Source organism: Nicotiana sylvestris, chromosome 11, assembly GCF_000393655.2.
Source record: "Nicotiana sylvestris chromosome 11, ASM39365v2, whole genome shotgun sequence".
In the NCBI taxonomy this organism is placed as follows: domain Eukaryota; kingdom Viridiplantae; phylum Streptophyta; class Magnoliopsida; order Solanales; family Solanaceae; genus Nicotiana; species Nicotiana sylvestris.
Window position 1 is genome coordinate 2,769,459 of NC_091067.1, and position 72,089 is coordinate 2,841,547.

At 36.4% G+C, this 72,089-nt stretch overlaps 3 protein-coding genes across 3 annotated transcripts in view; 1 reads left to right on the plus strand and 2 right to left on the minus strand.

Moving 5' to 3' along the window:
* Window positions 1–22,734: 22,734 nt before the first annotated feature.
* LOC104214666 (uncharacterized) lies at window positions 22,735–36,520 on the minus strand. The gene is made up of 12 exons (XM_070162447.1): window positions 36,214–36,520; window positions 29,663–29,985; window positions 28,433–28,574; window positions 27,804–28,282; window positions 27,461–27,682; window positions 27,031–27,357; window positions 26,553–26,906; window positions 26,367–26,447; window positions 26,182–26,286; window positions 24,494–24,865; window positions 23,678–23,809; window positions 22,735–23,342 (listed from the first exon to the last, which is right to left on the minus strand). The coding sequence occupies exons 2-12, from the start codon at window positions 29,981–29,983 to the stop codon at window positions 23,193–23,195; spliced, it is 2,685 nt and encodes an 894-aa protein (XP_070018548.1). The 5' UTR covers window positions 29,984–29,985; window positions 36,214–36,520; the 3' UTR covers window positions 22,735–23,192.
* Window positions 36,521–54,376: 17,856 nt separating this feature from the next.
* On the minus strand, window positions 54,377–60,201 carry LOC104214665 (uncharacterized). Its single transcript, XM_009764372.2, has 4 exons — window positions 59,874–60,201; window positions 58,255–58,959; window positions 55,675–55,864; window positions 54,377–55,206 (listed from the first exon to the last, which is right to left on the minus strand). The coding sequence occupies exons 2-4, from the start codon at window positions 58,933–58,935 to the stop codon at window positions 54,599–54,601; spliced, it is 1,479 nt and encodes a 492-aa protein (XP_009762674.1). The 5' UTR covers window positions 58,936–58,959; window positions 59,874–60,201; the 3' UTR covers window positions 54,377–54,598.
* An 11,608-nt stretch (window positions 60,202–71,809) lies between these two features.
* LOC138882236 (uncharacterized) overlaps window positions 71,810–72,089 on the plus strand; it is a 16,185-nt gene continuing 15,905 nt past the window's right edge. Inside the window, exon 1 of the mRNA XM_070162754.1 lies at window positions 71,810–72,089. This exon is cut by the window's right edge and continues 133 nt beyond it. Coding sequence (XP_070018855.1) covers window positions 71,810–72,089 — 280 coding nt within the window.

The window sequence follows — 72,089 nt, forward strand, 5'->3', positions numbered from 1 at the left end:
TGTGGAATTTGGTAAAAATAATGGATGTCATATGACGTGATTCAGACTTAAATTGTAAAATTTATGTTTAAAGAAGTTTTGAGAAAATTTCATTGATCTCGGGATTCAATTTGATGTTCATGATGTTATCTTGATGATTTGATTACACGAATAAGTCTGTGGGATGTTTTTGAGTTAGTATGCACACTTGGTTTGGAGTTTTGAGGGCTCGGGTGAGTTTCGGGTAGGTTCGGAATGTTTAGACTTAAAACCAGAAGTTGCAGGTCTCTGAAGCCACGTTTCACGGTCCGCGGTGGAAGCTTCGCGGACGCGGTAGGGGCTCCACGACCGCGGTGGGATTTGTGCGGTCCGCAGTGAGTAAGGACAAGCCTTCGTGGCCGCGTCGATTTCTTGCGGTCCGCGGTGGGCTCCTGTGCGGCCGCAGTCCATTTAGTGCGGTCCGCACTGGGCATTGGACCGCAATACCTCAGGAAGACCTGTGCGGCCGCAGTCCATTTTATGCGGTCCGCACAGGGGGTCTGAGAGGGGTATAAATAGACAAGATTTTTAGCTATTTTGCACTTTTCAAAAACCCTAAAAACATATGAGGCAATGTTTCAAACAACATTTCTTCTCCAAATCAATTGTAAGTCCTTTTTAACTAGTTTTCTTCAATCATTAACATCTTTTAACATAATTTCAACTTCAAATCAATGATTTTCATTGGGGGAAATTGGGTGTTTTGGGTAGAACCTAGGTTTTGTCAAAAATTGGGGATTTGGACCTCAATATGAGGTCCGATTTCAAAACAAATTATATATTTGAGCTTGTAGGGGAATGGGTAATCGGGTTTTGGTTCGAACATCGGATTTTGACCATGTGGGCCTGGGGGCATTTTTGACTTTTGGGTAAAACTTTGGAAAATCTATTTTCATGCATTCAAATTGATTCATTTAGCATTTATTAATATAATTAAATAACTTGTGGCTAGATACGAGCGAGTTGGTGGTGGAATCAAGAGGTAAAGCGATAGTTGAGGCTTGAATTGCATTCGTGACATCAAGGTAAGTGTTCGGTCTAACCTTAGCTTGAGGGGTTAGGAGTTGAGTCCTATTTGCTAGTTGCTTCTTGTTGAGTACGACGTATAGACATGGTAACGAGTATCTATACGTTGGTGTCGAGCATGACCGTGAGTCCTAAATTTGTACTTATTGTATTCTTAAATGATACTACGAATGCTATAGTGGGTGAATTCTTGATAATGAGTAAAGACTTAAGTTTATTTTCGTGGAAGATACTTATTATTAAGAAATGGTGATAATTGAGATGAGTAGGAGTTGAGTTAAGATTGGTTATTGCTGATTCTCCCTTGTCGTGACGTATATACTTGTACTGTTTAATTCCCTTGTCGGGATAGTGTAGTTTATTGTTGACCCCTTGCCGGGACTTTTATTATGATCACTCTTGACTGTATATTTGGGACGGGTTGCGTGCCGCAACACTTTTATTATATATGGATCGGGTTATGCGCAACATTATTGTAAATATTTATGAATCGGGTTGCGCGCCGCAATATTATTGTATATATTTATGGATCGGGTTGTACGTCGCAACAGATATTATATTGGATCGGGTTGCACGCTGCAACAGCTATTATATTGGATCGGGTTGCATGCCGCAATAGATATTATATTGGATCGGGTTGCACATCACAACAGATATTATATTGGATCGGGTTGCACGCCGCAATAGATATTATATTTGATCGGGTTGCACGCCGCAATAGCTATATATATGTGGATCAGATTGCATGCCGCAACAATGTTAAATGATAAGGGATCGGGTTGCGCGCCGCAACAGTATTGTTATTGTATTGTTGTGGATATTGAGCTGTCCTTTCATATTTTATTAAGTTTCTATTGGTCCTGGTATGTATCTCTGAAGCATGTACCCTCTCACATTTTAAACTGTTTATTTCTGTTTATTGTCTGCCATATATTATATAACTGCACAGGTTTATCTGGAGTCTTGTCCTAGCCTCATCACTACCTCGCCGGGGTTAGGCCAGGCACTTACCAGCACATGGGGTCGGTTTTGCTGATACTACACTCTGCACTCTGTGCAGATACCGGAGTGGCACTTTATCAGCAGCAATAGGGGAGCCAGCCTTCAGTCCATTGAGACACCGAGGTAGCCTTGCAGGCATCCGCAGGCCCGGCATCTCCTCTATCTTTTATTATGTTCTGTTATCTCATGTATCCGAGACAAACAGTGTTATTCTTCCTTCAAACTGTTGTATGTAGTACTCTTAGTAGTCCGTGGATATTGTGACACCAGTTTTCTGGGTAGAGTCATGTGTTGACTTTCAAAACATTTTGGTTTTATATTTATTTAAGACTTCCGCTTAAATCTCATATTCTGTTGTCATTTAGGTGTTTATCACTTGTTAATATAAGTTGTAAAAAAAAGATTTAAAACAGAAGAGTTAAAGATTTCTAAGTTTGTGGCTTGCCTAGCTTCTATGAGTAGGCGCCATCACAACTCCCGAGGGTGGGAATTCTAGGTCGTGACAAGTTGGTATCGGAGCTCTAGGTTACATAGGTCTCACAATTCATGGACAAGCTCAGTAGAGTCTGAAGGATCGGTACGGAGACGTCTGTACTTATCCCCTAGAGGCTACAGAGTTAGGAAAAACTTCACATTTGTTCTTTCATGTCGTACGGTTCTGTTTCTCAATGCTAATTGAATTTCTACTCTGTTCTTTCGCAAATGGCGATAACACGCACCTCCTCATCTATTGCTTAGAAGCCCGAGCCCCCAGTAGTAGCTCCCACGAGGGGCAAAGGGCGAGGCCGAGGCCGTTCTAGAGGCTGAGGTAGGGGTAGATCTCAGCCCCGAGCAGCAGCCCCAGTGACGGAGTCTCAGGGTGACTTTGATGAGGAGGTTCCGGCTCCAGCAGTTCCGGTGGGTCCAGCTTAGGTCCTAGAGGGGTTTATTGCTACCCCAATTCTTCAGGATGCTCTAGTCCGATTAGTGGGCTTCATGGAGAGTGTCACCTGGGCAGGCTTGCTTCCTGTAGCACCAGCCGTCTTTCAAGCTGGAGGAGGGGCCCAGACTCCTACTACTCGCACTCCGGAGTAGGTAGCTCCTCAGATTCAGACTCTAGCGGTTCAGCCAGTTGGAGCAATATATTCGGGTGTGGTGGCTCAGACTGGTGATCGAGTGGTTATGTCCGTCGATGCTTTGTGGAGACTGGATAGGTTCACCTAACTCTTCACTTCTACTCTCAACGGTGCATCTACTGAGGATCCCCAGGATTATCTAGACAGCTGCCACAGGGTTATCAGGAGCATGGGCATTGTTGAGACCAATGGGGTCGATTTTGCTACATTTTGCTTGACTGGATCCGCCAAGACTTGGTAAAGGGATTATTGCTTAGCTAGACCAGCCGGATCCCCAGCCTTGACTTGGGAGCAGTTCACACAGCTATTTCTGGAGAAGCTTCTCCCCATTACTTAGAGAGAGGCCTATCGGAGGTAGTTTGAGCGCCTCCAGCAGGGTTCCATAACTGTTACCCAGTATGAGACCAGGTTCATCGACTAAGATCGCCATGCTCTTGTCATACTACCTACCGAGAGAGAGAGAGGGTGAGGAGGTTTATTGATGGTCTTATTCAGCTGATTCGTCTTCAGATGACTAGGGAGGCTGGGAGTGAGATCACTTTTCAGGAGGCGGCCAATGTGGCCCGTAGAGTTGAGATGGTTTTATCATAGGGAGGCGGTCATGGGTCAGATAAGAGGCCTTATCATTCAGGCCAATTCGGTGGTACCTCATCCGGAGGTCGAGATTCGTATGGTAGAGGCCATCCTCCTAGGCCCTTTCAGTCAGTGCTCCAAGTTTCTCGCGGTGCCTCAGGTAGCCATGGTCCGCAGATGCGGTATTATGATCAGCAGTCCTAGGACAGGCACCACCCGCTCCTATCAGTATACCGCCGCTCCAGAGTTTTCGGGGTGGTCATTCGGGTCGCCAGGGTCAGTCTCAGTTTCCTCAGCCACAGCACTCAGGTGGATATTTTGAGTGTGGTGAGTATGGTCATATCAGGAGGACTTGTCCGAGATTGGTGGATACTCAGTCGCAGCAACAGGGTTCCCGTGCTATGGTCCAGGCACCAGGTGTTTCACAGACCACCCAGCCAGCTAGAGGTAGGGGTAGAGGTGCTAGAGGTGGAGGTAGAGGTACTAGAGGTGGAGCTCAGTCCACCAGAAGTGGAGGCCAGCCAGCTGCAGGCCATTCCAGAGATGTAGTTCAGGGTGGTGGGGCCTAGCCTCGATGTTACGCCCTTCCAGTCAGGCCCGAGGCTGAGGCTTCAGATGCAGTCATTACAGGTACTATTCTGGTTTGTGATAGAGATGCTTCAGTGTTATTTGATCCAGGGTCTACCTACTCGTATGTGTCATCTTATTTTGTACCGTATCTGGTCATGCCTAGTGATTCATTGAGTATTCTTGTTTATGTGTCTACACCGGTGGGTGATTCTATTGTGGTAGATCGAGTCCATCGTTCTTGTATTGTGGTGATTGGGGGTCTTGAGACTCGTGGGATTTGTTGCTTTTAGACATGGTCGATTTCGATGTTATATTGGGGATGGACTGGTTATCACCTTACCACACCATCTTGGACTGTTATGCCAAGACTGTGACCTTAGCCTTACCGAATTTGCCCAGCTTAGAGTGGAGAGGGACTCCTGGTCATTCTAACCGTAGTGTTATCTCATATGTGAAGGCTCGGTGTATGGTCGAGAAGGGGTGTTTGGCCTATTTGGCACATGTTCGTGATTCTAGTGCTGAGGTCCCTTCTATTGATTCTGTGCCCGTTGTTCGAGGTTTTCCTGATGTTTTCTCTTCAGACATGTCGGGTATGCCACCCGACAGGGATATTGACTTTTGCATTGATTTGGCTCCGGGCACTCAGTCCATTTCTATTCTGTCGTATCGTATGGCCCCGCCGGAGTTGAAAGAGTTGAAGGAACAGTTGCAAGATTTGCTTGAGAAGGGTTTCATTAAACCCGATGTTTCTCCTTGGGGTGTGCCGGTGTTGTTTGTTAAGAAGAATGACGGATCGATGAGAATGTGTATTGATTACCGGCAGTTAAACAAGGTCACAATCAAGAATAAGTATCCATTGCCGAGAATCGATGATTTGTTTGATCAGCTTCAGGGTGCCAAGGTATTTTCAAAGATTGATTTGAGATTTGGCTACTATCAGTTGAGGATTAGGGCATCCGATGTCCCTAAGACAGCTCTCCACACTCGGTACGGGCATTATGAGTTCCTGGTCATGTCATTTGGGTTGACAAATGCAGCAGCAGCTTTTATGGAATTGATGAACCGGGTGTTCAGACCTTATTTGGATTCGTTCGTGATAGTCTTCATTGATGATATTTTGATATATTCCCGCAGCCGGGAGGAGCACGAGCAGCATCTCAGAGTGGTTCTTCAGATTTTGAGGGATGGTCAGCTATATGCTAAATTTTCGAAGTGTGAGTTCTAGTTGAGTTCAGTTGCATTCCTGGGTCATGTTGTGTCAGCAGAGGGTATTCAGGTTGATCCGAAGAAGATTGAGGCAGTCAAGAACTTGCCTAGACCAGCATCAACTACAGAGATTCAGAGTTTCTTGGGATTGGCAGGCTACTATCGTCGGTTCGTGAAGGGGTTTTCATCTATCGCAGCTCCGATGACCAGATTGACCCAGAAGGGTGCCCAGTTCAGATGGTCAGACGAGTGCGAGGCGAGCTTTCATAAGCTCAAGGCAGCTCTGACTATGGCACCAGTATTAGTTTTGCCCACAGGTTCAAGGCCTTATACAATTTATTGTGATGTTTCTCGTATTGGGCTTGGTGCAGTGTTGATGTAGGATGGCAAGATCATTGCCTATGCTTCACGGCAGTTGAAGATTCATGAGAAGAACTATCCAGTTCATGATTTAGAGTTGGCATCCATAGTTCACGCATTGAAGATTTGGAGGCATTATCTGTATGGCATGGCATGTGAGGTGTTCATGGATCACAAGAGTCTTCAGTATTTGTTCAAGCAAAATGAGTTGAATTTGAGGCAGAGGAGGTGGTTGGAGTTGTTGAAGGATTATGATATCACTATCTTATATCACCTGGGAAAGGCTAATGTGGTGGTCGATGCCTTGAGTAGGAAGTCAGCCAGTATGGGCAGCCTTGCTTATATTCCGGTCATTGAGAGGCTGCTTGCTTTGGATGTTCAAGCCTTGGACAATCGGTTCGTGAGGTTGGATATTTCTGAGCCTAGTCGGGTATTAGCTTGCACGGTCGCTCGTTTTTCTTTATTGGGGCGTATCCGTGATCGGCAGTATGATGATCCCTATTTGTGCGTCCTTAGAGACACGGTGCAGCGCGGAGGTGCCAAGCAGGTTACCCTAGATGATGATGGAGTTTTGATATTGCAGGGTCGAGTGTGTGTGCCAAAGGTGGATGGGCTTCGGGAGTTGATTTTAGAGGAGGCCCATAGCTCCCGGTACTCTATTCATCCGGGCACCGCAAAGATGTATCAGGATTTGCGGAAGCATTATTGGTGGCGGAGAATGAAGAAGGATATCGTAGCATATGTGGCTCGTTGTTTGAATTGTCAGCAGGTCAAGTACGAGCATCAGAGGCCTGGTGGGTTATTTCAGAGGATTGAGCTTCCCGATTAGAAGGGGGAGCAGATCACTATGGACTTCGTTACTGGACTCCCGCAGACTCGGAAGAAGTTTGACACAGTATGGGTCATTGTTGATAGGCTGACCAAGTTAGTGCATTTTATTCCTGTGGCAGTCTAATATTCATCTGAGAGGTTAGTTGAGATCTATATCTGGGAGATTGTTCGTCTTCATGGTATGCCTGTGTCTATCATTTCGGACCGAGGTACGCAGTTTACCTCACATTTCTGGAGAGCAGTTCAGCAAGGGTTGGGTACGTAGGTTGAGTTGAGCACAGCATTTCATCCTTAGACGGACGGGCAATCCGAGCGGACTATTCAGATTTTGGAGGATGTACTTCGAGCTTGTGTCATTGACTTTGGAAGCTCATGGGATCAGTTTTTGCCTTTAGCAGAGTTTGCCTACAACAATAGCTACCAGTCGAGTATCCAGATGGCTCCTTATGAGGCGTTATATGGTAGACGGTGTCGGTCTCCGGTTGGATGGTTTGAGCCGGGAGAGGCTTGGTTGTTGGGTACGGATCTGGTTCAGGAGGCCTTGGATAAGGTCGGGATTATTCAGGATAGGCTTCATATAACTCAGTCCAGGCAAAAGAGTTATGCAGACCGCAAGATTCGAGATGTGGCTTTTATGGTTGGTGAGCGGGTATTGCTCCGAGTGTCGCCTATGAAGGGCATGATGAGATTTGGGAAGAAGGGCAAGCTTAGCCCTAGATTCATTGGCCCGTTTGAGATTCTGGATCGAGTGGGAGAGGTGGCTTATAGACTTGCATTGCCGCCGAGCTTATCAGCCGTGCATCCAGTATTTCATATGTTCATGCTCCGGAAATATCATGGCGATCCATCCCACGTGTTAGATTTCAGCACTGTCCAGTTGGACAAGGACTTATCTTACGAGGAGGAGTCGGTGGCTATTCTAGACTGGTAGGTTCGTCAGTTGAGGTTGAAGAGTTTTCCTTCTGTTCGTGTTCAATGGAGAGGTCGGCCTCCTGAGGCATCGACCTGGGAGTCCGAGTCCAATATGCAGAGCCGTTATCCCCATCTTTTCCCCAACTCAGGTACTTCCTTCTTCTGTCCGTTTGAGGATGAACGATTGTTTTGGAGGTGGAGAATGTGATGACCCAAAAGGTCATCACTTATTTTAAAATGAAACTTCCGTGTTTTGAGGCCTTGCAAACCTCATTTAGAGTCACCTCGATTTGTGTGCGCAGTCCGAGCGCGTAGCTGGAAAAATTAAATATGATAATCTGTGAAAAATGATAAGTTTTGATTATAAAATGAGCTAATTTGACTTCGGTCAACGTTTTAGGTAAACGAACCCAGACCCGTGATTTGACGGTCCCGGAGGGTCCGTAGGAAAATATGGGACTTGAGCGTATGCCCGGAATCGAATTCCGAGGTCCCAAGCCTCAGAAATGAATTTTTAAAGGAAATTATTTTTTGAAATTGTTTAAGGAAATTTGAAAGGAAATTTGATTGGAACATGATGGTATCGGGACCGTATTTTGGTTCCTGTGCCCGGTACAGGTCTTATATATATGATTTAAGACATTTCTGTGAAATTTGGTGAAAAACGATGTCATATGACGTGATTCGGACTTAAATTACAAAATTTATGTTTAAAGAAGTTTTGAGAAAATTTCATTGATCTCGGGATTTAATTTGATGTTCATGATGTTATCTTGATGATTTGATTACACGAATAAGTCCGTGGGATATTTTTGAGTTAGTATGCACACTTGGTTTGGAGTTCCGAGGGCTCGGATGAGTTTCGGGTAGGTTCGGGATGTTTTAGACTTAAAACCAGAAGTTGCAAGTCTATGAAGCCAGGTTTTGCGGTTCGTAGTGGAAGCTTCGCGGCCGCGGTGGGGGCTCCGCGACCGCGGTGGGATTTATGCGGTCCGCGGTGGGCTCCTGTACGGCCGCAGTCCATTTAGTGTGGTCCGCACTGGGCACTGGACCACAGTACCTCAGGAAGACCTGTGCGGCCGCAGTCCATTTTGTGCGGTCCGCACAGAGGGTCTGAGAGGGGTATAAATAGACGAGATTTTCAGTTATTTTGTACTTTTCAAAAAACCCCAAAACATAAGAGGCAATTTTTCAAACAACCTTTCTTCTTCAAATCAATTGTAAGTCCTTTTTAACTAGTTTTCTTCAATCATTAACATCTTTTAACATGATTTCAACTTCAAATCAATGATTTTCATGAAGGAAATTGGGTGTTTTGGGTAGAACCTAGGTTTTATCAAAAATTAGGGATTTGGACCTCAATTTGAAGTCCGATTTCAAAACAAATTACATATTTGAGCTCGTGAGGGAATGGGTAATCGGGTTTTAGTTTGAACCTCGGATTTTGACCATGTGGGCCCGGGGGCATTTTTGACTTTGGGTAAAACTTTGGAAAATCTATTTTCATCCATTCAAATTGATTTATTTAGCATTTATTAATATAATTAAGTAACTTATGGCTAGATACGAGCGAGTTGGTGGTGGAATCGAGAGGTAAAGTGATAGTTGAGGCTTGAATTGTGTTCATGACATCGAGGTAAGTGTTCGGTCAAATCTTAGCTTGAGGGATTAGGAGTTGAGTCCTATTTGCTAATTGCTTCTTGTTGAGTACGACGTATAGGCATGGTGACGAGTATCTATACGTTGGTATCGAGCATGACCGTGAGTCCTAAATTGATACTTATTGTATTCTTAAATGATACTACAAATGCTATATGGGTGAATTCTTGATAATGAGTAAAGTCTTAAGTTTATTTTCGTGGAAGATACTTATGATTAAGAAATGGTGATAATTAAGACGAGTAGGAGTTGAGTTAAGATTGGTTATAGCTGATTCTCCCTTGCCGGGACGTAATACTTGTACTGTTGAATTCCCTTATCGGGATAGTGTAGTTTATTGTTGACCCCTTGTCGGGACTATTATTATGATCACTGTTGACTGTATATTTGGGACGGGTTGCGCGCCGAAACACATTTATTATATATGGATCGGGTTGCGCACCGCAACATTATTGTATATATTTATGTATCGGGTTGCGCGCCGCAATATTGTATATATTTATGGATCGGGTTGTACGCCGCAACAGATATTATATTGAATCGGGTTGCATGCCGCAAAAGCTATTACATTGGATCGGGTTGCACGCCGCAACAGATATTATATTGGATCGGGTTGCACACTTCAATAGATATTATATTGGATCGGGTTGCACGCCGCAACAGCTATATATATGTGGATCGAGTTGCACGCCGCAACAATGTTAAATGATAAGGGATCGGGTTGCGCATCGCAACAGTATTGTTATTGTATTGTTGTAGATATTGAGCTGTCCTTTCATATTTTATTAAGTTTCTGTTGGTCCTGATATGTATCCCTGAAGCATGTACCCTCTCCCATTTTAAACTGCTTATTCTTGTTTACTGTCCGCCATATATTATATAATTGTACATGTTTATCTAGAGTTTAGTCCTAGCCTCGTCACTACCTCGTCGGGGTTAGGCCAGGCATTTACCAGCACATGGGGTCGGTTGTGCTGATACTACACTCTGCACTCTGTGCAGATACCGGAGTGGCACTTGATCGGCAGCAATAGGGGATCCAGCCTTCAGTCCACCGAGACACCGAGGTAGCCTTGCAGGCGTCCGCAGGCTCGGTGTCTCCTCTATCTTTTATTATGTTTTGTTATCTCATGTATCCGAGACAAACAATGTTATTCTTCCTTCAAACTGTTGTATGTGGTACTCTTAGTAGTCCGTGGATATTGTGACACCAGTTTTCTGGGTAGAGGCATGTGTTGACTTTCGAAACATTTTGGTTTTATATTTATTTAAGACTTCAGCTTAAATCTCATATTCCGCTGTCATTTAGGTGTTTATCACTTGTTAATATAAGTTGTAAAAAAAAAGATTTAAAACAGAAGAGTTAAAGATTTCTAAGTTCGTGGCTTGCCTAACTTCTACGAGTAGGCGTCATCACGACTTTCGAGGATAGGAATTCCGGGTCGTGACATGTCATAATGGGCCCTACCCCGTTTGCCATAGAGCTCCATGCTCTAAACATGGACTTCAATTAGATATGGAAAATAATTGGACACACCTTGTGATTGAAGCGGACAATACCAACATCATTGACCTCCTTGACTCAGATACGTATAATCCTCACACTAATATTATCTTTGATTATAGGTACTGGATGAGGAAGTTGGGGAATCCACCAATCCAACACATCTACCGTGAAGGCAATCAAGTGGCACACGAACTCGCAAAGTAGGCATCAACCCAAGCCAATGTCAACTTTTCAGCCATATTCTTGCAAACGCCCGAATCGCTGAAGGATTTTGTACTTTTTGATATTTCAGCCACTACTACTATAACTACTACTAGTACCAATGGTGATGTATCATCCAACTCAACTCTACTACATTCTCATGCAAGCCTTAACTTAGTAGATAGTAGCCTAGCAACTAGCTTCCTACAGGTTAATCAAGATCATAGTCCGTCAAGGACCCCCCCCCCCCTCCTTCTACTAATCCTTAATAGTATTATATAAATTATTTCCTGTTTTCAAAAAAAAAATGAAATGTGAAATGTTTGATATGTAAATAATAATTAATAGTGAAAAATCCTTTTGTAACCGAAAAAATATATAAGTGCTATCACTTATGTAATAAAGGATTTAAAGGAAGAGAAAAAAAAATTGAATAAAGAAGCAAATAATATATAAAGGAATTGTGGAAATATCAGTAAAAACTGCACAATGATGGCTGGAACGTGTAAGGCAACACCCTTTATTATGATTATTTCTTTAGTGTTGTTCATTTTTTTACCAGGGGAATTAAGTACAAAATATTATTTAATGGAAGGTAATTTTAATTTTAGGTTAAGGATAATTTGGTCATTCAATTTGTGAAGGATATTATAGCAAATTAACTTTACCTAAAAGTCATTATGCTTATAATATAGTATGATGATGTATATATTATTAACTAGAAACTTCTTATGGGATGAATGGAGTTAGAAAAGGTAAATAACATGTAAATGTCCAACGGAAAAAAAGAGAGAAGGTAGTTGCTATGTAAATAATTAAGTTATTTGGATTGTATGTAAATAATTTTAAAATTTATACTTTCTCAGTAAATATAGATAATCATTGGATATTAACTCAATGAAAAAAATTAACCATTTATTCTATTTTTCTTTTTTGATTCCATTCTTGCCGGTGTCATTAGATCTTTAAAATAATCATGAAGTAAAATAATAACTCATATTTATGGCAAAACAATCAAATGTTGAGACAATGAATGACTCACGACTTAACTCTTTTACTGTTACTTGAACTCTTATTTGGTGTGTTGATATCTCTTAAAAATATTTCTTTCTTAAAATTTCAGTTTCTAAAACATTATTTATCAATAATAATTATTTTTATAATAATGTAATTAAAAATATTATACTTAATTCAAAACTCATTTTAGTTGGCTATCTAAAAATATAAAAAATTCTTTAGCTAGTGAATTATTTTTACTCCATTTTGATATTTGACATTAACCATGTTAAATATATGAATTATTTGAATTATATGTAAATAACCACATTTAAACCTTCTAAGTAATTGTAGATAATCGTCAGATATTAATTAAGAAACACTACATAAAAAAAGACTAATATTTTCTCAATTCTCGTAGTGATAATTTTATTTTTGCACTATTCTCATATGTGTCATTGCTAAAAATAGCCACAAAGTGAAATAATAACTCATATTTATGGTAAAGCACAAAGGTTGACACGATATAAATGATTCTTTGATTACGACGTGACTCTTGTACTACAACTTGAACTCTTATTTGGTATGATTTTATCTTTCAAAAAATATTTCTATTTTAAAATTCCAATTTCTAAAACATATATATATATATATATATATATATATATATATAATGATTATCTTTATAATGATGCAAGTGAAGATATTATCCTTAATTTAAAATTTACTTTAATGACTCCACTTTAAGTTTATCGATATCTCTAGCCCCAGAATTCAAATTTTTTACACCCTACATATATAATATTTGTATACTCGTGTGTTGTCGGTATATCATCTATTTCTATTAGCTGTAAAAAATAAACAATAAATATGGCCGGATATTATATAAATATTCTATAAGATTTCGGTTTTTTGAATTTATCCATGATATAACTTCTATTATAATAATTTTAAAACTCTCTACTAATGCTCAAAAATATCTTATCTTTTTATTATCTTTGAATTAAAAAAAATAAAGAGATTTTTTGAAATAATTTGTTTACATTTAAAAAAAATATTTTACGTCATACCAATTTTTTCTTTATATATACTCTTTGTTATACTTAAAAGTCACTATAGAAACTATCAATTAGAAATCAATTTATCTCTTGTTGAGTTTGAAAAAAAATCTTTCACATAATCTAATGATTCAATACTAATATTCTTCAACGAAAAAAATATTATACTCTTGCAAATATTTGCTTGACTACAGCTAAATGGAGGGGTTTCAGCTTGTACCCTTCAATTCCTTGAATGTGCTAAATTGAAATGAATGATAGCAATTGTATAGCCATAGTTTTGTTATTTGTTTGATGTTCATTTATGCAAATTGACTCTTTAAACAAATATTCTTCAAGAAGAAAAAAATAATAATTTTTTTTTAATATTGACTGATTTTGTGATGTTTCTTCTCCAGAATGTATGTTTACTTTATTATATATGTAAGTAAATTTTTATTTGGTTTTGTAAACTCTTTTTTGTTATTTAGATAAACATAGACGTGTACCCTATATATTACACTTATTTTAAAAGAATTTTTGTTTTATTCAAATCTAGCTACAATGTTTCAAAGAACTATACTTATAGGATTTTAAATGTGAAAGAGTTATATGTCGAGTTTTGTTTTTTGCTAGAGGCGAAATAGTATTTAAATAATTATAAAAAAATAACAAAAGTTCCTAATATGATTACATATGATCATTAACAGAATTAAGTATGATAACATGATAAAAAAAAAGATAAATTTTATTTTTAATTTAAATTTGAATTTTAGAACTTTATCTATAAATTCAAAATTATCTTTAATTATATATATATATATATATATATATTATATTATATTTGTATTTAACTAAAATAGTCAAAAATAGAATAAAGTTACCATATACTATTGACATTTATTAGCTTGTCACTTGGCTTAACCATAATGTCAATTATATATGGTAACTTTCTTGCTTTAATATATATATATATATATATATATATATATATATATATATATATATATATATATATATATATTAGACCAAATTTAATATAATAACCTAAAGTAAAAGATTTAAAAACTTGTAAACGGAAAAGAGGAAAGTAAGTACATTATTCTTTAATTTCTTAATTTTTTCTGTTTAACAAAACTATTTCTAGAAACTTCCTATTGGATGAATGAAAGTAAATTAAAATAAATAAAATAAAATTGAGAAAAGGTTAATTAAGGAAACTATATTTTCAGATTCTTCTATTAAACCGTGGAGTATTAAGTTAGTTAAAAAACTAATTAGGAATTATAAAAATTAGGAAAGAAAGTAACTTAAGTTCCAAGCATTAACCTTCCGTAGAAGTCAAAACACTTTTTTCTTTCCTAAAAATTTGTTTCTAAATTTTCGTTGTTGGAATTAAACTGATATAGATATCTATAAATAGTTACTTTCGTTTAGGGTTTCCTTTCATAGTTCTTTGTCTTCTTACTTGAGAAAACGTATCAGTAGTAGTTTTATTTCTTGTCTTTGCTACTGCCAGTGGCGGAGCCACATGCACCAAAGGGGTGTCAACCGACACCCCTTCGCCAGAAAATTACATTGTATAGCTCATTAATTTTTTTTTAAATATGTATATATACTATATAATGATACCCCTTGACTTGTTGATGAGTTTATTTTTTTATATTTTAACTCCCCTTAATGAAGAAGTTTCAAGTTTCAAAGTAGTAGTACTAAACAAGGAGAGAACAAAAAAAATTGGCTGATGAAAGAATATTTCGTGGGAGATGATTTCTTCATAGAAAACAACATTCTTAAAGAGGATATTGTAGTGTGTCGAATCAAGAAGAATACAAGATCAGAGAAAAATCATGGGGTAAATATGGAGGAACAAGATGTTGCCAACGTGATCGGAGCTATATAGCATGGACCTGATGAAGATTACTGCGCAACAGTACAACCAGCAATAATTTGTCAAGCAGCTGAACATCAAGTTATGGACCAGGCTCAGAAGATGAACGAACATAACAATAGCAGCTATATTAATGACTGCTCCAACTACCAAGAAGAGATCAATTGGGCTGATTATGTGCTCGTAGATATTGACGATTTTGGTGACATAATTTGTTGTTGATCTTCACAATCTTGAATAATAAATGGTGGAACCAGAACGCAGGGAAGGAGAGAGCAGCAATCAGTTTACAACTTTATTGAATGAAGTTTACTCAATAGAACTTGTAGAAAAGTAGAACAATTCTAGGTAATAGTAGTGTCTCATCGGAACAAACTTCTTAAGAGAAGTTTGCCAGAAGATTTTACTTGTATTCACTTAATAATATTGCCACGATTTTGCCTATATTATTTTTGTAGTGTATCTTGTTGGTTTCACTGAAAACAATTATCTTTTGTTGTTTCGATTGCGAGACTCAGTAGGAAAGATAGGAAATGTATATGCGCTTTGAGTGAGAAAAAATATATCTTACTTTCACACATACACACAACACCATCTTACTACAGTTTTTTTTAATAAAAAAAATTGAACACCTAATAATTTGACCCCTGATAAGTACTATAAAGTTCTTTCTACATCATTGCTCGTGATATCGCGATGAATCTCTATTAATTAACTTACTGTGATGACCCAAAAAGTCATCACTTGTTTTAAAATGAAACTTCCGTGTTCTGAGGCATTGAAAAATCTCATTTAGAGTCACCTCGATTTGCGTGAGCAGTCCGGGCGCGTAGCCGGAAAGCTTAAATATAAAATTTTGTGAAAAATGATAAGTTTTGACTGTAAAATGAATAATATTGACTTCGGTCAATATTTTGGGTAAACGAACCCGGATCCGTGATTTGATGGTCCCAGAGGGTCCGTAGGAAAATATGGGACTTGGGCGTATGCCCGGAATCAAATTCCGAGGTCCCGAGCCCGAGAAAATGAATTTTTAAAGGAAATCATTTTCTTAAATTTTTTAAGGAAATTTGAAATGAAGTTTGATTAGAAAGAGATGGTATCGGGCCTGTATTTTGGTTTCGGCGTCCAGTACAGGTCTTATATATGGTTTAAGTCATTTCTGTAAAGTTTGGTTGAAAATGGACGTCGTTTGAAGTGATTCGGACCTAAATTGCTAAATTTGATGCTTGATGAAGTTTGAGAAAAAAAAAGTTCTTGATTTTGAGGTTTGATTCTTTGTTATTGAGGTTATTTTGGCGATTTGATCGCACGGATAAGTTCGTATGATGTTGTTGAGTTAGTACGTGTGTTTGGTTAGGAGCCCCGAGGGCTCGAGTATGTTTCGGATGTGTTTCGGCAAGTTTTGAACTTAGGAAAAAGTTGCAGATTCAGAGAAGTTGCAGATCTCTGAAGCCAGGTCTCGCGGTCCGCGGTGGGGACTCCGAGACCGCTGTGGGATTTGTGCGGTCTGTGGTGAGCAAGGCCAAGCCTCCGCGGCCGTGCTCGATTTCTTACGGTCCGCGGTGGGGCTTCACGGCCGCAGTCCTTTTTATGCGGTCCACGGTGGAGCTCTGCGGCCGCAGTCCTTTTTATGCGGTCCGCGGAGAGAGTCTGAGAGGAGTATATTTAAACGGACTTTTCAGTTATTTTTCACTTTTCAAAACCCCAAAAACATAAGAGGCGATTTTACAAATAACCCTTCTCCTCCAAATCAATTGTAAGTCATTTCTAACTAGTTTTCTTCAATCATTAACATCTTTTAACATGATTTCAACTTCAAATTAATTATTTTCATGGGGAAAAATTGGGTGTTTTGGGTAGAACCTAGGTTTTTCAAAAATAATGGGGATTTGGACCTCGATTTGAGGTCCGATTTCAAAACAAATTACATATTTGAGCTCGTGGGGGAATGGATAATCGGGTTTAGGTCCGAATTTCGGGTTTGGACCAAGCGGGCCCGGGGTCAATTTTTGACTTTTTGGGAAAATCTTTATAAAACCTATTTTCATGCATTAGAATTGATTCATTTAGCATCTATTGATATCGTTAAGCAAATTGTGGCTAGATACAAGCGAGTTGGTGGTGGAAACAAGAGGTAAAGCGGTAGTTGAGGCTTGAATTGTGTTCGTTGCATCGAGGTAAGTGTTTGGTCTAGCCTTAGCTTGAGGGATTAGGAGTCGTGTCATGTTTGCTATTTGCTTCTTGTCGAGTACGACGTATAGGCATGGTGACGAGTATCTATACGTTGGTGTCAAGCATGACCGTGGGCCTTATATTGTGGTTTTCATGATTTCGTTGTATTATTCATGCCTTGGTGAAGATTCCTAATTGTTATATAAAGCTTGTGGAAAGAATTGTGACCTATGAACATTGAGGAGCGTTGGCTCAAGTTGTATAGCGAAATTGTGAAAATATAAGTGACAATTGAACTTTTAGAGCATTGGTTCGAGTTGTGAAGTGAATTGTGAAGTAAAATTGAGAAAGTATTATTAAATTTCTCCCTTGCTGGGATATTATTGTTTTGTTAATTATCTACCTTGCCGGGATGTTGAGATTATTGATGTTGTTCCCTTGCCGGAATTTAATTGTTTAATTGTGTTCCCTTGTCGGGATTTCTATTATTATTTGTTTATTCTCTTGCCCCTTTGTTTGTGATTGTTGTTTGGGTGAGGAAGAGTGTTAAAGCACGAAGGGTGATGTCGTGCATTTTTTGTTATTGTGAGGAAAGAGTGTAAAAGCACGAAGAGTGATTCCGTGCCGCACGACGTACCATTCTGTGCTGATTCTATTGATTATATGTTGAGAAAAGAGAGTAAAAGCACGAAGGGTGATGTCGTGCACATTTTGATTATATGATTGTTTTGGTTAGGACGAGAGTAAAAGCACGAAGGGTGATGTCGTGCACATTTTTATTATATAACTGCTTTGGTGAGGCTGAGAGTAAAAGCACGAAGGGTGATGCCATGCAATTGTTGATTTTTGTGTCCCTGTTGATATTCTAGTTATGTTGTTTTCTTTCCTTACTTGATGCCTTTCTATTCGGAATTATTATCTCCCCCACAGCATGTTTTCCCCTCCCACATTGACTGGCTATTTCTGTATTTCTTTTCTGCTGTATATATATATATATGAACTACACAGGTTTATTTGGTGGTCTGGTCCTAGCCTCGTCACTACTTCGCCGAGGTTAGGCTAGACACTTACCAGCACAAAAGTGTGCAGAGTATAGTATCAGCACAACCGACCCCATGTGCTGGTAAGTGCCTAGCCTAACCTCGGCGAAGTAGTGACGAGGCTAGGACAAGACTACCAAATAAACCTGTGCAGTTCAAATATATACAGTAGGAAAGAAATATAGAAAAAAACAAGTAAAGTTGGGAGGGGGAAACATGCTTCGGGGAATAACAGGTGAAACAGAATATCAAGAGAATTATTAAGGAATCAAAACCACCCACTAACAAGAAAAAGGGAACAAAGGCCGATTTCACTTTCTTTTCATATCTCGTGGCAGGCGTGCCACCCGCTCCCATTTCACTTGTCTTGTGGTAGGCGTACCATCCGCTCCCATTTTATTATATCTTTGTTGCGGCGTGCAACCCGGCCCACATATAATATTGTTGCGGCGTGCAACTCGGTGCATATATAATGTTGTTGCGGCATGCAACCCGATCCACATATAATATTCTTGCGACGTGCAACCCGATCCATATATAATATTGTTATGGCATGCAACCCGATCCACATATAATATTGTTATGTCATGCAACCCGATCCATATATAATATTTACAATTCTAACGAGAGTCCCGACAACGGATCAATAAGGTCTACACTGTCCCGGCAAGGGATTCGACAGCATAAGCAATCATGTCCCGGCAAGGGAGAAACGGTTATAACCAAACTTGATACCACACCTAACTACCTCTGCTATAACCAAACTCGTTACAACATCTAACCACCTCAGCTATAACCAAACTCATTCTGACACCTAACTACCTCAACTATACCCATAATCCCTACCCAACACAAAGAATCATCAACCTAGCATCCGTAATATCAATTAAGAACACAATGCAAGGGAACCACAATTCAAAAATAGCCCGGCAAGGGGGCAACAAAATGATCTCTTCTCTTTCTCACTCTTACTTTACAATTCCCTTCACAACTCGAGCCAATGCTCTAGAGTTTTAATTATCACTTATACTTTCACAACTCGAGCCAATGCTCTAGAGTTTCAATTATCACTTATACTTTCACAACTCGAGCCAATGCTCTAAAAGTTTAGTTGTCACTTATACTTTCATAATTCCGCTATACAACTTGAGCCAACGCTTCTCAATGTTCATAGGTCACAATTCTTCCACAAACTTTATACAACAATTAGAAATCTTCACCAAGGCATGAATAATACAACGAAATCATGAAAATCACAATATAAGACTCACGGTCATGCTTGACACCAACGTATAGATACTCGTCACCATGTCTATATGTCGTACTCAACAAGAAGCAAACAGCAAATAGGACACAACTCCTAATCCCTCAAGCTAAGGTTAGACCAAACACTTACCATGATGCCTCGAACACAACTCAAGTTTCAATTATAGCTTTACCCCTTGATTCCACCGCCAATTCGTTCGTATCTAGCCACAAGTTACTTAATTACATCAATAAACGCTAAATGAATCAATTTGAATGCATGAAAATGAGTTTTCCAAAGTTTTACCCAAAAAAAGTCAAAATCGCCCCAGGCCCATGTGGTCAAAACCCGAGGTTCGAATCAAAACCCGATCACCCATTCCCCCACGAACTCAAATATATAATTTGTTTTGAAATCGGACCTCAAGTCGAGGTCCAAATCCCCAATTTTTGAAAAACCTAGGTTCTACCCAAAACACCCAATTTCCCCCATGAAAATCATTGATTTGAAGTTGAAATCATGTTAAAAGATTTTAATGATTGAAGAAAACTAGTTAAAACGACTTACAATTGATTTGGAGAAGAAAAGTTGTTTGAAAAATCGCCTCTTATGTTTTTGGGGTTTTGAAAAATGAAAAATGACTGAAAATCCCGTCTATTTATACCCCTCTCAGACCCCGTGTGCGGACTGCACAAAATGGACTGCGGCCGCACAGGCCTTCCTGAGGGTACTGCGGTCCGGTGCCCTGTGCGGACCGCACAAAGCCGACTGCGGCCGCACAGCAGCGCCCTGTGAGGACCGCACAAAGTCGACTGCGACCGCACAGCCTCCACCGCGCACCGCACAAGGTCGATCGCGGACCGCACTGGTGGGTTCAGAGACCTGCAACTTCTTGTTTTAAGCCTAAAACATCCCGAAACCTATCCGAAATTCACCCGAGCCCTCGGAACTCCAAACCAAGTGTGCATACTAACTTAAAAATATCATATGGACCTGCTCGTGCGATCACATCATCAAAATAACATATAAAATCATGAATTAAACCTCAAAACTTAACATTTTCATCAAGAACTCTCAAAGTCCATAACCCCTCAACCGGAAGTCCAATTCACGTCAAATAAACTCCGTTTTTTACCAAATTTCACAAAAACGTCTTAAATCATATATAAGACCTGTATCGGATGCAGAAACCAAAATACGGGCCCGATACCATCATGTTCTAAGCAAATTTCATTTCAATTTTCCTTAAACAGTTTCAGAGAACAATTTCTTTTAAAAAAATTCATTTCTCAGGCTTGGGACCTCGGAATTCAATTCCGGGCATATGCCCAAGTCCCATATTTTCCTACGGACCCTCCGGGACCGTCAAATCACGGGTCCGGATTCGTTTACCCAAAACGTTGACCGAAGTCAAATTAACTCATTTTATAACCAAATTTTATCATTTTTTACAGAATTTCATATTTAAGCTTTCCGGCTACGCGCCGGACTGCGCACACAAATCGATGTGACTCTAAATGAGGTTTTCAAGGCGTCAAAATACAGAATTTAATTTAAAGCAAGTAATGATCTTTTGGGTCATCACAGATTTGCAGCAATTTGCATGGCTGCTTTGGTGTCGCTATAAACATTAACAGGCTGTTTAGTGTCAATTCCTAGTTATATTAAAATGGTATATCTCTAGTTTGTCTGCGGAAATCTTTTTTTAAAGAAAAATAATTAGAATATTTCAGCGTTAGAGAACCTCTAGCTTATCTCAGGAGCAAATTATGTAGTAAAGATTAAAGAATACAAATAATTCATATAACCCATCTTAATTCATACAAAATTGATGCAAATTTAATGTATCTATAACAACTGACAAATTAAAATATAAATTTCTTCCAACTAATTATATAGTATATAATTTATTTATAACTTTCATAATACAACTACAATAACTAACAACTTAAATATAATTTTCATACAATTTTCATATAACTATAATACAACTTTAATACCATTTTGATACATTTTCAAACGTGTGTCAGTTATAATTTGTGTATCATACTTCGTACGATATTATACAATTTTCATGTAATTCGCATACAAATTGCATACAATATGTCTTTTATGTATTTTTTTATGTGGTTTTAGTTCGTATGCTCATAACTTAAATGCCATTTTCATACAACTATAATACAAACTTAATGCAATTTTTAAAATAGAATCTTCAAATGTATTTTGTATGGATTTCGTATGTCGTGTTTTTCTTCCTCTTCGTGTTTCAATATCAAAATTCAGCTACAATTAACTTAATTTTCACCAAATACCTTCAAAATTGAGATATAAACTCTAAAAGATATTCCCCGTCATTTGTAATAACTCCCAATCTAAACAAATAATATCTTGAGAAGACGCGAATATCAATTCAAAACTTCGAAACTTATTAATGGTTGTCAATTGTAGAGAATCAAACACTCAAAAAAATTATTAATATGGAATTTCAGTTCGAACAAATATTGTGCTACAGTAAAGGAAATTGCTAAGTTAATACTATATAGCCAAACAATTAAGGAGTCGTTTGGTATGAGGTATAAGTGGTGGTATAAAAATTTGATACCACCTTAATACTTTGTTTGGTTAGCAAACCTGGTTAAGTTATCCTGGAAATAAATTAGTACCGGGATAACTTATACCTTGTAGGGGGTGGGGTAATTAGTGCCGGGATAACTTATACCTTCTTAGAAATTATGCAATTGTCATTTTCAATACAACATACCAAACAGTGGATAAAAAACAATACCAGGATAACTAATCCCATCATAATTTGTCCCAGCATAAACCGTATTGTAACCAAACGACCGCTAAAGGGCTATGGGTCTTAAATCCTTCCCTGAAGACGAGTTTTCAATTTTAGGGATGAGAATAAGCACAGTATCATTCAGCGAGGCAGAGAAGTCACAATTTTCAAGCAAAATTTGCCATTGGCGAACTACATTTGCGCATATAATATGCCAACATCGCTGAAACAATGTTGGATTAAAGCCATCTGTTCTCAAACTTGTATCTGCTAATTTTCTTAATAGAAAACAAAATATTAGCCACAAGTTTAATAAGGCTATAATCAGAGATCTTTATTTTTACACACAAGACATGTAAAATAAAACATAACATAACTTTTGTAGGGTAAAAAGGTAAAAATTGTCTAATTATTACTCAAGCACAGAAAAATTTAAAGTTAGCTGCCAGTGGCTAACTATTCAAAGACAGATAACAGAAATATTTTCAAAAAATATTTCGCACATTGAAGAGATAATGGGCTTATAACCATTTAAAACTCGATAGTCATAACAACAAAAATATAACCAAATCTAAGCTTTACCACAATGAAACAAAACTGATGCATACCATCTGCTTCACTTGAACCAATTATACACTTTAAATACTTCAAATTCAAGCATAGCTAACATAATACACTCGATAATCAAATTTGTATCAGGAAAAAAATAATTAAATACGTAACTGTAACCATACTCGTAGGCAATTTCACCCTGTTATTTGTGCTACAGATTTACTACACAACAAAATTCTATTTTTGCTGCATGGGCAGAGAGAGCAAAGCCTTCCATCTTCATAATTCTCCAGTCTTCACTACACTGTATGCAACCGCAGCTAATTCTTCTATCAAAACTGCAGAAAAGAGGCTCCCCTAACTACAGAGCCAAAACAAGGACATGGCGAGAAAATTCATTGGTTATCGACCATGGGATCTCGTAGCTGCTAGAAAACAACGAAAGGAATCCTTCTATAAAATGTCAAAGCTCGCGAATCAGTTAGGTTCCAATCTACACGGTTTTCTTTTTCGTGGCTTTATTGCCCTTACTTTTACCACCCTTCTTTTTCTGCATACCACCACGTTTGTGGTCCGATTTTCCATGGGGATCTACTTCCTCGAATTTGATAGGCTTTATGATAATACCATTCCTCTTTACCACCTGCGAGAATTATAACACAAGCAAAGAAAACATCTAAACCACCTCCAGATCACAGCTACAAAAACAACCCCTCACCAAAATAGATAAGTAACAAAGAAAAATCTTATGACCAAAAAAGGGAAAGGGCTAAGAAAAGGAATATATTTCATCCAACTGGATTTTAACATTTCAGATAACAGGCATTGCCCCTTTGTCACTCTCTTTTTTCCTTTTTTTTTTTTTGGGGGGGGGGGTGGGGGAGGGGGTTTCAGATATAGGATTGTATACTTCTGGAAACAACTAGGATATGGAAAGATAGGCAAAACAAAAGTTAGATAGTATGATTGAGGACGGACCTCTAGGCGAGTAAGAGCTCCAACTGTTGTTACGGGGTTGAATTCAGGTCCAATGGGCATCCGAATGCTCTGCTCAAAAACTTCTTGGGAAGTAAAGGGATAAGGCAGCGTCGGCGTGTGTAACTTCTCAGCCTGCACAGAAAAATAGAAATTAGAAATTGAGTCAATCGCCGTAAAAGTTGTACACTTTGAGCAAAGACAAGCAACACTGAAGAAATAGCCCTCTGTACATGTAACGAACAGAGAAGTTGTCTAAGCATTCTGTTGAACACGCTTGAGACAGGCGTAGGGAACATGAAGAAGAATTTGTTGTGGCTAAATAATGTAAATAACCTAACTGCATGTTTCAATGAGTGTCTGAAAATCTCCAGCACAGACAGCATGATCTACATAAATTTAAGAATAGTGTTTCCAAAAAGACAGCAGGTCCATAACCTTTCCTGTAAATGAACGACGGTGAAGTTGAAACTCTCTACTGCTTTCTGCCATTGTCTGTTCTTTTTTTTTCCTTTTTTATTATTTTACTTTTGTTTGATTAGCAATCCAACTTCTCTTTAACTGCTAACCTTGACTGTAACAGAAAGTGATTTTAATTTTCACTAATTTTTTTTATAACCAAAATGATTTTATTTTCAAAAAATTTAATGCCAAGGAAAAAGGCAAACACAATAAATTTTTTCCACGCATGCACATAAGTCTGCAATCACAATAAGTAAAGCTTAGGTTTAGCCTCAACATCTAAAATCCAAACAGACATCAATCACGAGAATGTTTATTCTTAAATCAGGTTAAGGATGAAATACGTCTATGACCAACCTTCTTATCCCTCTTTTCGGAGATAATAACATGATTCAAATTTGCATCTTTTCTCTTCTTGAGAGCTTCTTCCCTTTTCTTTTTGGCAATATCATGGTCTGCAAGCATCCAAGAAGGTGGACCTCTCTTCTTTTGTATATTGGTCCATTGGCCCCAACCAGGCAGTAAAAGGGGTTTTTCAGGCTCGGGAACTTCCTCATTCAAGGCATCTTGTTTTTCTCTCTCAAAGTCGTCTTCAACATCATCACCAGCAAAAGCACGCCGAATAAGTTCTTCCTGAGATGGGATTTCATATGTGGACTTAGTCCCAACAGATAAAATCCCATCAACCATTTCTCCTCCACTATCTGTATCATTATCCTCATCAATTTCCTGCAAGCAGAATTAAGAGTCAATAATAACAAATGAATTCTTTGTGTTTTGCACCCCTTATGTGTGCTCTTTTTTTATTTACACTCTAGCCTTTCTTTTTTAATTTGCACCATAATCTCCCTATTTCCTTGTAAAATAATTAAAACACTCTTTTCTTGATTATCCATGAGGGCAAGATAGGGAAAAAACAATATTACATATTGGGCAGGAAACCACATCTGCCAGAGACAGCATATGCAGTAAACTATCTGAAGAAATCTAGAGGTCCCAAGATAAAATTCTTGAGCACCTTTACCATAAACAATTCTTAAGGAATTTCTTGGCATAACAAGACAAATCAGGTACCCACCAGCCACCATGCTAATGTAACTCAACTTTGAAGAGGAAACAACATTCCGTTAATGTTCTCTGTCTTGTTTCTTTTCATTGATTATTATTCACATTCTGTTGAATTGGTGCTTGCTAATGTCCACATTCTTTTGCTCAGCTGTTAAACCTTTTGTGCTTTAGCAAGTGCAATTGCAAAGGGGCCTAGTCGATTTGCAGAAGTTCAGAAAATATATTTACATTTCTCCTATTTTTCAAAGTGGACATTGAAGTACAAAATAAAGCAATTGTAAAGGGGCTTGCTCCAATTTTCTCCCTATTTCTGCAGATGTTACAATCTGCTAATTTGACACTGATGACATTGAAGCAGAAAATAAGGCAGATTTTGTTATCATATCGCAAAGATAGAAAATACAAAGCGAAAGAGTAAGATTTATCAATTAAGAAACGCAGTCCGGAGAAGTTACATAGAAGAAATGGAAAAGTAAGAAAGGGTAAAATAAAGCATAGAAGATATACAATCTTGAACTTCTCTAGCTGCTGGAACTTGGAAATACTGTAACCATTTCGTATTTAAGCTTACAGCCATTTTCATGATAGTGGAGGAAAAAAACCTTCTTCATTTCTATTCTCTCAGATAGTGCGAAGTGCATTTTCTCTTGTCACTCTCCACTGCATACATAACTGTGGTGAAAATAAAAGATATTTTTTTGGATTAATACGTGATAATTTTATTTTATTTACCACCATATTTTTTCTTTTTCTTATTTGTATCTTCCCTATTGCGCGCTCAGGAATAATCGAGAAAGAAAGTGTCTTTATTGTTTACCAAGGAAATAAAGAGATAGGGAGCAAGTCACCAAACATATTAGGATGATGATAATGTGTAAATCACAAAAAAGAGCACACATTAGGGGTGCAAAATCCAAAGCTTTCGCAACAACAGGTCAGAGAAAGTGCATTGTGGATTCAGCATATAGAGAGATTACCTCCCCTTCAGGTTCACTCGCAACAGGGTCTGTTATCTGTAAAGCCATCGCACTTTTTGCATTTGCAGATTTTGTCTGCTTCCCTTTAACTGAAGAATCATTCATCTGTTCACCAAATAAACCAGTAAGACTAAATTTGCTAAAAGGAGTAAGAAAATTGATTTTTGCGAAAACAAAAGCTGAACCTTTTTCCACGAGTCGTCAGCAAAAATGGAAACTTCGTATGAAGTCTTTGTGCATGGTTCTCTCGCAATGTCCTCAAAACTCTGAAACCCAGAACAAATTCAAACTTTAAACACCTCAAACAACGCAGAAAAGAGAGCAATATGAGATGGTACTGCAGGATTTGATGAAGTTCATGAAGCAATTACCTTAAACAGAGAATCATGACCAATCTCAGACTCTTCACGAAGTGAACTGGGATCAAAATGAACTTCCCTCTCAGGAAAATTATTTTCTTCACGAGCAGTAATGCCAGTTTCTCTGGCATCTCTCTCACCTTCACTATCACTGTCACCATAGTAATTGTCTGATGTCGCTTTCTTTTTGGGTACAAGTTCCTGCTTTTTTTGAGCTCCAAAAACTCTCCTACCACTCAAAATATTTGTTCCTTGAGTTTTTGGCTCGTTCTTCTCTTCGAATTCCTTCAATGATGACTCATACTCTTTTAGAGCAAGCTTTGCTTCTTCATCAGCGGCTGCTTTCCTTCTTTTCAATCCACGGACCTGTGAAATGACAGTGTTTCAAGATGGTACATAAACAATCTGAGATGCATAACCATAAATGAAATTCCAAACGTCAAAAAATTAAGAGCAAGTAGTGGTGCAAAGGAAAGATTAATGAAATTACCATGAAAGGTAAAGAAAGCACTCCTGACGCTGGCAATTCTTCATCCCCATCTAAGACTTCAACAGTCCTGTCCTTTGCTTTCTTCAACAGTTTCACTGCAGCGTCCTGATCTGATCCATCAGAAGTCTCATCAAGGTCATCATCATCACTGCTTTCTTCACTACTACTACTCTCTTTCATGTTATTTGCTTTTCTTGTCAAAAGGGCATGTTGATTCAGTTGTTCAGTAATAGCAGCTCGAGTTCCATCGTCTTGCACATCCAAGCCACGTTGTAAGATGCGCTTTGCCCACTTGGAGCTGTTCTTGTGCTTCAGCGTCATGCGTTCCTACATAAAATTTAGTCTCCAAAGAGACAAACTCAATCAGTAAATAACCTGAAAAGCAGAAAAGACTCCTAGGTAAGTTCACGCAAGTAATGAAAGAAATTACCTCTGCCCTTTTGAATTCTTGTTTCATTGCCTGCTCTTTGGCTGCTTCTGGATCAGTTTCAACTGCAGTACCTGCTTGTTTCAATCTATCTTTCTTCAGCAAACGATGATACACTTTCGATTTTATCTTCTTGACTCGTTTTGCCTTCATTTCATGACGGAAAAGAAGACTACGCATCTTAGCAAGCTGGTCTTGGCGGTCCCTTACATCTTCTACAGATATCTGCCAAAGTGGTACACTTTAATATAATTAAAAAATTTACAGACACCGTTTTGCTTTAAGAAAACTAAATGAAGAACCATTAGTATGAAATAAGGAGTGTAAAATTTTATGACCTCCATACCTTATTCAGTTCAAGAAGCCTTGCACCATCTTTTCTATGAGCTTCAACAATCTCATTGTCATTAACAAGAGAAGCAATTTCTTTCTCAAAATCAGTTCGTGGTTGAAATTCAGCAGCTATAGCTCCTACAGTAGAAAATCCCACGTCCTTATCTTCGTCAAAATAGATAGTTGTTGCTTCCCTGTTTCTTTTGACATGAGGTTCCCATTTCGTAACATCTTTCTTGCTAAAATCATAAGCTACCTTTCTTTCCAATCTCTGTTGATCTGGTTTCGGCAGAGGTGCATGCATGGGTATGGACTTCTTCTCCATCCGACTCATGCTCTTTCTAACTTTGCTATAGCCAGACTTCCCCTGGAGAGGGCCGAGAAGATCCTGGACGCTAATGCGGCCATCTCCATCCAGAATATCACGACTGGGATTATATTCAGACTCTGGATATGCCTCGGATATTATTACATCATTTTTCTTCTTCTTTCCTATCATTCAGACATCTTTTGATCAGTCCTTCTCATTTTGGATCACACAATGTATTCAAAGAAATGCCATGTAATGACTTTGAAGAAACACATCATATTCTACTAGTAATTGCAAGCATTAACCACGAGAAATGTGGGAAGGAAGTTTACCATCAAAAGCATCAGTCGGAAGACCAGTGATTTCTTGCAATAACCGTGAATGCCTGCCATCATCCTCTTCCTCATCATCCTCTCCTCGCCGACCATCCTCGTCTTCATCACCATCTCCTTCATCTGATGATACATTTTCATCCTACATGGAAAAGTTCAATGCTTATAAATAAACCAAAACCCCCCACAAAAATTGATTTCTCTATTCCCATCTTGTGCAGCTAATGCAAATCAAAAAAAAAATTGATTGTTAAAGTATATTGATTTCAGTAATTAGAATGTGTTGTGGAAGTATTTACAACAGTAAACTGCATTAGGAGTCGTGTAATGAGCTCAAAAAGTCAACCATGGCCTCAATGCCATTTGCAACAGCCATGTTGCGCCAAAAAAATAAACAAGATATATATCTGTATTTAATGGTAATTACAGATTCCGATTTGCTCTCAAAAACTCTAGCATTCCTATCTTTCCAAACTATCTACCAAATCACTGAAGGGATTGTGTTCCAGGTTTTCCTCTTTGCCTTTTCTGAACCTCTTAGGCGCCAACTCTGTAATAACTCCTTTGTTGTCACTGGCATTTTCTAGGTGACCCCCAAAATACTCCAAAAGAAACTCCATATCTGTGAGGTAAATGAACAGTGAAGAAATAGGTGGTTGACATCTTCGGTTTGACTACGGCAAAGTGAACACCTGTTGCATAGGCCAATTCCCCTTTCTGAAGATAGTCGTGCATAATACATGTATGCACCCTTTGGCACCATTTAAAAAGGAAAAAAAAACAGCACCCCTTTTGTCCCAAACATTTTGGCACTTTTTGCTTCCAGCAATTCAATCTAAGTGAACTTGGAGCATCAGTAAAGTTATCTCCGTGTAACCTATAGGTCATGGGTTCGAGCCATGAAGCCACTAATGCTTGAGTTGGGCTAGGTTGTCTACATCACACCCGTCGGGGTGCGACCCTTCCCGGTCCGTGCATGAACGCGGGATGTCTAGTGCACTAAGGTGTCCTCTTTTTCACCATTCAATGAGGGATTGCAACATTATTAACTTTCATGTAGTTTCAAAATATTATTTTAGCATATTGTTAATAGATTCCTCCCTATGAAATTCATTCAAGTCCAACGATATTCTTCCATAATAAAACTCAGACATAAGAAAATCCAGCCAAAGATCAAAACTTTCCTACAAAAATAGACCTCAAAAGCACAAAATAAAAAGCTTTTAGTACCTCAAAGTCATCAGGAAGCTCATACTGGAAATTCTCAACAGGGTCAAATCGTTTATTTTTCTTGGATTCTTCTTCAGCAACCCCTTCTTCATATTCATAAAAATCATTAACAGCTTCATCATCAGAAGCAATGTCTTCATCGGAGTATTCATTGGACCTTTTAGGTAATTGAAGCTCCTTTAACATAGCATTAGGTAAACGCGGACCTTTTCTTCTACCATCTTTACGTTCATGTGAATTTTGTTTTCTCTTCTTAAAGTCTTTTCGACCTTTGTTTTGTCTGCTCCCTCCTCCTCTGTTTTTCCTCTTCAACTCCGCCATCACTGTTGAAAAAGAAGTGTAAGAAGAAAAGGGTCAGTAGGTTTGACACGCGCCGCCGTGGGAGACTGGTGGTGAAAGAAAGTCTCAATGGCTGAAACTAGCGCAAATCAACCGCCATGAGTGTATTAGGGATGTTGAAGAAAAACCTGGGTAGAGCTTTGAATAAATGGGCCGACTGGTTTGGACTAGATCTGTTTTGTACTCGAACAAATTGACTTCAGGCCCAACAATTATTGGACAAATATAGCCCAACATACATCGGAACGGTGATTTACAAAAGAGGAATTTTCAGAAACCTTAGTGGCTATCAACTTTCTATAGCTATCATATACATAATTACTTCGTATAGCTACTATTCAGTTATTATGGTAGTGTATTCGTTGTATTTGCGCTGCTGTATTCATGAATATAGCAGCAAAAAGCGCCTAAAAATTAGGGTAGTCAAGCTGTACGTGCATGTATTCACATGTATTCGCGCCATGTATTCATGAATACAGCAGCAAAAAGCGCCTAAAATCAGGACAGTCCAGTTGTACGCGCATGTATTCACATGTATTCTGCTGTATTCATGAATACAGCAGTATAAAGCGCCTAAAATCATGGCAATCCAGCTGTACGCGCATGTATTCATATGTATTCGCACCATGTATTCATGAATACAACAGCAAAAAGCGCCTACAATCAGGGCAGTCCAGCTGTACGCGCATGTATTCACATGTATTCGCGATGTTGTATTCATGAATACAACAGCAAAAAGCGCCTAAAATCAGGGCAGTCCAGCTGTATGCGCATGTATTCACATATATTCGCGCCATGTATTCATGAATAAAGTAACGACAATCACCTTAAAAATAGGTATGTCCAATTGTCTAAGAGAGAGGAAAAACATAAATAGCGTATTTAATACCTTATTTCATGCCTCAATGGTAGTATATACCATAAATACTTATTTTGCTATAAAATATAAAAGGTAGCTATAGAAAATAATATGCCCACCCCTAATCCGAAAAACCGAATTCCGAACCGAACCAAATTAATTTGGTATTTCGGTTTCGATTTTTTCGGTATAATTCGGTACAGAAATTACGGTATTTCGGTACGGTATTCGGTATTGAGTTTTTGATATTTTCGAAATACCGAAATATTTAAGTCCAAGCCCAACTCTATTTCTAATTTACAGCCCAATAAGCCTAAGCCCAACACCCTAAGCTCCTAATTCCCTAATCACTTAGGCTTAGAGATAACACAACAGACTTACGTTAGCTTCTTCTGCTTACCCCTTTCCCTTTTCTAACCCTAGAATAACAGAGGGCGACTACGACTTCACGACCTCGGAGAGCGGCAACGACAACTCCTCTCCTCGGCGACTACTTGTTTGTTCATTGTTGACCTTCATTCTACAATCTTCAAGTCTTCAACAGGTCCATAATTTCTTCATTCTTCAATCTTGTGGTTTTATGTTAGTGTTCAACCGATTCTTTTGTCCTTTTTCACCTCACGCTTTCACCGGCTGGTTGGGTGGTAAAGATACTTGTTTTATCACTTTTCCTTTTGTGAAAATATGTACTAATTCACTATATATTTATTCGGAAGCTCGTTCACTGCCTAAACGAAATCCTATTTTCCAGAACACATTCAATTGATTAAGTGAATTGAAAATCCCTTCTCTTTTGTACTCAAAAGACTTATTATTTTAACAGTTTGGTTACTTAATGGGTTAAAAGTTACTCTATAATGATGATATGGTAAAACTAATTAGGTTAAGTGTTCTGTTTTTTTGTTCTTCTCAATAGTACTTTCGACCAACTTTGTTACTTAGTAGTACTAAGTTTTGTTTTTTTAATTGGTTTTGTTCTATTTTTAGCAGGTTTGCCGCTGGAGGGGGCTGTAGATTGATATTCAGTAGTACTATATTTTGATTTTAGTTGGTCTTGATCTATTTTTAGCATGTTAGAAGGTCTGTAGATTGACTGATGAATATAGTGGTTTCAAGAATGGTGTGCATTGAAGTTCTTTTGTTGGAGGTTGGAGACAAGGATTAATCAATTGCATCCTTGAATTTAATGACTCTAAATTGACTGATGAATATAGTAGTTCGGTGGTTTCTGCATTGCTTCAGAAACTAAGAAGTGAGAAACATCCTTATTGTTTAACTGTCTGTTAAATTTCATGCTTATTTCAGTGGGAATTCTTCATTGTTATGTACAAATTAAGTGTTCTCTGCATCTAGTGGGACTGTGGGGGTATTAATTGTTATAACTTATAAATACATCATTAACAGGGACGGTGCAATACCGAAATCGTACCAAATCGTACCGAACCAAACAAGAAAATACCGAACTACTTTGGTACGGTATTTGGTATGCGTAATTGATATACCGAATACCGAAATACCGAACCGTAATTTATAAATACCGTACCGAAGTACCGAAGTACCGAATACCCACCCCTACCCCTAATAGCTATCATATACATAATTACTTCGTATAGCTACTATTCAGTTATTATGGTAGTGTATTCGTTGTATTTGAGTTGCTGTATTCATGAATATAGCAGCAAAAAGCGCCTAAAAATTAGGGTAGTCAAGTTGTACGTGCATGTATTCACATGTATTCGCGCCATGTATTCATGAATACAGCAGCAAAAAACGCCTAAAATCAGGACAGTCCAATTATACGCGCATGTATTCACATGTATTCTGTGTATTCATGAATACAGCAGTAAAAAGCGCCTAAAATCATGGCAGTCCAACTGTACGCGCATGTATTCATATGTATTCGCACCATGTATTCATGAATACAACAGCAAAAAGCGCCTACAATCAGGGCAGTCCAGATGTACGCGCATGTATTCACATGTATTCGCGATGTTGTATTCATGAATACAGCAGCAAAAAGCACCTAAAATCAGGGCAGTCCAGTTGTATGCGCATGTATTAACATGTATTCGCGCCATGTATTCATGAATAAAGTAACGACAATCACCTTAAAAATAGGTATGTCCAGCTGTCTAAGAGAGAGGAAAAACATAAATAGCGTATTTAATACCTTATTTCATGCCTCAACGGTAGTATATACCATCAATACTTATTTTGCTATAAAATATAAAAGGTAGCTATAGAAAATAATATTTTAAAATAATTTTGATTTATAATAAATAAGGTGTATACCTTTGCTATAAGAGGTAAAATTTCCTTTACAAAAATGATCTTGAAAGTGGGTGTCTTGAATTTTTTAGGGGTATTGCCATGTTTAACTCGCGCCAAAATTATTTACATTAAGTAGCCGAAAAAATATATTAAATTTGTATAATTTTTGTATATAACATACAAAATGTGTATATATACAAAAAAAAAAAAATTATTTTGAGAGCGACTATACAATGTCATTTTTTTCTATTTTTAACCATGATTGTCTTATGGGCAAACTTTCTACGTTTAAAATGTTTAATCTTGACGTTGAAGGTTTGCCCATGGAGCAAGCAGGGCGAAAAGTTTGCCTCTTGGGCAAAAATTTTAAATTTTGACTTACAAAAGGTTTGCCCATAAGGGTCATTTGGTCAAGCATTAGTTAAACAAGGATTAAGTTATCCAGGTATTAGTTATGCAGGAATTAAGATTCTTTTATACAGGTATGAAAAAGAACTCTAACTAAACATTGTATAAGTTGTGCAAGATTATCAAACATTGTATTAGTCGTCCAAAAAGTTTTACGGAGACCAAAACACCAACTAAATATTGTAATAAGTTATGCTTAATTTTATACATAATTATCCATGAATTAATGTATAAGAAAGGCAAGCCAAACAACCCCTTGATTCTTAAAGTATCATATTTCTCCAATTTTTCGCATCAGGAGTAGTTTTAGTTTTAAAAAGTCTTGTCTGTAAACTTCGAGTTAAGGAGAAAAAGGTTAGAAAGATATTAGAGCTTCTCTCTCTAAAACTCCAATACCACTTTCCGTTATACTTATTTCCTTCATCAACTAAAATCATATACAACAAACCTATCAAACAACAACCAGCAATGAATGACTCTACACAAAAATCTACTTACCAGGAAATAATAAATGAACCACCTGATATAGGTACGATGCAAATTGATGATACAACACCAATCACGCCTTCAACATTTTTCCTTCAAACACTACTCTCTAACAAAACCAACAACTCCTCATATACAACAGAGTATCAACTATACACTGGATCTATCGGATGAAAGTCTCAACAACAACCAAGATGAAGACATCTTTATACCAATCACTACTGAAGACAAATGTCGTTTATATACACCATGGAAATAATCAGTAATAGTTAAGATATTTGGTAGGAAGATAGCACAACAACTATTACAAAACAAGCTTCTTGCCTTATGGAATCCAACTGAAGATCCACCTCTAATAGATCTGGGCTACAACTTTTTCCTCATCAAATTCCAAAAAGAAGAAAACATGCTTAAGGCACTACATGGAGGTCCATGGTTTGTACTAAATCATTTTCTGTCAGTTCGAAAATGGGAGCCAAAATCCATAACATCATCTACACAACTCACATACTCAGCCATATGGGTTTCCCACCGAATTTTATGACAAGCAAATATTACAAAAGGTGGGATCTAAGTTGGGACAGTTATTAAAGGTTGATGTTTGCACTTCCTCTACCACTAGGGGAATGTATGCTCGTATATGTATCGAAGTGCCCTTAGAAAACCACTCAAAATACACATACTTATAGGACATCACAAGCAGATACTACTCTACTAGGGGCTTAATTTACTATGCACCAAATGTGGGCGCTTTGGTCGTGCAAACTTTAACCATTATTTATATCACAACAGCTGTCACGCCTCCTTTTTACCCACCCGCCGAGGACGGTATATACGGGAATTTTTTCAATTAAAGTGACACTAATCGAGATGGGATTATTTTGTTTATCAGAGTCGCCACTTGGAATAAATTATGGTGTCCCAAGTCACCGGTTTATTTTAAATCCCAAATCGAGGAAGTTTTATTTTTAAAGAGTCTGCGAACCAGAAATTCTAGATAAGGAATTCTGTTAACCCGGAAGAAGGTGTTAGGCATTCCCGGGTTCCGTGGTTCTAGCACGGTCGCTTAGTGATTATTACTTGGCTTAAATTGTTTAACTACTCATTTTTAGGACCTATGTGTATTTACCTTTTACCGCTTTTAATCACTTGATTTATTCGTATTTGAAGAATTGAGTTGCGCGTACGTATACTCTTTTCTTTTGGCGCGTCAAAATCATGTCACGCGAACGTGTCCACGATTAATAACGATTTTTGTTGATTTTATTAAAAAATTGGTTAAAGTTGCGCGAACGCATCCCTCGAGTCTTTTTTAGAGTTAAATTTGCAATTTATGTTACGCGAACGTATACATAATCGCGATACTAATCTAAATCGGGTCTAAAGCAAACTACGATTGTTCAAGGGTGTTTTCTATACTAAGTTAATATTAATGTGAGGGCCAAAGTTTATGGATTTTTGTTTGTGCATGGCACACATTTATTTTAAAAGAGTGTATTCAACTAAAGCCAACCACGGATGTTCATAATATTTCCTTTACACTCTGATAGATCAACGAAAACTCATGACAGGCAGCAAAGAAGATTGGAGAACTTTCTTGCATAACGGATTACACAAATAATTAATTACTCCTAGTTAAACTGGATTCCCAAAGTGTCAAAAGAAATTTTCAGCAACATATGTTAACATGCTAAAGTATATTTACAGTAGATGTATCATAATACCATGCCAATCTTAACTTAAATCCAAACAAATGAAGACAAGGTTAAATTATTCCCCAAAGTTATACTACTACTGATATTTTCAAACAATTTTACAAGAAAAGACTAGCAAAGTAACGGGAAAGGAACATGTATTGGAAAACTATCTTAAAATTAAACAGTTAAGTCCAAACACATGACAGGATATTATCTCAAACATTGAGCTTAGATTAATCAAATAAGGGAACCGTGAAAATCACGCTACTACCAGAAACAACATTTTTCAGTCATGGCATATTTAAATATATTGAACATGGATTCAAGCATTTGGAGCCAAAGTCAGATCTGGATTAAAACTAAATTAGTGTTGAACTATTCCAAAGGAATAGATAATGAGGAAATTACCAAGCCTAAACCCATTTCAAACCAAAACTTTTATCATACTTATAATCAGACCAAACAGTAAGATAAGGAAAAAGGACATGGACCTGGAATAGCTTTCCGGTATATTCAAATCTTCGAAAATTATAGCGCGATGAGAACTCGAACCAAAAATCGAACGTGACCGCCTCAATCAACCTCACCTCAGTCGAACTCGAATCCAATTCCAGCACCTATTAGTCAATTAACGGATGTGTTGGTGATGCCATTTTCTTGTAGCTTAAGGAGGTGGGGTGCAGGGGTGAAGGGAGATCGAGAAGGGTGGCTGTAGTGTAAGGTTGAAGAGGATGAGTGGTCGTTTTGGCCAAGGGCGGCTCTAGGGTGAGGCCCCCAAATAATTAAGGGCCCAAAAATAAGAAGGACTACTATATTATTATATAATATATACTCCATAATTTATATTTATATAATTATTAATAAAAAGTTTTAAATTTAATAACTTTTAATATTTGGTAGATGTAAAATTGAGTGAGTTAATTGGATAAATTTTTTTCACTAAATTAAATAATATATTTATCTTCTCATCAATTTTATTTTCTTCCTTTATGTATAAACTTTTTTCATGGTTCTCACGATTTTACTTTTTAATTTCAACTCAAATTCTCTAAATTAACTATTCTTTTATGTCACATTTCATTGATCCACACACTAGAAAGCAAGTTCTTTTGTGTTTCATCCTTTTTAACTAAGAAATCCCCGAGACAAATGTCGCAAGATTCAAAACACGACAGATAATGGGTTCACCCTTTACCATTTTCATTTAGGGGAAGATCAATTCAATACCATATGATGTGCGACTAACTCATACATCATGAGTTTCACTCTCGCCACTATATCAAAGTCATGTAGTTTTTTTGTATCTCAATATAATATGAATTTCGTAAAAGACGTTTCAGGGTCTTTTAATATATTTTGGTTTTAGACCACCAGTTCTGTTGAGCCGCCCCTCATTGACGATCAACAATTATTTATAGACTATAGCCCCACCATGAACGTACTGTTCAACCAACTTTATTCACATTTGGTAACTGAATGACACACTCACCGCCTTTAATGTTCTTGTCATTATTGCCTTATCTTAAATGAGACTCTATAAATTTGATTGAGAATATTAGGAGTGGACAAGTGGCTCTGATAGGAGACTACTACAGCCTTTATTTAGGTCCCCCAAAATTTTAATAATGAATTTTAAAATTTTATTTCAAATTAGACAATATTAATGTTTGTAGAAAAAAATAAAAAATTACAAAAAATTGTAAAAAAAGAAAAAAGAAAGGTGTCTACTCTTTAACAATAAAATATTTTAAAACTTTGAATTAAACTACGTAAATCTTCATATTAATAAATACATTTTTTACAACAATATCAAAGGTAACATATTGTAAATACATGTCTAACATCTCATTTATTTAAATTATTATTTTCTAATATAAATAATAATATTACTATGTCAAGTTAAAGACTTTATGTCATTTAAGAATATATACTATAAACAATAAGTATGAAAAAATAGCAAGATTAATTTTTTTGCATATATGTGTATACGTACTAATTAAAAAAGTATAAGGCCTCTTATTAAAATTTGGCTTTAGGCCACTAATTTTAAGGAGCCGCCCTTGGTTTTGGCTAGAAGGGTCACGGCTGGGAGCTTCAACACAAGGATTTTTAGATTGTTTCCTCTTTTAGTGTTGAAGATGGCTGCTGATTTTGTGCGTTAGTTTTTGAAGAAGATGATATTGAGATCCCGGGTCCCTTTGGGTGACGGTTCAGTTGATAAACGGCGGATCTGATTTTTTGGGTGTCCAGGGTGTTAGTGTTATTTCATATGCTAGGTAGGTTATTATTTGTGTTTAAGCGTATTGGGCTTAAGGAATGGGCTAGAAACTTGGGCTTTTATGACTAACTTTGCTTAAAATTAGCTTAATTAACTAAAAATCTATCTATATAGAAATGAGACTTTTTCCTTTCTATACCATATATGAAACCTTACTACCAAAAATATGCATAGTTTCATATTTACCCGTCATATTCACAGTTATTATACCATTCATTAAATACTAATTATTAGGAGCTGATTCCTTCCTAATTCCTTACCAATTTTTGCTTTTAACTGGTAAATATTTTGTGCACCATCGAATTGTCGTAGATGCCCTTCATCCCTGTTTTATTTTTCTTTATTGACTTTATGAAGCTGAACATTAAAGGAAAGGAAAAGATACTGAACAATTACTTTATATTGACTTTATGAAACTAAACATTACAATCAACATCTCAGTACAGTTAACTTTATTTATATCTTCATCATTTGTAAAAGTAATTTAGAAAATCTACGAAATCATTAGTAATTTGCCAGATCATTAATACAGAAAATTATCCAAATATCATATATATATACGACTTCTCTCTACATCTCTCTCTATCTCAATCGCAAATTTCAGTAATACAAAGAAAATGAAATGAGAGCAGCAATTCCATCATTGACAGCCATTAAAAAGCTTGAAAGCTTTGAATTCAAATTTGGGTGTTCAAAAATCATTATTTGTTTGGATTGGGTGTTGTTGAAAATAATCGGGAATATGGTTTGGAGTTTATATCTCAATTTTGAGGGGTTTTGATGAAGATTAGACTTGGTTTTGACTGAATTTCATATTGAAGAAGAAGAAGAAGAAGAAGAAGAAGAAAAAGAAGACATATTGCAGAAATTGTAGATAAATTATAGATTATTTGTATTCTGATTGTAGATGCTTTATTTTCTGTTTTCACAAATAAAAAAATGGCTAAAACTTCTACAAATCTTCTGAGAAATGCAATTATGTCAAAAATCCCAATTATGCTACAATTAAATGGGAATTGGGATATAAAAATTCAATGTACCCAGTTTGTAGATATTTTGTAGATAAATTATAGATTATTTGTATTCTAATTGTAGATGCTTTGTTTTCTGTTTTCACAAATCAAAAACGACTAATACTTCTACAAATCTTCTGCAAAAAACACAATTATGTCGAAAATCCCAATTAAACTACAATCGAATGGAAATTGGGATATTAAAATTCAATATACCCAGCTTGTAGATATTTTGTAGATGAATTGTAGATTATTTGTATTCTGTTTATAGATGCATTGTTTTCAATTGTAGATGCATTTTTACATTCCTATGCCACATAGGAATTTTTACATTCTTCAATTATTGTCAAGAAGATGTAGTTGATACACTAATGTTGTGGTTCTTTTACTTTATGGCTTTGGACTAAAAGATAAACTGATAATTAATAATCCATAGCGGGAATATTAATATGTAATTAAATAAAGAAACAAACAAATATTTGTTTATCAAACTTAAGCTCAAATTTTACAAAATTAATACTCTCCATCACATAGTTGTACGTAGCCCAATGGTACGACTAGAATATAAAAATAATTGTGATATCTGCTCTTCAATTTTCTACAAAATTTGAATTCTCGATCCATGAATAGGTGTACGTATTATATTACTCAGCATTCCTTCGTCATTGTCATTTAAAAAAATTTATGAGTTGGACTCAATTAGGCGACATATTTTAATATGTTAACAAAAACTGCTCAAGGTAAGGATGCTAGCTTTTTAGGTTAAAATACACTATGGTATAGATTTGGTAATTTGGTATACTAAGTGTAATTAAGTCAAACCTTAAACATTGAGAGTAATAAGGTTTCCCATGTGGCATAGGAATGTAAAAATTCCTATAGAAATATTACCAAAAATATTAATTAGCCCTACTTAAGTGAAAAATAATTATTAAAATAAAACCAACCATTAAAATAAAACTATGTTTTGGTATTTTTCAAGATTAAAAATGACTGCAAAACCTTAATCTATTTTTTATAATTTTTATTTTTGTGATAAAATAAAATAAAAGAGTCAAAATTTATTAAAATAGCGATAATAAGGCCTAAATCAAATATTTACGTGCTAAAATATGAAAAATTTTGTGGAGGGTAAAAAATCACATGTCTACAACAGCCAACAGATCAACTTACTAGCAATCACTCTTCGACATCAACCAATAATGACAAAACTCATGAAACGAAATGGAAAATAGTAAACTTTCCAAAGAAATATGTGCAACGCTACAACAACAATTGTCACATAATCAACAATAGGGCGGTGCAGGTGGCGGCAAAGCTAGGGCAACAAACGACTACATGTAAGTCTACTATCTCTATTGGGCCTTCTGAGGCCCATCAACCATTAAAAATTCACCATTTAATAACAAACTAAGTAACAAATTCAGTGGATTAACTGAATTGGAAAATGATGTGTTTTCAATGTCTTTTCCGTGTGCTTCTTATGTTTTGATGATATAACAAATTTATTGTTAAGAACCAGATAGAGAACCTGACTCACTTGGTACACATCTCAAATGAACAATGTCCAGTCTGATCTCCAGCAAATGAACTACTACAAAAAGGAAAATAATAGGGACCTGGTCCCTTGGTGTTCTTTGACAGAAGTACAAGTTAACAACAGCTGGAACGCAAATGCAGAAAGTGAATGTCTGCATACTGTACACGCGACAATGCAGCAGATAGTGCGGTAGTCACTTCTTATTGGGAAGAAGCGTGTATCAAGAATTAACATCACCATTGTGATGTCTTTTGTAGTATAACAACCTGGTGCAAGGCATAATACATTCACTTGAGCATTTAGTGATATTCTCTCAAGCATCAAAGTGTTCATCTAGCATTGAAGTCACAAGTGCGTAAAGAACAAGTAGACAACTCCACTAAAGGATCTGTTTCACAATAAGTCTATGTATATCCGTAGTTGAGTTGTAACTTGTTATTTGTTCTTCATTGTAACTCCTATCTTGCTTTCTTAGAAGCTGTGTTTTAGGAAACCTAAAAATCACAAACCCTCTAAGTTTGTGTTGTAACTAGAGTTAGTCATAAGTTAAAGTCTTTGTAACTAGAGAGTAACAAAGTGGCTTGTGGTAAGAGTATCACAAGTTAGTTAAGTTGAAGTCTTTGTAATGGAGTCATTACAAAATGGCTTGTAATAGTGAGATTACAAGTTAGTGAAGTTAATAGCCTACAAGTGTAGGTCGTGGTTTTTGTCCCCTTGAGTGGGATTTTTCCACGTAAAAATCTCGTGTCTCTTTTACTTACTGCTTCATAAGTATTCTCAGCAGAAACTCATAGAGGATCAGGTGCTCTATAGTTTGGTGGACTCATATAAGTTATCAGAAAATCTCATGGAAAATTATATGGACACTGATAAAATAAATTGCACTAGCCCAATAAGGGACGGACCAACTACTAAGCCCACAACTAACTTTGAACAAGACAAAACAAAAAACTACTCCCATGTGGAGATGATAGGTCCACATACCACATCCCCAAATGAAAGGATTTCTACATCTACCGATAATAATCCATCTCCTACATCTCTACTAGGCATTAAAGATCAGAGCACGCCTCCTAACTTAAATATGCCACATCAGGCACCCAATCCACATAACAACTATAAGAGTAATACTGGCCAATCATCAGTAGCCAAGACTACTAATTCACAAGACACAAAAAGGCCCTCTAGGATCCACGTTAATAGCAGCAATAGTAATTCGCATGCTACAGTAACCTACGTCCATCAACAACCTAGTCAACCCCATTTCCCATACAAACCAGATCATTGTATTTCATATGATACCCACCATGAAAACACAAATAAAACACAAAACCACTCTTCTGATTCAATAACTCCATCTCTACATAGCACTGCCAAGAACCTGAGTTCCTATAACAATACTATATCATCTCCCTTCTCTACAACAAATCACTATGCAACGAAACATTCCCAGAAAATTACAACCAGACTTACCTGAGGAACCTAGACAACAACCACTTCTTTCATCTTCCGAGGCTGAATATGCAAGGCCTACAACTCTCACACATCAACACACCACTAGTCTACACATCTCAACCAAACACGATGGACCTTCCACTTCAATCGTGGTTGGAGATGGGACTACAGGGCTATGCACTAGTGTTCACCATGGAACTCAACAATCAGGAAGTTGTTCTCCTCGTTCAGAATCCAACACACTTGGCAGAAATAGTCACGGAGGGGATGAGATTGGGGATGGAAGCTTATGCTCAAAATCAATGGTACAACACTCAAACACCACTACTACTAGAGCACCAAGCATCAGCTTCGAATCCACAACAATGGACATACCCCATGCATCCCCCAACTCATATTCACAACTCAACGATCAATCTACTGTCATTTTATCCTCCACACCACATAGGGCAGATTTATGCTCCTTGGTTTCAACTATGGGTGTCTAACAGGTCGGGTCAGCCCGTCTCCAGACCGGCCCAGACCGGTTGAAACCGGAACGGCCTGAACCGGTACAAGAGGGCCGAGTGGGGCTGGGTTAAAGGGGTAGGGGGTTTGGTCCGTTCACATTTTGTCAACCGGTTAACCGGACTGGTCAACACAAATTACTGTGCAACCGGTTAACCGGCCCGGACCGGACTGGCCCAGACTGGTAAAACGGTAACTAACTTTTTTTTTACTAGTGGGCCTAACATCTGACCGTTGGCAACGGTCCTTTTCCCATTATGGTCGTTGCCCAACGGCAGAATTTCATAAATAGCCCATTTTTGGGGTTTTAAAAAAAAAATAACACCCTTTTGAAAAACTATAAATACACCCCCTCTTCTTCATTTCTTCGCTCATCTCTCATTTCTCGATCTCAATTCTCATATTCTCTCATTCTTCAATCTTTATTTAAAGTGCAATCAACTATTTGACTTTCTTTTTTTGGAATTTAATTTATCGTAGTATTTATTATTTGAAGTTTGAACAATTGAACTTCAAAATGGGAACAATTGACGTTTCTTCGTGGTAACATTGGAGTTGCGAAATCATCAAATGCTCAATTTATTGCCAAATTCGGTGCACTCCCTCCAACTCTTTCTCTTATTTACTATTTTATTTGCTTATTTAATTGTTGCTAGTAGTTAAATTTTACAATATGTTTAATGCTGCAAAAAGAGTTTGTAATGAGGTTACTAATCGGGGAAATAAAAAAAGAGGTAGTACTTCAGCATTTGGTAGTAATTTAAATGCCTCTGCAAATATTCCTGAAAGATTACCTGATAATAATATAGATTATGAACAATTACAGGAAGATTTCGGTATAGAAGATAATGAATTAGAAATGGAAGATGAGATACCACTTACACCTAGTAGTGTTGGAGCTGGTAGCAGACGTAGTGGTCATGATGCTAGTAGTAGAACATTTGTGGCCCCGACTAGTAATCAGAGAAAACGAAGTAAGGTTTGGAAATTTTTTGACGAATTAGAAGGTACTGATAGAGTTAAATGCAAACTTTGTAATGATACTTTTAAACATAAGACTGGAGGACAATTAGGGGGATTGAGACACTTAGTAGACATATGCGAATTGAGCATCCTATAGAATGGGGCTCTGATGGAGATGGAAATCAAGCAACTCTAAACCCTACTATTGGAGGTCTTATGAAATATGATAAAATGAAGGATCATGAGGAGTTAGCAAAAATGATTGCTTTGGTTGTCTACCTTTTCCCTTTGCTTTTTCATCATATCTTATTATGTATATTCAAAGGATTTACAATACTTTATTTAAAGGTATCCCTAGAAGAACTTGTAGATCCGATATCTTTAGACTTCATGGACAATATCAAACATACATACATTATTTGTTTAGCCACCTTCCTTGTAGAGTTTCTCTAACTTCTGATATTGGCATGCTGTTAATGGAAATGATTATTTGACAATTACATGTCATTGGATAGATGATAATTATTGTATGCAAAAACGTATTATCGATTTTAAATATGATAAAGATCAAAGTCATACTGTTGCGTTTATAAATACTACTATTTGTGAAGTTGTTGAATTTTATAATCTCAAGCAAAAAGTATTGTGTATGTCTTTTGATAATGCTTCTAACAATAATGCCGCAATTTTAATATTAAAACTGCATTTGTAACCACCACTTGATGAAAATTTTCATGTTAGGTGTGCATGTCATGTTTATAATTTAATTGTTAAAAGTGGACTTGATTTATTTTCAACGAATATTACTCATGTTAGAAGAGAAGTTGGTGTTATTCAAGGAAATAATAGACAATCTAGAATAAAGAAATTTAAGAATAAGTGTGTCCAGTATAATCTTAAACCCAGATTCATGCCAGATGAAATTATTGCTAGATGGAATTATACATATATATTTTTAAAATGTTGCTACAAATATAGATTTTTAATAACTGAAGTTGCTAATGCGCATTGTACTGATCCAAACTGTATGTTAACAACTAATACTTGGGAGGTCATTAATGATGTTGTTAAATTTTTGCATAAATTTTATACAGCTATTGTTGAGTTTTATGGAGCATATTACCCTATTGTTACTATGGCTTTAGTACATATAGCTGAAATTTTTTTTCTAATCTTTGAATTTAAGAATAAAGAAAGATATATGGATGTTGTTGAAAAAATGCAAGCAAAATTCAAAAAATATTTCTTTTCAATTCCTCCGATTTACTTAATTGGTGTTGTTTTAAATCCTTCTATTAAGATGTATGATTGTCACCAATTAATGAATGCTTTATATACTTATATGGAGATTGGACCAACTGAAACCCCAGATTTATATGCTTGTATGAACAAGTTAAATGAATCTTTACAACAATTATATAATTATTATGCAAATGTAATTGATGATGCTGCTCTTAATGTAGGCAATGTTAATTCCATTATGCACTGTACCACTTCTACTACTGTGGATGATGAAGAAGGCCTTGATAGTTTTAATATTTTTTCTATATTTTCTAACACTCAAACCAGTAGCAGGAACATTGATGAACTTCAATTCTACTTGCAGAAGCAAAAAGAGCCTCGCACGAAGGAATTTTCACCATTGGGATGGTGGCATGAGAATGGAAAGCAATTTCCTGTTCTTTCCGCCATGGCTCGGTATGTGCTGAATGTGCCAATTTCAACTGTTGCATCAGAGAGTGCATTTAGCCAAACAAGACAACAACTTGGAGACACCCGTCAATCATTGGGAAGCAATGCTTTGGAAGTTTTAGTATGTTTCAGAGATTGGATTAGATCGGAACGAAGAAATTAAGGACGTGAAGATGTTGATAGCCCAGAAGACGAGGAACTTGGAGATATATTAACACATGGTAACCCATCCGAATTTAACACTCCAGAAGAAGGCCACTCAGTTCATATTGATTATGACGAACTTATTAAGGCAATGCAAAACCTTTGAATTTACTCTTTTTTGGTTAATTTACTTGTTGTTAAATGTAAACCTTTCAATTTGTAAATTTGAATTTTGAAATAAATGTAGCACTTGCAATTTATAAGTGCAATATTTTCCAATCTTCATTGTATTCTTTATATTTTTACTTTATATTAATATAACTTACAATAGTTATACAAAATACAAAAAAAATTAAAAATTATATTAACCCGGCCCGACCCATTGTACCCGTAACCCTTACGGTTCAATTTTTATCCGGATGAACCCGAAACCGTTAAACATGGTATATCCTAACTCGTAACCGGCCCAGACCACAACCCGTACGGTTACTAAATTTCCCTACCCAGCCCGGACCGGCCCACCCGTTAGACACCCATAGTTTCAACACCTCAACTCTTTCAATCCACTATCTCCATACTCTGGTCCCAACAACCCGTTCGAAACACTCACACCACAAGAAAGTCTACCATAGACTCCACCTCCATATCCAAGTGCACTAGACACGCGAATAAGGCAGGAATTAGCGAAGATTTTAGTGGAATTGAGGGAGACAAGGACAGAGTTCTTATGGCTAAAAGGAATCCAGCTGTACAACCTAAAGGAACAGTACGAAAAAAAGTTCATCCTCAAGTGTCCTCCAGAAATGATCTCATGCAGCCTAAACTTTCGAGTAACAACAAATCGCGAGGCAGGGAAGTATTCAATGGTGATAATTCTGACACTTCGTCAAATTCCTCCAGTCATGGATCATCAGTATCAGACGACAACAAATGTTGTCAATCCCCTAATTCCAACTCCACCAGTCACAACAACCATCTCTAATATTATGAATCTACTAGTATGGAACTGTGGGGGCTCTCACAATCCGGAGTTTAGGCCCTATTTCAGATCCTTATTAGATATCATAGGCCAGTCCTAGCAATCCTTCTATAAACACACATGCAAGACTATGAAATGCTTCGTGACGAATTCAATTTCACTAACATGGCCCAAGTTTCCGCTAATGGACTCATAGGTGGTTTGGTTATGCTATGGAATGAAGCTCTAATTACTGTGGAGGAACTGAGGATGTTTGAACAAGAAATTCACTGCCTTGTCCAGGTATGTCCCATTAAACCCAAATGGCTTATATCTGCAATTTATGCTAGCAATTTTTACTAATTACGTAATATTCTTTGGGAAAGCTTAATGAATTTGCATGACAATTTTAATACTCCATGGCTAATAGGGGAGACTTTAATGACATATTATATTCGCAAGAAAAATTTGGAGCGCTTCCTATTAGTGTTAATAGAGTAGACAGATTTGCAAGTTGCATTAATTATTGCAAGTTAATTAACTTAGGCTTTAGAGGTAGTCATTTTACGTGGACAAATAAACGTAGAAATGATCATATAATTCTAGAAAGAATTGATCGTATTTTCGCAAATTATGACTGGATAAATATGTACCCCGAGGCTACAATACAATACAACACTTACCTCGAACGTATTCTGACCACTGTCCGCTTCTAATAACTTTAGAGACCAACAAACATACTCTTAATAAAAAATTTAGATTTGAAACTATGTGGGTGTCACACCCACAATTTCATCAATTGGTACACCAAACATGAACTGATAAACCACCCCTCATAGAAACCACCATAAAATTTCAGGAAGTTGTCACCACATGGAATCAAACTAGCAGGAATACAATCTTCTATACATTACCCAATTAGTTTTTTCTACAAAACTTGGAAGCACAACTGCCTAATGAATTTAGTAGTATTCTTAGAGTAGAGGAAAGTTTTTGGAAATTAAAATTACGATTAACATGGCTAAATGAAGGGGACGCCAACACGAAATTCTTCCATATGTATACTTTACATAGACGTAGGAGAAATAGGATAACTTCCCTAAAAGATTCAGTAGGTAATTAGAGTCATGACCAAAATAAAATTTAAGAACATATCCTAACTTACTACAAGAATCTTTTCACTACATAACAAGAACAATCATTAATTATTAACACGGACTCAAACTCTAGTCTACTAAATTTTACAGACTTCCAAGCTTTAGATGAACCACTCAAAGATAATGAAATCACTCAGGCTCTATACAGTTTTAGTCCTTATAAAACACCTGGTCCAGATGGACTCCATCCATTCTTTTATCAAAAGTACTGGCCTGACGTAGGTAACAAGGTAAAACAATTTTATCATGAAATTTTTAATACTAGAATTATACTGCCAATACTAAATCAAACTTACATATACCTTATACCAAAAGTGAGGCATGCCCAGAATATTCAACAATATCGACCAATAAGTCTATGTAACACCACTTACAAGATTATAACAAAATCATAGTCAACAGACTTAAGCCTATTATCTCGGCAATGATAGGATCAACATAAACCAACTTTCAACAGGGTAAAAGAGCTTATGATAATGCCATAATAGTACAAGAAGATTCAAATCACTTTGCAAAAATGAAAGGAAAGACGGGTTCTATTCCTCTAAAATTAGATCTTAAAAAAACCTTTGATCGACTGGAATGGTCGTTTATTAGGAAAATACTTCTTTACTTTAATATCCCTACATCTATAATTAAGTTAATCATGTCTTGCGTTACTACTACTTCCACTTCTATTCTCATTAATGGATCACATGCTCCTGATTTCAAATCTTCCAGAGGCATTCGCCAAGGTAATCCTTTGTCACTGTACTTATTTATAATGTGTATGGAAATATTTTCACGTTGCTTTATCTTTTCTATAGAATATCTACAATGGAAACCCATCAATATTGCAAAAACGGGACTAAAACTATCACATCTTTTCTTCGCAGATGAAATACCTTTTCCAAAAATAACTACTAAAAGTTGCGATGCTATTATATATGTAATAAATCATTTCAGCAAACATTCAGGACAAAGAATAAATTTTGAGAAATTAAAATTGTTTTTCTCAAAGAACTGTACAATAAATTATGGGAACTTTGTACTAGCATGCTTCCAAATCAAAGAAGGAGCTACTTTTGGTAAGTATTTAGGATTCCTAATTTTCCAATCATGCCAAAAAAATATTGGCTTTCAATTCCTACTACATAATTTTAAATTTAGACTAGCACGATGGAAAACTAATTTCCTAACTATGGCAGGACGGACTACTCTAATCAAATCAACTCCCAACAACTTGCCAAATCATGTCATGCAATATATTCACATTCCAACAAGCATTCTTAATAAGATGGAACAGTACCAACGTAATTTTCTATGGGGAACAATCACAACAAGGAAAAAACTACATCTTTAAAAATGGAGAAAAATTACTACACCTCGAGAAATATGAGGCTTAGGAATTCAATGCCTTCGCTAGAAGAACAATGCACTACTTGCAAGCTTAACATGGAAAATTTTTCATTCACCCCAAAATCTTTGGGTTAAGATATTAATTAATAAATTCCTACACTTGTCATCATTTACAAATCACTCCACAACTTGGCGTAACATACTAAAAGGTTGGCAATACTGTCAACTAGGATTACAATGGCAAATAGGAAGAGGTGCACACATTAATTTGTGGGATGACGCATGGGTAAAGGATGGGATTACTATTCGTTCACTAATAAGCGGGCCATTACCTTTGACACATTAAAAAATAAAAATTGATTCTATTTATAATTCTAATGCTTGGAACCAGTTGCCTTTTGAACTTACGGATGACATACAAAATCTTATAAGGACTCCTTACATCTCCACTTACAATAAAAAAACTGAAAGTATTTACTGGGCTTTAACGACAAAAGAAAAATTTACGGTTAACTCAATGTACAAAACCTTGGAAAATCAAACCACTGATGACCACAATACAATGTGTAAATTCAAATGGATATGGAACCTATACATCCCAAAATTAAATATTTCATATGGTTACTTAACCATAATAGACTGCCAACATTTTAATTTCTATAATAAATTAGCATTATAACTAACGCGGAATATGCATACTGCCATAAAGCAGGCGAATCCTTAAATCATCTGTTTCTAACTTGTGTTAATGCGAAAAATTACTGGAATGAACTGGGAATAGGAAGACATATAAATAATTTGCTTAATTTAACTACACCACAAGAATGGCTACTTCCTTTAATTAACTACAAAGACCATAAATTACCATACAATATTAATCCACATACTTATTTACCTTTAAGCTTATGGAACATTTGGATCACCGGAAACAAAAATATTTATGAAGAAATGCATAAACCTGTTAGCATCAAATTTACTACACAACAAGCCATTGAATTTTGTTATCTAGCAGCTTCAAACCATAAAATACAATGACGTATTAAGGTTCCTCTAAAATGGATACCGCCAAAACCTAACATATATAAACTAAATACGGATGGGGTGCACTCGTCAGCATCAAATACAAATGGTATCGGAAGAATAATTAGAGATTACAATGGGGACAGGATTATAGGTTTCTTAGGTAACATACCACGTCAATCTACTATTGCTACAGAAATGTATGCGTTGTTACATGGGCTTACATTGGAGATAATTAACCTAATGCCAATTCACGTGAAAATTGATGCCGAGGAAATCACACTACTACATGCTGACAATTTAATTTATGCTAATCTATTGATTGATTGCATGCAATTGATGTGGAAGCTCCATAATCCAATAGTTAGCCATGCGTACAAAGAACAAAATAGATTAGCAAATCAGCTAGTAAAATTAGGAAGCTTTTTGGAAGGGAACTATACAATGCAAGTTTTTGATCAAGCACCACTTTTTGTTAGAAAAATTTGGGAAGAAGATAAGCAAGGTCTACCAACTACACGCTTACTACCACTTACTGGATGGGCTTTGCCAGATCAACGGCCTACAGTGCATGAAAGGAGCAACTACCAAATAATCCCAAACTTCTTTTGTTGTTGTAATGATAGATGCATTAGGGATACTACAAATAATATAAATAGTATTAGTAATGACTTAGTTTGTAATATGGTGCTATCTGGGCACCAACATCTTTGTACACATATGTTGATTTAATATAATATTTATCTTTGGTACCAAAAAAAAAGTCTTGCATGTAGGGCCGGGCTTCTTGTTGTCAATGACGTTTCTCAATGCTAGATATCAAAAAAGTTATTGAGAAAATTACATTGTATGATGCCCAAAAGTTTTATTAGCACATGTTTCCATCATTGACACAAAATATTCTCTAAGCCCAAAATTATTATTCTCTCCGGTCTACTTTAATTAATTTTTCGGTTGTTTTCATACATATTAAGAAATCCATATTTTAATATTAATTAACAATAAAATTGACCATGTTAACCTTAATTTGTTCATTGGAAATATAACAAATACCCCTAGACTCTTTACACAAAGGACGACTTTGAAAAAAAAAGAAGTTAATTTCTTTTTGATATCTAAAAAATCAAATATTATGGACCACAAAAAGGCCAAAAAATCAATTAAAGTGAACCGGAGGACGTACAACTAATACCCCACCATAAATGATATGTTTATTAAGACATTGATTTGTTACTAGTAACCCATCAAAAAGCCTCGCTTCTTTGCAGTTGATGTATGTTTGAATCTTAATCATTCAGATTTTAGACATTAAGAGTGTTTATTTTCAAGTCTCAATCTTAATCATTTAGATCTTAATTATTAAGTGTAGTACTTATTTATTTTTACTTCACAACTAATTAATGGGTCTAAATTGATCTTTATGATTAAGATCTATAACAAAGACTTAATTTCATTAATATGCTAGCATCCACATTCATTACTAACTACCACCACCGTCATACTCAACCACCACCACTACCATTCTCAACCATAGTTGCTACCACTATCACCATCGCCTACTATTATTAACTAGCACCACCACCATACTCCACCACCTCCAGCACCACCACCACCACCATCTTCAACTATAGCCATTACCCCCACCTACCACACCACCATCATTCCCCACCACAAACACAATCACACACTCACTCACCTCAACTACCACAACCAACCACCCCATCACCATCAACAACTATAGCCGGCACCGCCCACCATTATAAACTACCACTACCTACCATCACCTTCCTCAGTCACAATCATAACCACCGACCCCACCCACCGCCACCATCCTCAACTATAATCGTCATCGTTATCAATCACCACTAAGTACTACCAGAACCACCACCGTCAACCAAAACACCACCAACCACCGTCTCCAGTCGGCATTCAAGTACCTCTGTTAGCCATCCCACCACCAACTCTCTCTCTCTCTCTCTCTCTCTCTCTATATATATATATATATATATATAATAAAATATTAGATTAATTAGTATTTTATTTGAATTTTATGTTTATTAAGTTTTAAATAAAGATAAATTCTATACATTCAGATGTTAGAAAAATAAGTAGTCTTAATCATTTAGTATTCAAATTTTAATACACATTTTAATATTCAGAAATTTATTCAGATTCATATATTTTAATCTTAATACACATTTTGATATTCATATATGTATTCAGATTCAAATATCGTAATCTTTAAAAGAAAAAAACAAAAACAAAAAACAAACGAGGCCTAAATGATCAGCTTATTAAGACATGGATAAAAGCCACGCTTTTCAATCAGCTTATTAGCTACGGTTAACTTTCTTTTATTTTTAAAATATTTTGAAAAAAGCCACGCCTTTCAATCAGCTTTTCCCAGTGTATTCTTGTAACTGCTCATGCATGCTAATGCAGATTTATTCAATAAAAGACTCCAATTTAATGGACTTGCTTAGTTCTTTGATATTGATCAATATAGAAAATATTAATTTGGTGGATTGGGGGTTTCCGTCAGGGTTGAGGGCAAAAATTAGAATTTTACTAATACTAGAAGTATATTTGTTCCCATAGTGTAATTGAGGCTAAATGTCAACAATTTTCGAAAATAAAAGAACAAATGTGACCCTTTTTTCTTTCTTAAATGCAAGTTGAAAACATTAACAGTACGCATCACTTTTAGTTAAGGTGTCAAATCAAATGATTTGATCAAATTTAAACATTCCAAAATGGGACAAATCAATAAAGCAATTATTCAATTTGCCTAAAATTTGTTTGGGTTAAAACGAGTGGGTGGAACAACAACAACGACGACGACGACCCAGTATAATCCCACAAGTGGGGTCTGGGGAGGGTAATATATACGCAAACCTTACCCCTACCCCGAAGGGTAGAGAGGCTGTTTCCAGGAGACCCCCGGCTAAAAATAAAAGCAACAGGAGACGATATATTAGTACCATAAAAATGCATAATACAATAACAACAATATAAGAGATATGAAATACAGAATACGAAATACGAAATAGATGGCTGGTATAGTAAAAACTAGCAGGTAAAGCCCTGCATCAATAGACTACCAATGACATTCTTAGTCTAACTCCTAACTGGCTAGTCTCACTCTATTTTGCTGTAGAAATATTCACAACTTTCCCCTAACCTACAACCTTAATGCTCGACTATTCCTAACGGGACCGCTCAACTATTCCTTCTTTTTCATTTTGCCTTTACTGAAAAAAAAACAAGTGATACGTAGTGTAGTTTTCATAAATTATTAGTTTAGGTGGAGTGGTTCGTTCATTTGGATTAAACTAGTTTTGGATACGTGCGTTGCACCTGTGACACTCATGTCAATCAGTAAAGACATCTTAAAATGATACTGATAATACTAAAATATGTGTGTAATGAGTGGGAAAAAAATTTAAGGGAAAAATTATAAACTCAAATTGATAAACAATCTGCCTATTTGATGACTTGGTTATTGAACAATAAATGATTAGATGTTGTCTGAACGATAAAAATTGAACAATTTAATTAAGTTGGTAGGTATGATGTGTAATAATCTGATTATTTCTGTTATTAAATGAAAATATGTGATATGATCGTATCATACCTAATACTTTTTTATCGAAAATGATTAATCTATCGCTTATTAACAATCTTGTTCTCTAAAACTTATGAAAAGATTAATATTTCGTGGCTTGAATCTAATATAGGAAAAATTCTAATATAAAATAACGTAATAGATGTCTTACAATTATTAATTAGAGGTCTTAACCAATAAGTATTGCAATATCTAAAATTACTCTCACTAATATTAAAATTTTTTATACTAAATAAAATTTATAAAAATTTCGTATATAATGTACTAATAGATTAGTTCGAGTATTTGGAAGATGAAAGAAAATAATAATAAAGATTGAAATAACTAAGCAAAATTTACACCTACAATAACACGGGTAGATGGAGCAATTGTCTCATATTATATTCACTCGTTTCAATCTAAAAGTAATCATTTAATGAAAAGTTTTTTTTTCAAGACAAAAGGGTCAACTAACTTTTGAGGGATATATTAGTAATTCAATTCTTAACTTTGGTTTTCACACTTATAATATAGTGTGAATGAATGATATGCTAAGAAGAATATAATATTGAGAAACCAAAAAGAGAGTAAAACTTATTTTTTAATTAGTTAGTTAGGCGGAGTTTTATACACCAATTTTGCTCAAGCAATACAATAAAGAGTACCGAACATAAAATCAATCGTGTACATATAGAGTTTTCAAAATGTTTTTCTTACTTCGCAACCAAACCACCGAATAATAACTAATACGTAGAAATTAACTCGCAAGGATGGCCGAGTTGGTTGACCAGGAGATCCCCCGAATAGAAGGTCACAGGTTCAAAACCCCCTGCGAGCTTTCTCGGTCAAGCTCATCTCATAAGGCTTGCCTAGCACGGTGTGATTTGCAAGTTATTATACTGAAGCAAAGTTTACTCAGAGCGCACCCGAAGGTGACAGGTTTGCCTAGTTTTTAGAAAAAAAACTATATTAGAAATTGATATTATGTAGTTACTAACTGGGAACCTGACTCTCTTCTGCAATATGTCCATGGGGATGCAATACTTACAGAAATCAAGTTCAGAATGCTTATGTTTCATGTAAAGCGAGTGCCCAATACTGGCCTTTAATATCATCAAGCTATACTATAGTTAATACTAGGTGATGCAACATTTGTATTTTATTTGTCATCTCCTAAAACCTTGGATCTTTTGTTATATGAAACTACCTAGATTGCCTCTACGTAGTTACAACTTCTACTATGAGGTCTTCTATCAACAATTTCAATTTCCTTACCTATCAGATCAATGTCATCCTTGAGTTCTAGCCAATGCATCTCTTCCACAATATTAGCGGGCATGTCTGCATTTGCAGCATTTTCATGGCTTCTCAGCAGTTGCTGCAGCATATTTATCATCCCATATTTCTGCCACTTCCAGTTAATACCCTCTATTGGCTTCACCCACGGGCAAGGATCCACACACTTCCTGAGAATCTCCAACAGACTGATGTTTATACGGTCGAACAGTATCTGCCTTTCATATCTTGGTCCAGTTGTTTCATCAGTGTACTTCTTCTCAAGGTTGTCAAAAATCCAGGTATCCAAAGGAGACTCCAGAGAGTGGCAAGATGTTACGAATGTGTCGGGGTTGGATGCCCTCAAGCCAGAGTTTGTGAGCACATCTAATGTGTAAGAAGTTTGCCAGCTTTGGGACATTAAACTACACTTGTCTTCAAAGGCCTCAGCTGATGGTCCTTCAACCGCTTCATCACTTACTACTACATCAGCATAAGCCTCTGACTCCATTCCGAGGAGCTTCAGTTGCATCCGGAGCTCTGGCGAGATTACAAGTATGTGAAATAAATAACTCTCAAAATACTGGGACAGAGATAATCTATTAAACTTACTAATAAGAACAAGAAGAAGACATAACAATAACAATGATGAGAATGGTAATAAGGGGCTCAAATACTAGATTCGTCATCATTCAAATGCAAAAAACTTTGACATTTCGGGAAGGAGAGTAGCAATTTCAACTTGTGAGTAGCTAAAGCATAAAAGATGCAGATTAAAAAATTCACCATCAGAGGTGCGCCCTGTCAATTGAATACACAAGGTGTTTGATGATTTGAAATGCCGCAGAAAAGTAAGTCTGCAGTTTATAAGCATAGAGTCTTCTCCTTTTCTTATTTATTTGTTTTGCTAATCCGAATGTTACGAACTATACAATTACACATGACAGATATTGGAGATTGGAAGTAGCATATTGCAAATAATTGCAATGGTCAAGAAATCAGACGTACCATTAAGTTCAGCACTGACTCTCTCAAAGCATTCTGAACCAGAAGACGCATCTTCGGTAAAAGGAACCTCCAGAACTGAAAGCGGACTAGGATGATCAGCCTCCTTGGAGCTCACTGACGAGTCAGGTTCAGGTGCAGGATACTCCAAAAGAACAGAAGCTGCTGCAGGTGGTGGTTCCAGAAGTACTGCCTAGATAACAGAAAGCTCCACAATAAGATACAAAAAAGACTTGAAACTCTGAAAACATAAATAGAAAAGTACTGTAAACATACAAACTAATAAATCTTTGGTGTTTTAAAGACCTAATTAACCACACTCCGCAGTCTGCCCACCCTTTTGGTGCAAGCTTACTACTCTTCTGGAAACAATTAAAATGAAAAACTATCACTCATCTCGTTATAAACACCATAGTAACAAAAAGCAGATACATTCTTTTACTTCAAAGACTAATCGTCTATCTATGCCCATAGAACATAACAATAGGCAATGTTTACCCCAAATAAATGTGTTTTAGTGCTATATTATTTAATGTGCATTCAGCACGATGAATGTATGCAGTGCCTGCCATTTTGTTACACGTGCATTCGGTACATCATACATATGATACCAGCATCACAAGCTTTTCAAATTGATCCAAGCAAGAAAGTTTTGCACAAACTAATAGGCAACATAGTAAATGTTGTACACATTATTACTTCCTGATGAGTTATTATGAAATGGACAAAGAGAAAGAGGCAACACTAATACATGCAGTTTAGAAAAGGTACGAAAGATACAAATGGTTTACAAGTAAAAGCTGACGCAAGGAAAACCATTCTACCTGCCATCCGCTCACAGTGTTAACTTAAATAATGTCTCACAGACTAAAATGGAAGGCTGGCGTATCAATTCCTTCTAGAATAATACCATATCAATTACACCAGCTATATAGCCATATGTCTAAAACATCTGGATCAAATACCACACATACAAACACCCTCCAACTTGAAATTATTCAATGTATATCTCCAATTCAAAGAGTATTTCATAAGCAATTTCTCAGCTTGTTGAAACAGAAAATCCAACAGTAAGTGACCATATACAATCAATTAGAAAATCTGCATCGTCCAAAATGGGAAACCTTAAATCAGAAGTGTTAACAGGAATCTAAGCTGTCTTCCCCAAAAAAAGTGGCTTAATTTCCCCAGACCTCCTAGGTCTTTTTAATACAAATGCACCCTTCAAGTTCTACCATAATCATGACACAAACCAATTCCCATTAGGCTTCATCTTTAGTGTTATTGAAGTGGTCGATGCACCAAATTTTTGTCAGTAAATAAAAACACCATAAAGTTGCTTTTTGAGTAGTAAAGTGTATAAAACACAGGCAGAACTTTAAGGTATCAACATTTTAGTGTGTGCAAAGCATTATATAGCACTAAATCACAATGATTGGCTAAGATAGACCAGAAACCATCCCAGTCAGCTAGTTACTGTTTCGAGCTTCTTTTGACAAAAATAGCCATGTCAGTTTGAGCTTACTAAAAGACTAGTCAAGCCTAAGCTAAAAAAATGCAAAATAGAGTACTTGATTAGTCGGTTCAGTCACTTGCAAAGCGGTCACCCATGAAGCTAATCAAGGAAATTCCAGATAATATTGTTATATCTAGAAAGACTAGATATTGCATAGTAGCCATGTCAGTTTGAGCTTACTAAAAGACTAGTCAAGGCTAAGCTTCAGTTCAGTCACTTGCAAAGTGGTCACCCATGAAGTTAATCAAGGAAATTCCAGATAATATTGTTATATCTAGAAAACAATCACATGTATTTCAACTACTTTCAAGCAATAAACATCGACAATTTTTCAGCTTGAACATTTTATCATTTTCTAAGAGGATGTTCCTCTTTAGATAATAATTGGCAGAAAACTGATACTAACATTTATGTTTGACTATTCCCTACTTAAAAGCACTTTCCATTTTTGATCATATGCGCTGAAACAACGAAAGGTGTTCTTCATTCTATGGACATCAAAAAGGAAGTGGTCAACTGCACGTGTAATCAAATAAATCCAGAAATCATTTTCTAAAGCTACCTGTAAAAAGGAGACATGAAACTTGTATCCCCTCAACTAGTATATAGTCATTGCTTAAAACAATCAGATTTCTCAGCTAACATATTCTCATAAAACACATCATCTCAATATGAAATTTTCCAGCCAGAACCCATAAATTTTCTGTCTCAATATTACTGAATAAGGAAGATGCCACTTAGTGCTGGCCATGCTACTTCAACAAGTAGTCATTGTGGCCATTTCTGAAAGCAGTAATGTCAGAGAAATAGGATGCCAAATAAGGAAAATTCACCAAAGAACATAAACACCTATATCCTAGGAAGACTCTAAAACACAAGTACACAACTGACAGAAAATTTACTATGCAAAACTTATAGCCAAATCAAAAGCGCATCACTTACCATATCAAAGCCAAGGCTAAGCAAGGTAACCCAACAGGTATACAGCTAGTTAGAAAGGAAGAAAAAGATATGGAAACTATGTTTAAGTGAGAAGACGTAAAACATCTACACGAGAATAAACAAACCTGTGGAACTGAAACCTCTTGGTTAAGAGGAGAAGCACTGAAACATTCTGCAGGTAGCTTTTGAAGCATCTCAATAGAATATTCTGATGACAGGGTTATACTCTCGGTTTCTGCATCATCCGCAGCATTAGTATAACGCATGTCATCTGCAGCAGGCACCTGCAAAGCTATAGGCAGCTTCTCAGATTGATTCTCTTCTAGGTTCATATCAATTCTCTGGCTTAGCTTGCCTTTTGATGAGGAGTCACTACCAAGACGACAGGAATTAAGTTTCTTCTTGCTAGATCTAGAGTCTTTGGATAAGAATTCATCTCTCAAATTCAGCATACCGTCCAAGGACCTACTTCTGCGGTGATTTACACACTGTTCCCTATTTACGGGATCTTTGGGAATTGAGGATTGCTTATTAGAAAAACCTTCCCGTCGTCCTCTGGTTCTATGCTTTTTGCTGCCAAAAGGCGGAGAAGTTGACCTGTATCCTGATGAATCATTAATACACACATCCTTCCAACCATCTCTACTACTAATACCCAAAGGGAAATCACATTCAGCAGTTCCTTTCCTGCCACCAAGTTCTCTAGTGGATTCTTCAACTTGCACCATGGTATCACAATGATCGGGTTTGGTTCCCCCATCAGGTAAAGAAAGCATTTCACCAAGTGTACTACTCGTACCAGCCATTTCAATGTCTTGATAATATTGAGTCTTGATAATATTGATAAGCATTAGTTGGTACTAGTAAAAATTGTAACTAACCTGCTATTATAGGTTAAAATAACTAGTAGTGTAAAAAAAAACTTTACACCGTCATATAACTTAAATATTTCAGGAATTTATGTTAGTGAACATCAAGGAAGAGAGTAAATTACAATAGGGTTAAGCAGAATAGCTATAGCCTATAAGTGAATCAACCCATCGCTTAACATAATGATTAAAAAAAATAGAACAAAAACAAAATGATGGTGTTGCCACCACATAAAGGGGCCTAATCATTCATGGAAAACATCTTACTTTAATTAAATTAAGAACTGGAAAAAAGTAATTTGGAAGCCAAAAATATTTTAAAAATAAAAACTAAAGCCATACCTCATGGGTATGTACATAACAAGGAGAAAAGCAATTATCGAGATAAAATACGACATCGAAGAGGAAGACAATTGAAAGAGAATTTAATAAAGAAAGAGTTAATTATGCCACATTAAATACTAGTATTAAAAATGGCATACATAAGACGACGAAAATCTTACTTAGGAAAAAAATTAATAAATTATCAGCAGAAAAAAATGGAGAGATTCATTTAAACTTCTGACGTTCAAATACACAAAGGAAAATTTAGAGAAAGTTTACAACAGCTAAATTATCAAAATGTAAGAGTACATGAATAAACAATATAAATTCCGTAAATCATATTCCTTTTTTTCCAGCTTTTGTTAGTTTAGTCAAACAGGCAACCAGATTTCATCCAATTCTCCGAATCCAAAGACGCATTTTCAGAAAACAATTTATTCCCTGTAAATATTACTATTATTTTTCTGTTCAACCACAAAATTTAGCTCATCAAAGCAAAATTACTAGTAATTCTAGCAAACAGTTAACTCAGAGAGAATTGAGAAATTTACCTTCCATAATTCCCGAAGCACTTCTGGACTTTCTGTGACGACTTTTCTCCATTGTTTTTCAAAAAAATATCCAGCTCGGAAGACAGCAAGAGAAAAAAAGCACAAAAAAAAAAGGCGAAAAAAAGCTAAAAGGATTTTGAAAAGAGGAGGCTGTCTACATACCTTCTTTTTTCTTTACCTGGAACCACAAACCCTTCAAGTTGTTCCATGCAAATTTCTTCCTCCAAATCTTCATTTAAGAAGGCTGTCCTTACGTCCATTTGATGAATTTCAAGACCATAAACTGCAGCTAAAGCTACTAGCCGTAATTCTCATCACTGGAGAATATGTATCACATTTTCAAGACCTTCTCGTTGTCTATATCCTTTGACAACAAGTCTTGCCTTAAATTTATCAATAGTGCCATCATCTTTCATTTTTCTTTTAAAAATCCATTTACAACCCAAAGGTTTATTTCCAGGAGGGAGATCAACCAATTCCCATGTATTGTTGTTCAAAATGGATTCTATTTCACTATTGACTGCCTCTTTCCAAGATAATGATTCCGAAGAAGACATAACTTCTTTAAATGTTTGAGGCTTATTCTCCAATAAGAAAGTCACAAAATTTGGTCCAAATGAAGTAAACGTTCTTTGATGTTTACTACGTCTTGGATCCTCCTGATTGAATGTACTTTCTTTTGTTTCTTCTCGAGGTCGTTTAGATCCTTCACCAAACAACTCGCATTCCTTTTTATACGGATATATATTTTCAAAGAACTCAGCATTATCTGATTCTATAACCGTATTATTATGAATGTCGGGATTTTCTGATTTATGAACCAGAAATCGATATGCTTTACTATTAGTTGCATATCCTATGAAAACACAATCAACTGTTTTCGGTCCTATTTTTACCCTTTTGGGTTTAGGAACTTGCACCTTTGCCAAACACCCCCACACTTTAAAATAATTCAAGTTGGGCTTCCTTCTTTTCCATTTTTCATATGGAATGGATTGTGTTTTACTATGGGGTACTCGATTTAGTATTCGGCTGGCCGTAAGAATGGCTTCCCCCCACAAGTTCTGTGGCAAACCAGAACTTATCAACAATGCGTTCATCATCTCCTTTAATGAACGATTCTTTCTTTCCGCAATCCCATTGGATTGGGGAGTGTAAGGGGCTGTTGTTTGATGAATAATTCCATATTCTAAACATATTTGTTCAAAAGGAGATTCATATTCACCACCCCTATCACTTCTTATCATTTTGATTTTCTTGTTAAGTTGCGTTTCAACTTCATTTTTGTATTGCTTGAATGCGTCTATTGCTTCATCTTTACTATTAAGTAAGTAAACATAGCAATATCGAGTACTGTCGTCAATAAAAATTATGAAATACTTCTTTCCACCGCGAGATGGTATTGACTTCATATCACAAATATCTGTGTGAATTAAGTCTAAAGAATTTGAATTCCTTTCAACCGACTTAAAAGGATGTTTAACATACCTAGATTCCACACATATTTGACATTTTGATTTTTTGCATTCAAATTGAGGCAACACTTCCAAGTTAATCATTTTTCTCAAGGTTTTATAATTGACATGACCCAAACGTACATGCCATAAATCATTTGACTCAAGTAAGTAAGAAGAAGCTGAAGTTTTATTATTAGTTTCAACAATTATTACATTCAACTTGAAAAGGCCCTTAGTAAGGTAACCTTTTCTTACAAACATTTCATTCTTACTTATAACCACCTTGTCAGATACAAAAACGCACTTGAAACCGTGTTTTACAAGAAGTCTGGTAGAGACTAAGTTCTTCCTAATTTCGGGAACATGAAGGACGTTGTTCAAAGTTATGACCTTGCCAGAAGTCATCTTGAGAAATATCTTACCGTATCCTTCAATTTTTGCTGTAGCAGCATTTCCCATAGAGAGCGTCTCTTCGGGTCCAGCAGAAGCATATGTAGAAAATGCTTCCCTCACAGCACAAACATGGCGAGTGGCTCCAGAATCAATCCACCACTCCTTTGGGTTTCCTACCAGGTTGCATTCAGAAAGCATGGCGCACAAGTCATCAACATCATCATGCTTTTCTACCATGTTTGCTTGACCCCTTTGCTTGTCTTTCTTCCGAGCACGACACTCCGTAGATTTGTGTCCGGTTTTCCCACAGTTGTAGCAGTTTCCACTGAACCGCTTCTTGCTTGGGTTGTATTTCGGACCAGAAGCCTTCTTTCTCTTTTTGTTATCTTCAACAATATTTGCTCCCATTATTGTTGAATTTCCACGGCCTCTTCTCTCAGCAGCTTTGTTGTCCTCTTCGATTCTCAATCGAACAATGAGATCTTCAAGGGACATCTCCTTTCGTTTGTGTTTCAAATAATTTTTGAAGTCCTTCCACAATGGAGGCAACTTCTCAATTATTGCTGCTACTTGGAATGCTTCATTGATGACAAGACCTTCAATGAAAATTTCGTTAGTAAAATTACTAAAAATTTTACTTTCAACATCAGTATTCTTTTGAAATATACCTTCAGCAAGTAGATCATGAATAATTACTTGCAATTCCTCGACTTGGGTAATAATAGACTTGCTATCTATCATTTTGTAGTCCAAAAATTTTGCAGCGACGAATTTCTTCATCCCGGCATCTTCAGTTTTGTATTTCTTTTCAAGCGCATTCCACAATTCTTTTGATGTCTCCACGCCACTATATACATTATACAGATTATCATCCAGTCCACTAAGAATATAATTCTTGCACAAAAAATCAGAATGTTTCCACGCCTCAATCACGGGAAAGCTTTCATTCTCTGGAGTTTCATTTGGTAGATCAGGAACATTTTCCTTGATGAACTTCTGTAGACATAACGTAGTCAAGTAGAAGAACATCTTCTTCTGCCAGCACTTGAAATCAATCCCGAATTTTTTTTCAAGTTTCTCTGTCGGTGCCAACGCTGGTGTTCGGCTTGTTGATGTGTTGGCTGTCATCATCGGAACAGCTCGGTTTCCGTTGTCATTTTCCATTTCTGTAAAAGAATGACACAAACAAATGTTTAATAAACATTTAAACTTGGGAAAAAAATCACGTAGTAATTTCCAACAAACTGCCACGAAGGATTTACTCTCCAAACGGGAGTACCCAAAATCATAAAAGTTTTAGTTTCCAGAATAATAAGAATAACACAAATACAGAAATTAAAATTGTTAAATTCCTTAAGCTTGTTAATTTTTATTTGACCTGTATTTGTAAATAATAATTCTGGAGAAAAGAACGTTAGCATATAAACGTAAATATAAATGAAACAGTAATTAATTCGAGCCCACTGAATTCACAGTGTTTCCTTAAGGAATTTAATCCCCTCCTAGTACCCAAGGTTATGGATTATTTTCTCCCAGAATAGAACGAATTGCACACTGGTGTAGCGGTACTTCAAACCCCAGTGTTTCAGCGAACACAAAGTTCGGCATCAAATCATATTTACAGTTGCTTTGTTTGTAGTTTAAAGCAATGCACAAGAAAGGAGGAGAACTCAGAAGTCGAATGGAAATTCTGAGAGGAAGGAAATGCAATTTATAGCCAATGTTGAGCGATAACAGAAGAGGAAATCAGATTGCTCGTTGCTTTCTATTTTCTGTCCGTTTTTTCTGTGTGTTTCAACAATTTGCTCACCATCTATTTATAGTGCAATTCCACTCATTTAGTGGAGCACTTTTTTCATGGTGGATGTAGCACCAATCTGTTATAATAGAGCATTATGTATGGTGGCATCATGTATGGTGAAATGAGCACTTGTTGCTGGAACAGATCCACGGATTTGGAATACATCCGTTATAAACATGGATAATATTACGTTAATATTTACTATTAATAAAAAAATTTGGTCCAAAAAATTAATTAATCGATCGATTATTTGACCAAATCTGAATCCGAAGCCGAAGCCGAGCCGAGCGAGCGACGACGATGACGGCGCGAGGCTTGCCTTCTTCTTAACTCTTTTAAGAGCTAAAAGAAGAGCAATTGTATATATACCCACCAAAATCCTTTTCCTCTTCGAATGAGGTACAATGTTTCAAGAGAGGGAAAGTTAAAATTTTCCTCAAAAATTTCATTTTCCCTCCATTTCTCATTCACCCTCTTTTTAAAAAATTTTCTATCTTAAAATCCTCAACAAACCCCCACATGAATGGGGATGGCTATATCATGGAAGTATGCATGAAAAATTTGTGTGATTTGCAAGCAAGGATTAATTGCATCTGGATAAGTAGGTTTTCCTTTGAACTTTTCGTAGTGAACTTATGTCGGATATACTCGGTCAATCGGTAGCTTGATATCTTTGAACCGTCGAACTTTAGTGTATACCTAGACAATCATAAGTCACTCAATCAGCCCTTAACCGTCTTTGGTTCTCATTGTTGTGTTCGTTTTAGCCATGAACACCGTCTGGTTTCATAAGTGCGTAGAGAATTGGCCTTGCAAAATTCTCCTTGAAGCGGCTAACACTTCATACTTACATAGGTGATTTCTAAACGTGTTATCTCGTAGATACACTATTTGATATATCCCGTATCAAATTTAGAAATCATTAAAAAGCCTTAATGCTTTATCCTTGGTACTGAACATTATCTTATCACGAGAATGGACCAGGATTTTTGTTGATAATGTTGAATCGTCATTAATGACTTTGTTTGATCTTCTTGAACCTAGATCTTGGGATCTCCAGTCTTCTAGGTAGATTTACCGCCGCAATGACTTGTTCTCGGCCATAGTCCCATTCCCCTTTATGATTTCTCAACTACCTCTCTAGTTAGGCCTTCTGTAAGTGGATCCGACACATTATCACTTGACTTTATATAGTCAATCGTGATAATTCCTCTAGAGAGAAGTTGCCTAACGGTTTTATGTCTTCGTCGTATATGACGAGATTTACCGTTATACATAACGCTCCCAGCCCTTCCAATTGCCTCTTGGCTATCACAATCATGCATATTGGTGCCAACGGTTTGGGCCAAAATAGAATGTCTTCCAAGAATTCCGGAGCCATTCAGCTTCTTCACTGGCTTTATCTAAGGCTATGAACTCAGCCTCCATTGTAGAGCGGGCAATACATGTTTGTTTGGACGACTTCCAAGATACTGCTCCTCCACCAATAGTGAATACATATCCACTCGTGGACTTAGAATCAGCTGAACCGGTGATCCAATTTGCATCACAGTATCCCTCAATCACCGCAGGGAATTTACTGTAGTGCAAATCAAAGTTCTGGGTATGTTTTAAATATCCCAAAACTCGTTTCATTGTCATCCAATGAGATTGGCTTGGATTGATCGTATATTGGCTCAGTTTACTTATAGCACAAGCTATATCTGATCGTGTACAATTCATGATATACATTAAGCATCCCAGCACACGAGCATAATCCAATTGTGATATGCTTTGGCCTTTATTCTTTGCTAGCGCAAGATTCACGTCAATTGGAGCCTTTGCAACTTTAAAGCCCAAGTGCTTGAATTTTTCAAGTACTGTCTTAATATAATGAGATTGTGACAATGCCAGACCTTGGGGAGTCTTATGAATTTTAATGCCCAGAATTAAATCTGCAACTCCCAAGTCCTTCATATCAAACTTGCTAGTTAGCATACGCTTAGTCGCATTTATGTTGGCAATGTCATTACTCATTATTAGCATATCATCCACATATAGGCAAACAATGACTATGTGATTTGGAACATTTTTAATGTACATACATTTATCACATTCATTTATCTTAAAACCATTTGACAACATTGTTTGGTCAAATTTCTCATGCCATTGTTTGGGTGCTTGTTTTAGTCCGTAAAGGGACTTAACAAGTCTACATACCTTCTTTTCTTTACCTGGAACCACAAACCCTTCAGGTTGTTCCATGTAAATTTCTTCCTCCAAATCTCCATTTAAGAAGGCTGTCTTTACGTCCATTTGATGAATTTCAAGACCATAAACTGCAGCTAAAGCTACTAGCATTTGTATGGACGTAATTCTCGTCACTGGAGAATATGTATCAAAGTAGTCAAGACCTTCTCGTTGTCTATATCCTTTGACAACAAGTCTTGCCTTAAATTTATCAATAGTGCCATCATCTTTCATTTTTCTTTTAAAAATCCATTTACAACCCAAAGGTTTAATTTTCAGGAGGAAGATCAATCAATTCCCATGTATGGTTGTTCAAAATGGATTCTATTTCACTATTGACTGCCTCTTTCCAAGACAATGATTCCGAAGAAGACATAGCTTCTTTAAATGTTTGAGGCTTATTCTCCAATAAGAAAGTCACAAAATCTGGTCCAAATGAAGTAGACGTTCTTTGAAGTTTACTATGTCTTGGATCTTTCGGATTGAATGTACTTTCTTTTATTTCTTCCCGAGGTCGTTTAGATCCTTCACCAAACAACTCACATTCCTTTTTATACGGATATATATTTTCAAAGAACTCAACATTATCTGATTCTATAACCGTATTATTATGAATGTCGGGATTTTCTGATTTATGAACCAGAAATCGATATGCTTTACTATTGGTTGCATATCCTATGAAAACACAATCAATTGTTTTCGGTCCTTTTTTACCCTTTTGGGTTTAGGAACTTGCACTTTTGTCAAACACCCATACACTTTAAAATAATTCAAGTTGGGCTTCCTTCATTTCCATTTTCCATATGGAATGAATTGTGTTTTGCTATGGGGTACTCGATTTAGTATTCGGCTAGCCGTAAGAACGGCTTCCCCCCACAAGTTCTGTGGCAAACCAGAACTTATCAACAATGCGTTCATCATCTCCTTTAATGAACGATTCTTTCTTTCCGCAATCCCATTGGATTGGGGCGTATAAGGGGCTGTTGTTTGATGAATAATTCCATATTCTAAACATATTAGTTCAAAAGGAGATTCATATTCACCACCCCTATCACTTCTTATCATTTTGATTTTCTTATTAAGTTGCGTTTCAACTTCATTTTTGTATTGCTTGAATGCGTCTATTGCTTCATCTTTACTATTAAGTAAGTAAACATAGCAATACCGAGTACTATCGTCAATAAAAGTTATGAAATACTTCTTTCCACCGCGAGATGGTATTGACTTCATGTCACAAATATCTGTGTGAATTAAGTCTAAAGGATTTGAATTCCTTTCAACCGACTTATAAGGATGTTTAACATACTTAGATTCCACACATATTTGACATTTTGATTTTTCGCATTCAAACTTAGGCAATACTTCCAAGTTAATCATTTTTCGCAAGGTTTTATAATTGACATGACCCAAACGTACATGCCATAAATCATTTGACTCAAGTAAGTAAGAAGAAGCTGAAGTTTTATTATTAGTTTCAACAACTATTACATTCAGCTTGAAAAGGCCCTCAGTAAGGTAACCTTTTCCTACAAACATTTCATTCTTACTAATCACTACCTTGTCAGATACAAAAACGCACTTGAAACCGTGCTTTACAAGAAGTCCAGTAGAGACTAAGTTCTTCCTAATCTCGGGAACATGAAGGACGTTGTTCAAAGTCATGACCTTGCCAGAAGTCATCTTGAGAAATATCTTACCGTATCCTTCAATTTTTGCTGTAGCAGCATTTCCCATAGAGAGCGTCTCTTCGGGTCCAGCAGAAGCATATGTAGAAAATGCTTCCCACACAGCACAAACATAGCGAGTAGCTCCAGAATCAATCCACCACTCCTTAGGGTTTCCTACCAGGTTGCATTCAGAAAGCATGGCACACAAGTCATCAACATCATCATGCTTTTCTACCATGTTTGCTTGACCCCTTCTCTTGTCTTTCTTCCGAGCACGACACTCCGTAGATTTGTGTCCGGTTTTCCCACAGTTGTAGCAATTTCCACTGAACTGCTTCTTGCTTGGGTTGTATTTCGGACCAGAAGCCTTCTTTCTCTTTTTGTTATCTTCAACAATATTTGCTCCCATTATTGTTGAATTTCCACGGCCTCTCTTTTCAGCAGCTTTATTGTCCTCTTCGATTCTCAATCGAACAATGAGATCTTCAAGGGACATCTCCTTTCGTTTGTGTTTCAAATAATTTTTGAAGTCCTTCCACAATGGAGGCAACTTCTCAATTATTGCTGCTACTTGGAATGCTTCATTGATGACAAGACCTTCAATGAAAATTCCGTTAGTAAAATTACTAAAAAATTTACTTTCAATATCAGTATTTATTTGAAACATACCTTCAGCAAGTAGATCATGAATAATTACTTGCAATTCCTAGACTTGGGTAATAATAGACTTGCTATCTCTCATTTTGTAGTCCAAAAATTTTGCAGCGACGAATTTCTTCATCCCGACATCTTCAGTTTTGTATTTCTTTTGAAGCGCATTCCACAATTCTTTTGATGTCTCCACGCCACTGTATACATTATACAGATTATCATCCAGTCCGCTAAGAATATAATTCTTGCACAAAAAATCAGAATGCTTCCACGCCTCAATCACGAGAAAGCTTTCATTCTCTGGAGTTTCATTTGGCAGATCAGGAACATCTTCCTTGATGAACTTCTGTAGACATAACGTAGTCAAGTAGAAGAACATCTTCTGCTGCCAGCGCTTGAAATCAATCCCGGAAATTTTTTTGGGTTTCTCTGCCGGTGCCAACGTCGGTGTACGGCTTGTTGATGCATTGGCTGTCATCATCGGAACAGCTCGGTTTCCGTTGTCATTTTCCATTTCTGTAAAATAATGACACAAACAAACGTTTAAACTTGGAAAAAAAATCACGTAGATTTTAATTTCCAACAAACCGCCACGAAGGCTTTACTCTCCAAACAGGAGTACCCAAAATCATAAAAGTTTTAGTTTCCAGAATAATAAGAATAACACAAATACAGAAATTAAAATTGTTAAATTCCTTAAGCTTGTTAATTTTTATTTGACCTGTATTTGTAAATAATAATTCTGGAGAAAAGAACGTTAGCTTATAAACATAAATATAAATGAAACAGTAATTAATTCGAGCCCACTGCATTTACAGTGTTTCCTTAAGGAATTTAATCCCCTCCTAGTACCCAAGGTTATGGATTATTTTCTCCCAGAATAGAACGAATTACACACTGGTGTAGCGATACTTCAAACCCCAGTGTTTCAGCGAACACAAAGTTCGACAGCAAATCACATTTACGGTTGCTTTGTTTGTAGTTTAAAGCAATGCACAAAAAAGGAGGAGAACTCAGAAGTCGAATGGAAATTCTGAGAGGAAGGAAATGCAATTTATAACTAATGTTGAGCGATAACAGAAGAGGATATCAGATTGCTCTTGCTTTCTATTTTCTGTCCGTTTTTTCTGTGTGTTTCAACAATTTGCTCACCATCTATTTATAGTGAAATTTCACTCATTTAGTGGAGCACTTTCTTCATGGTGGATGTAGCACCAATCTGTTATAATGGAGCATTATGTATGGTGGCATTATGTATGGTGGAATGAGCACTTGTTGCTGGAACAGATCCACGGATTTGGAATACATCCGTTACAAGTACGGATAATATTACGTTAATATTTACTATTAACAAATAAATTTGGTCCAAAAAATTAACCAATCGATTATTTGACCAAATTCGAATCCGAATCGATTATTTGACCGAAGCCGAAGCCGAGCCGAGCCGAGCGACGACGACGACGGCGCGAGGCTTGCCTTCTTCTTAACTCTTTAAGAGCTACAAGAAGAGCAATTGTATATATACCCACCAAAATCCTTTTCCTCTTCCAATGAGGGACAATGTTTCAAGAGAGCTAAACTTAAAATTTTCCTCAAAAATTTCATTTTTCCCTCCATTTTCCATTCACCCTCTTTTTAAAAAAATTTCTATCTTAAAATCCTCAACAAGGATTGTCCAAGCCATATAAGGAGACCAAGGACCTCAAATCATTCCGATGTGGGACAACTCAACAAGGATATGAATTCGTCTTTGTTAGACAATGTTTTATTTTTTAATGTAAAATTTTTCGATCCGAATATAAATTTTGTCGGACTTCAATACTGATTATTGGATGAAAAAAAAGAATCACTTTGGGCGTCGAGTAACCGCATTCCTACTAAAATGTTGTTGCCCAAGTCTCTCTCTAAATTTTCAACTAAAACTGTCAAAAATGGGGATAATAAGCTTGATTCTTGTAACTTAAAAGAACAAAATCAATTCGACTTTGGTAATTCATTTTTTTTCCATGTAAAGCATAATTAATAAAAAAAATTACATAATTTTATCTATAAAAGAATGTGATTAACTTTAAGGAGAAGTTAGAATCAATATGTAGTTATCTAACCAAATGTAAATGTAGCTCCAACTTTTTATAAGGAAAAAAAAACTATTCTTGCCCTATAACTTTTACTATCTTTTGAAGCTTCCTGCATTGTCTTTTTTAAAATAAAAAATAATAATTAAGGATAAATAAAATTGCTTAAGTATTGTTGGTGAAACCAGAAAGTTGAGTGGTAGAAGTTAGAACAACATAACTTCTTAACTTGCCCCTACCCACCATCCAAAAAATAATAATAAAAAAATCTTAGCTTAAAAGCAAATAGGATTAAACTAGAACACAAGCAACAACAACAACGACCCAGTATAATTCCACAAGTGGGGTCTGGGGAGGATAATATGTACGCAGACCTTACCTCTACCCCGAAGGGTAGATAAGCTGTTTCCAGGAGACCCTCGGCTCAAAAAAGCAATAGGAGATGATATATTAGTACCATAAAAATGCGTAATAAAAATAACAACAGTATATAAGAGATATGAAATATGAAATACAAAATACGAAATACGAAATACAAACACACGAAAATATTGAAATACTTTCTACCAATTTTAATAAACATCAATAGACCAATCATTGATTTGGCGGCGGCCAAGTAGGGCATAATATACAGTATATTACACTTATAAAAAACGTAAATGTACTTCTCACTAGAGATTTTTACCACAGTGTTATTATTGAGAACTGAGAGGGCAATGCTCGAATTCTGAGGTGAAATTTTAACTTTACTCGATGAAAAGTTTTATTAGCGTTTGGATATAGATTTGGTTAAAACTTAAGAAAAACATTTTTTGAAACTATGTTAAAAATAGTTTTTGAAAATTAAAGTTGTGTTTGAACATGCATTTTACTTGAAAATTTTGAAGTTTTGTGAGTGAAAGAAAAAAATTCACCTAAAAACTCACCCAAACCAGCTTTTCAACTTGAAAATTTGTCTTCAAATTTTTTTGAAAAACTGATCAAATTCCATGAATAAACAATATTTTTTTTTAAAAAGTATTAAAAAATTTATGTCCTCGAACTTTTGGTTGCTACCCATCTAACAAGGTGCATTTACATAAATGACCTTATCGAGGTACTATTTAAATTTTGTCCCCCGTTAATCCATGCGCTAATTGTCTGCAAAAAGAAAAGTTCATCCAACTATTTGTGGAGGTAAAAATTGAGTCCGCTATCTAATGGGGACAAAACTGAAATAGTAATCTAAAAAAAAGGCCTTATGTGAAAGATAATCTATTGATACGTTTGTACTTTTAGCTTGAAGCTGAAAATCAAGCTCCAAAACCAGTTGATATTACATTGGGGAAGACGAAGGAAGTTGAGACTCAATTTCCAGAAAATACTAAAGAACCAACTTAGGCTGGGATCCTTAGTGGTAATCGACCAGCTGTGAACGGTATGCCTTTGCACTACATTACTCCTGAAGTAGTAGAGGGTAATCTTGTGGCTAAACTGGATAAATCAGATTTAAAAGATGAAACCCTAAAGTGGAAATGTGCCCTAATCATTTATGTAGTTGGGAAAAGCCAGGGTATAATTACATGCATCGATACATAAACCAGATGTGGAATAGGTTGCTATGCTAGAATTTTATTCTCATAAGGATGTGTATTACATTGTTAGGTTTCAATTCGTGGCTAATATGAAGACAATTCTGTGTGAGGGACCTTACACAGTCAACAATAGGCCTATGATAATGAAACAATGGAGTTCACAGTTTGATTTTGATGCAGAATTTTTAACTGAGATTCCTCTTTGGGTTAGATTTCCCAAACTTCCCATGAACTGCTGGGGAGGTACCTCATTGAGTAGAATAGCTAGCACTATAGGGATTCCATTGTTAGATGAGTGCACTGCCAAACAAACTAGAATCTCTCATGCTAGAATTCTCATCGAGGTGAATGTCACTAAACCTCCCCCTA

Excerpts from the sequence above, each read along its gene's own strand:
- LOC104214666 (XM_070162447.1), bottom strand. The coding sequence starts at position 29,983 with ATGGCGGAGTTGAAGAGGAAAAACAGAGGAGGAGGGAGCAGACAAAAC. Across the intron at positions 27,683-27,803 it reads GGCTTCTTGAACTGAATAAG|ATATCTGTAGAAGATGTAAG; the intron begins GTATGGAGGTCA and ends CCACTTTGGCAG. Across the intron at positions 23,343-23,677 it reads GAGCTCTTACTCGCCTAGAG|GTGGTAAAGAGGAATGGTAT; the intron begins GTCCGTCCTCAA and ends TAATTCTCGCAG.
- LOC104214665 (XM_009764372.2), bottom strand. The coding sequence starts at position 58,935 with ATGGCTGGTACGAGTAGTACACTTGGTGAAATGCTTTCTTTACCTGAT. Across the intron at positions 55,865-58,254 it reads AAGAGGTTTCAGTTCCACAG|GCAGTACTTCTGGAACCACC; the intron begins GTTTGTTTATTC and ends TCTGTTATCTAG. Across the intron at positions 55,207-55,674 it reads AGTCAGTGCTGAACTTAATG|AGCTCCGGATGCAACTGAAG; the intron begins GTACGTCTGATT and ends TAATCTCGCCAG.